Source organism: Phascolarctos cinereus, unplaced genomic scaffold (assembly GCF_003287225.1).
Source record: "Phascolarctos cinereus isolate Bilbo 61053 unplaced genomic scaffold, phaCin_HiC Scaffold_7;HRSCAF=346, whole genome shotgun sequence".
NCBI lineage: Eukaryota > Metazoa > Chordata > Mammalia > Diprotodontia > Phascolarctidae > Phascolarctos > Phascolarctos cinereus.
Window position 1 is genome coordinate 67,078,526 of NW_027556180.1, and position 70,603 is coordinate 67,149,128.

Here is a 70,603-nt window from a genome sequence, read left to right on the forward strand (position 1 = left end):
ACAGATAGACTGATTATTAGGTCTTACTGGAACTCCTCTTTTTGCAGGTGAGGAAATTGAAGCCCAGAGAGGGAAGTGAATCACTCAGGATCACACAGATAGCATAACAACAGAGACAAGTGTAGCACCCATGTTTCAAAATTTCCAGTCATTGGTGACAACAGAAACAGTAGAACCTTCAACAGAATTGTTTATCAATTAACCTCTCAGTGCTATGGGTAACTCTCTCAAACTCTATAACAAAGAGAAGGTTCTGACTTGCACTGACAGAGAGTTTCTTCACTAGCCTATCTCTATCCCATTTTTAAAAGGAGAGATTGTCCCAGCAATCTGGAGATAGGAGATAGGAGAGGCTGGAAAATGTTTCCCAGACTGGAATGAAAAGAAAAAGAAGGTTCTGGGTGTAAGAAGCAAATGAAAAAAGGTATGAATAGAATAAAAGATATGAAATATAAGATCAGGGTGATAGCATTGAGAGAGATTGAGGAAAGAGGAATGAGGAACAGAATAGGCAGTAGGATGGACTTTGAGGAAGATACAGACAGAAAATACTGTTGAGGGATAGATGTAGATAAAGATGAGAGAAGAATTTGAAATTCGGGAGAGATAACAATCAGTGGGAGAGTGGTGCAAAGGACATAGAAGGTGGGGACAGGGATTGGGGTAGGAGAAGTTGGGAAGAGAGGAATATGTGGAGTGGGAGGATGGCGGGAGATGAGACAATAGTTCTATTCCTGGTCGTCCCTCCTCTCTCAGGGCCTCCAGCAGAGGGCATGTTCTCCCCAAAAGTAGGAAGTGGGCGGCTCCCAGCTGCCGGCCAGATGTGGACAGCTGGACTGCGGGAGATGGGAAAGAGGACCAGAGTTCCTGGGGCACTGTATGGGGGGGGGCAAGGAGGGGAGAGAACGATGGAGAAGTGGAGAGCGAGGATGATAGAGAGTGATACCAGTGCACACCCCCTGCTACACTCCCCCACCACCCCAAGCCTTTCTTACTCAGGACGTCTCCAGGGAACTCCAAACTAGCTCCTGAGTTTTTAACAATCCAGGCTGGGCTGAGGGAGGAAGGGGAACCGCGTGAGTGGAGGTGGTTACGAAATGAAGTCCCTATTCTGTAGAAGAGGCGAGTGGGGACAGAAGTGACCGTCTGTGGAGCGACCTAAAAGGGGACTGTTTGTCCCCTAGCTCAGTAATAAAGATTGTCCTCTTTCCCCTGCTACCCCTCCCATTGTCATAAGCTAACTCCCTCCTGCCCCGCCGCCCACCGAGATCGAAGGTAGGAGGGGCTTTGAGGAACCACAAGAAGGAATGTGTGTCTCAGAACTGTCACCTTGAACCATGAGATAAGTAGGGGAGCCTCTGGACAGGCTGGAGTTAGAGCAAAGCTTTACTGGGGCTGGGGAAGAGGGTGATGTCAAAGCTGAAACTCAAATTAAGGACACTAGGGACAATGGCAAGGGCGGGGCAGCGGCGGAGGGGAGTTAGGAGCTACCAAGAAACAGAGTGACCCTAGGAGACCCCCTCCCTATGATTTGCCCCCTCCCACCTACTTCTCCGCTCCTCCCTGGTCTCCCGGGCCCCTCCCATCCTCTGGCCCCGCCCTTGCCCCCGGCTCCTCGGGTAATCAGCTGCTGCGTGGCTGTAATTGGCGGTGCCTACCGGCCCTGCGGAGGGCGACTGAAAGAGAGGATGGGGGGGGCGGGGGGCGGAGGAGGGGGTGTAGAATAGAGGGAGGTTAATTGCAGGGCTGCAGGGCCGCAGTCTCAGCTGTGGCTGTGGCTCTGCTTGGCTGGGGTGGGGATGGGGGAGGAGTTCGGGGGGGGGAGGCCAGAGGTGGGTGAGTTTGCCTCTTCACAGGCCGTGGCTGGAGCAGCCTGACCCGTCGCGTGCGGTGGTCAGGAGGTCACCTCCCCAGGGGAGAGTGGGACAGAATGAGGGACACAGAATGAAGCATATAGAGAGAACCGGAAGGAGGGGGAGGAGGTGGCGAGGGAAAGCAGAGTCTGAGAGGTTGGGGGTGGGGACCGAGAGAGGGAGAGAATCCTTTACTCTAGAGCTATGAGACGGTCTCAGACTCTTGGGGGATTGGTGGGACATTTTTTTAAGGCTGGATCCCCGAAACAGCTGGATAGTTGCGGGAAGGGAAGAAACTGTCCTGGGGGCACCTCTCTTCTGGATTTGTGTTCTGGACTCCGCCCTTGGTCCTTCTCCCCTGCCTCGCCCCCTCCCCAGGATCCCCGGGGCCACCCCCACCCTGGGGAAGAATGTACCCTCCTGGCGCAGCCCTTGCCATGGCAACGGCACACCCCAACCCCCGCTCACCGCAGCGGAGGCTGGGGTGGGAGGGGAAGATGGGGGGGGGGCTGACAGGAGCCTCCCTGCCCTGGGGAAGCTTGTCGGCTGCCCTTGTTGCCACAGCAACTGGGGTGCCGCTGATGTGTGCAACCGCCTGGGAGAAGATCCCCAGGTTCCAGGATGGCTCTTTCTCCACTTCCTGACCCGAGCACCCAAGCATCTGGAGGGAAGCCTCCTCCCTCCAAGTCCTGTGGGGTGGGGGTGGGGGTGGGTGGGGGTGGCCAGAAGATTTCTAGGTCACTCTGGATCAGGGACTGAAATGGCATCAAGAATTAAATTCAGGAGTCGTGTCCTTTGATAGGACTTCATTGCTCGTGATGGAGAGGGAAGGACCCCCTTGTTCCCCACCTGGAGAAGAGGAACAGTCACAGTCATAAATCAGCCCTCTCCCCTTTCCCTGCCTCGAGAGAGCTAGGGGGTGCCCAGGGAGGGGCCCCGGGAGGTGTGTATATGGGGAAGGGGGTGTTGCAAGCCCTGAAGCGAGGCTGTGATTACAGGGACCTGTCCCTCCCGCCCCCAGCTCCCACTCTCATTAAGTCATTTTTTCCCCTGTTGGAAAATCCCTGTGCCCAGAGCTCAGGGGCTGGGGCGACCGCAGGCAGCTGCCGGCAACCACATGAGAAAGGGGGTGAGGGGGGGACAGAGCTGGGGAGGCTGGGGGCGGGGGAGGGGGTATCCTGGACCAGCTCCAGACATGAAAGGCTCTAGCCCCCCTTTGGGGCTCAGCTGTGGGGTGATTAAGTTCGGGGCGGGGGGGGGAGAGAAAAAGGGGGTGGTGACTCCTCCTTCTCCTTGATGGCAGTTGCTTCCCTGCTCCAGCGCTGGCATCTTTCTGACTCTCTCTTCTACTAACTTCTTCCCTCAGCTGCATTCAAGATATTTCTCTGACCTCTGCCCCTCTGCTCCTGGCTCTACTTCATCTTCTCCTCCCTGGGCCTAAGAATGGTCTGGGAAGCAGGATGCTTAGGTTCTACTTCTCAATTCTACTCCAGGCTCCCTGTCCCAGAGCCTTACCCCAATTTCTGCCTCTATTTTCCATTCTAATTCCATGTCTCCACTTTAGTTTCAGTTTGGTGTGTATATCTCATTGGGTTTAGAGCTAAATGGATCTAATCCAACCTTATTGTGCAGTTGAGGAAACTGAGGGTCAGCAAGGTTAAATGTTTTTCCTAACATAATAGAGATCTTCTCTCAATCCAAGATTCTCCCACTATGCACACTGCCTCACTTGACACTTCTTGACATGCCTTCTCATTGTCTTCTCTTCTCCAGTTTACTCCATGTTCTGGCTGGGCTTTCCAGGATCATCCTATTCATTCCTTGCTTCCTGGGAGTGTAAGCAGGGCTTCTTAGTCAGATGAGAGGTGTGGAGACATAGGAAACTTTTCCCTTCCCTGACAGATGTTGAGCAGCAAAGATGCTACCACTTCACCAGCTTCATTTCCTTTTATTCCCCCCACCCTCACCACTTAGTTCATAAGTTCATGCTGGCATCTAGACTTCACCTCTTCTCTTACTCCTAGATGACTTTTCTAATAGCCTTCAGGGCCCATTCATTCAGTCTCTCTTTAGCCTTCCTTCTCTAGACTGCATAAGCCCAGCTCCTCTTAGAACTCATTTCCTTGCCCCTCATCATCACCGTGACTCCCTTCTAGTTCCTTTCCACTTTCCCCATATCACTTTTTCAGTTGTGGAATCTAGCCCTGGCCTCAGGACCCTGGCCAGTACCTGAACCCAGACTGAGGATGAGTGGGACACTTTATCATCTACTTCCCTAACCCCATTACTGGAAAACTCCCTGTAGCCCCCACCTCATTTCTTCAAGTAAGGATTCCTAATTTACTTCAAGACAGATGAAATAGCTTTGCAGCCCACTGTGATCCTTTAGCTCTTTTTGTGCCATGCTCAGCATAATCTTGGTGCTTCCCCATCTTGTACCTCTAACTATATCCATCTCCACTCTCCCTTGAATCTCCACCTAGACTTTTCCTTATTCCAGCTGCCCTGTACTAGTGCAATATCCTCTTTGGGTCTGGGGTCAGGGCTTGGTCCATCCAGGAGGTGGAGTGAAGCACAGAGGTAATGGATGGCTCTGGGGTATAATGGTGTAAAATCCTGCCAAGAATGGCAATGGCCTACCTAATCCTCACTCTATCCTTCCCCTATCTTCTATTCCCCCTCTCCCTAAACCAATGATGGCAGAGGAGGGATTGGGAGTGGGGGGGGGGGGGGAGCCCAGCCCCATAGCTTCCTCCTAGATGAGCAAGAGGAATGGAATGAACCAGGTGTGTCTGACTGCTCCTGCCCCCCTCCCCACCCACCTCCCCCTTTCCACCTCTCCTCCCAGGGGCCCCACAGCTTTCTGTCTTCCTGGGCTTTCTCCTGGAGGATGAAATTTTGGAGATTTGTCTTTGTCAAGCTTTATCCAGCCAAGCCTGGGACATTAAGGCATTACTGAAGCCTAGACAAGCCAAGTGAATCCACTCAAAAGCTGCAGAATTGTAGGACTGGGGGAAGATGTGCGGACCTGAGAGCAGTCTAATGAGGGCTCCTCTCTTAGCTGGCTTGACAAGGTTGGGCTTGATAGGGTTAGCAGAATGTGGGCATAGCCAAGACATGAACCACAGTCATCCAAACCTCTGCTTTCACTTTCACCCAAAGAAGTTGGCCTAGGTTGATGGTGGGGACATGGATCACCCCATTTGGATGGGAGACTAGCCTTTGGAGATGGGTCTAGAGGACTCAACTTTTAGTCCTAGATCTTGGGGGTGGGGAGTACACCTTTTTAGGATAAAGTGAAGCTGACAATAGGGTTACAGCTGTGGATAACAGGGAATTGAACATGGAGTTAGCTAAGACTCCTGGATTCTAGCTCCCTTCAATTGATGCTTTCTTCCTCATTTTTTTTCTATCTTGTTCAGGTGTTGGGTTTAGTACTGGGACCCCAAATCATCACCTAGATCCCTTTAAGACTGGGAGAAAGTAATGGGGGAAGGAGTTAGGGAGGAGGAGAAAGCTTTCTGCTCAATTGTCTGGGCATATACGTGAATGAATGTGTACAAACAGATCCATATACAAACATATACATATACAAACGTGTGTACAAGGGGTTGGAAAGGGAAATATTGGGAAGAGCTAGCTAAGAGAGAATGAGAGAAACATAATAGGGAATGGGGGACCTTCTCTAAGCACTTCAATCTCCTCCCTAGCTCTCCAACCTCTACCATACCCAGCTCTAGTCCTGGGAGTGGAGAATCTAGACAGTAACATTCCAGACAGTGAGTCTCCCTAGCCCTCCCCCTGGCCCCACCTCTTGGCCCCACCTGCTCCCTGGGGCTCTGGGCTTGGCTATGCCAAGCCGTGCCCAGGGATTACCAACGACCCGCCTTCATGGGGCCATTCCTCACATGGGTGCCTCCTGCCTGCTCTGTTAGACTATTGGGTACTCCCCCTCCCCACTAACTTCTGCCTTGGGGGTATAGAGAAGGAAACTAAGGCCTAGGGTAGAGTTCCAGGGGTTGAAATTGGTGTATGAACCCAAGTATCCAAGTATCCAAGAACCCTAAAGATAACAATGCCAAGAGAAGGGAGAGAAGGCAAGGAATGCAGTACCTGATCCCTTTATAAAATCTGTATTGCTCAATTGTCCCTATGTCTTCTTTTTAATAAACCTCTTCATTCCACAACAGAATCAGTGTTTTCTGGGGAGGACATTTTTGAGGGAAAGAGTAGGAAAAACTGAGTGATTTCTGCACCTCCCCATATCTCAGCACACCCCATTATTCCCCTTTCAAAGCCCTTTATCATCCGGGCTGTTTAGGAAGAAGAAATGGGATTGGCAGAAGGTGAGAGTTCAGTCCCGAGATTCCTAGGTGACAAGGTGGGGGTGTGGGAACAGCTGGGCTGCCTGCAAAGTGGAGTCCAAAAAAGGTGGTGTAGCCCAGACTCTTCGTTTTACAGACAAGGAAACCGAAGCCCAAAGAAAGTAAGTGACGTAGCCAAGGCTGCACGGAGGATTGCGGCAGGGCCCCGGATCCTCCCATCACACCTCCAGGTCTGTCAGATACCCTCGGAGACACGGACCGTGGAGGTCACTTGCAGACGCTGACCCACTCGGTGATGCGGCACTCTTCGCAGACGACAAAGCAGCACCAGTGGAAGCGACAGTGGCACCGCTCACTGCGAGTCTGCCTCAGGATGTTATGCCCTCTCCCACAGCAGAGGCTTCCGCAGCTGTCCGGCCCCGTGCTGCTCTTGTTACACAGCCTCCCCGCTGTGCCCGCCGAGTCCAGCCGGGGCTCCCGCTCACAGAAATCCGGGGACTTTTCGAAGTAGACCAGGTCTGTGGGACTGGCTCGCCGGCGAGCTGGGGGCGAGCCCGGGGAGGGGAGGGGACCCCCAGCCGCGCCCAATTCCAGTTGGCCACCGTTGCGGTTGTGGGGCCGGATCAGTGTGGCGCGCTGAAAGCGGGCTCGGAGGAGGGACCCCACCGCCCTGAACTCGGGGGTCACCTGCCAGCAGGTCTTCAGCTGACAGCTGCCCGATGTGCCGTGGCATTTACACTTCCGGCGCATATTCTCCATGACTGCCTGGGGGAGGAAGACAAGGAGGCAGTCATGGATGAAGTGGCTGCCAGACATCCCTCTGCCTCCCAAAAGCCCCCTTAAGCAAGCAGCCCTACTCTTTTGCATCAGCCTGATCCAGCTCTGCTCGCTACCCCAGCCCCGACTACAAGAGGTCCCCTTCAAGTGGTCTGAAATCTGTATAGCAACATGGGCTCCCAGGGCTGGCCATGCTTAGGCACTCTCTGGGTTACACCCATACAGGGACAAGCTTTGATGTCTCCCAAATCATCAGAAACAGAAGAGAAGAGGGAGGTACTGCCCACCACGGGACTCAGGTTCTTGCTTCAGGCCCCTTCTCTTCACTATACACATACACATCCTGCCTTTTTCAAACCCTCTAGTTCTATATTCTGCTGATCCCTAATTCTGTTCCCACAGGACCAGACCCCAGGGGAATCCCCGGCTTCCTGCCCCCTCCAGTCCCCCAGTACCTCTAACGGTATGAGAAGCCCCTGCTCTCCTCCCCTTTCCACCACTGCTCCCCCCTCCACAGCAGCTGCAAGGGACCGTTGGGGCTGGGGGGGTCTCTTCCCCACACTTCAGCCTGCTCTTACTTCCTGAGGGGGGATACCCAATCCCCAGGGAAATCCCCAAGCCTTCCTTCCCTAGATGGGGGGCAGGAGCTGGAGGGGCTGGGGGTGTGGGCCCCACCATGTCCCAGCCCGTAGATCTGATGGCCTGGCCTACCTCCAGGATGTGAATGAAGGCTGTGGTGAGACACAGAAAGTCCCACTCCTTCCTTGAGGCCTTAAAGTCCATTTTGGGGATGCCATGGGTAGAAGTGGAAGATATTTCCTTCCCTTAGAATGGTCAGGCAACTTTGACTCTACCAAATCCCCAATAGCACCTGCCATACTTTTCACCTCAGTTTCCCCCTCTGTAAAGTGAAGTTTGAGTGAAGCACCACCAGAAAAAAAAAAACCAACTTCCTCAGACTCAAAAGCTAAGGACAAGGCAGAGAAACGAATTTAAACAGCCTAACTCCTAGTCCACCCCCCAATTCATTCCAGAATGGAAGGAGAAATGAGGTAGGAAGTGAGGGCACCAATTTGTCTCAACTCCAACTGAATCTGGAAGAACAAGACAAGCAATGTAACAGAAAAGACCACGAGCCCTAGAATCGGAGCACTTGAGCTTGATTCCCAGCTCTGCTACTTACTACCTGTGAAATTCTGAGACACTTGCTTAATATCTCAGATTGTTTCTTCATTTGCAAGATGAAGGTTTTAGATAAGATGGTCCCCGAGGTCCCTCCTACTTCTCAATTTGATTAGCCTACCAGAGAACCCTGAAGTTAGCCTCAGCATCTTAGACCACTTAATAGAATCACAACATTCTTTCCATCCTTCTTCAGAGCACTATTCCTGATCAGAATACCTGTAACCCATGGCATGACAAAGTCCAGCCCCCATCTCTGGGCTCTCAACCTTTCCCATATCCAAGGTGAACCTGAAAACCCCAGGGGTAGGAGGTCTTAATCCTAGTGCCCCTCTTGGAAGTATCTGTAGTTGAAGCAGACAGCTTTGAGGTTCTAGGGCTGGGCTATGCCCAGCAATTCTCTGTTTTGAGGCCACGTTAGAACCAGCTTTGATGCCTCCCAAGTCCAGCAATTCCAAAACTGCTTCCCACCACCAGCAGCTATTAATTAACCAGTTTAACAAGAAGTTGAAGCCATTGGTTTGGGGGATGGGAGGGCAAAGGTGTTAAAGCTAGGGGGAAGACCTGCCTGGGTGGAGTAGGGCTGGGAGGAATTTGAAACTTTGGGTGCACCCCCTCCTTCCCTCTGTGCCTCAGCTTAACTCTCTCAGTGTCTGGAAAGGAGAAGAGAACACTCTTTAGCCTCCCAGTGATGGGAAGGGAATGGAGGTGACATTCAACAGGACAAGGAAAGAGGACTAGATGAGAAGAAATCAGGGAAATGGAAGGGTCAGGGGTCACCACAATGGTGAGAAGAAGGAGGGGAGAAAAAAAGAAATGGTTCGGGGGGGGGGGGACTAGATTGGAAAATGAATTTAGACTTCCCCAAAAGCCAGTGATACCTGGTGGCCTACAGTACACCTTGTACCTTGAGGAGAAGAGGATGAAATAACGCAATGGTACATATTGGAAAGTGTTGGAAAGCTTTGGAACTAAAGACAGAAAATGTCTGAGTCTTTAGGGACCTCCAAGACCATCTCGTTCAATCCATACCTGAACAAGAAAGGCCTACATACCAAACCTATGGCCACCCAACTTCTGCCAGGGAAGGGTGCGCCACTCCTTCCTGAGGTAGCCCACTCCATTCTGCAATAGCTCTAATTGTTAGGAAGTTTTTCCTGACATCAGGTCTGAATTTGTCTCATTAGCTCCAATTGTTAGGAAGTTTTTTTCCCTGACATCAGGTCTGAATTTGTCTCATTGTCACGTCTCCCGGTTGCTCCTAATTCTGTTTGCACTTTGGGGCTAAGCAAAACAAGTCTAATCCAGGTGCCATGTTCTAAACCCTTGGGGTACTTACAGCCAGATATCACAACCTTCTCCCAAGCCTTCTCTTTCCAGGATAATTATTCCCAGTTCATTAAACAGATTTATATGGCATGATCTCTAGGCCCTTCATGATCCTGTTTTCCCTCTTCTGAATGTACTCTATTCATGGGTGGGGAACCTGTGGCCTCTAGGCCACATGTGGCTTTCTAGGTCCTCAGGTGTGGCCCTTTGACGGAGTCCAAGTTTCACAGAAAAAATCCTTTTATTAAGGGGATTTGTTCTGTGAAGTTTGGATTCAGTCAGAGGGCCACACGTGGCCTTGAAGCCACAGGCTCCCCACCCCTGCTCTGGCTTATCAAAGACTGTCTTAATATGTGTGGCAACCAGAACTAAGCATGATACTGCAGGCATTGGACCAGGGTAGAGTCCACCAGGACAAAGACCTGGATTTGGATCCCAGCTCCACCCTTTGGGACACAGGTGCCTTATTTCACTTCTCTAGGACTCTTTAAAATGAGGGAGTTTGTACTAACTAGACAATCTGAATCCCATGATCCCAAAAGCACTTTATGACTTCAGTAACTCTGACTACCAAACCAGCATTGTGGGAATTCATCAAACCTGCTCCAGGGTGTAGGGGCCTAATCTCCTTAAAAGGAAAATTGAGTAAAAGCCATATTGTGTGTGTTGCAGGCAGGGGAGACCTCAGAGATAGTCTAATCCAAGCTCCTCGTTTTATAGACAAGAAAATGGCAGAGAGGCACATCGATTTGGCCAATATCACACATTGACAAGGAAGGGATAGAAACCAAATCTTCTGACTTCCAGGCTAGTGTTGCCAAGTGTTTGCCAAGGTAGGGGATGGAGAGTAACAGAGAAGAAGGGAATAGCAGGGAGAGAAGAGAAATGGAAGAAGAAACAGAGAGCTAGTGAGACCAGAATGGTTCTTACGTCCTGGAGCCTATAAGTATAGTAGATCTGGAGGGGTTGAGATAAGGTTCCAAGGATCAGCGGTAAGCTAGCTAGGAGGATGAGCTCCAGGATTTTGGAGCCGGGCTTCTCACCTGCCTCCCAACACGGTTATTATGGAGCCGCATTCTGGCATGAATATCCCTGTGTGGTTCCCTGGAGTCCAAGAAGTCCCTGGAGAACCTCTCTCCAAAGCCAACATCTGGGCTGCAGCCCCCCCACTCCCAGGCATCCTGGAGTCCAGGGGCAGCAGGGGGCAAGGCTGGATGCTCCGGGACCCCGTGGCTCATGCCCTTCCCCCTCTGTAAAGCATCCAGCTGGAGTTGGTGCAGCTTCTGCCTGAAGGCCTCTTCATCGCCTCGCCGAGCCTCATCACAGCCGCAGGCCTTTAGTTTCCCCAGGGCACAGGCATTGGACACAGCATGGACCACACCAGCTGCTGCGATGGCATAGGCAAAGGCACTCTCTCGGAAGCCTGTGTACAGAGATGGGAAGAAGGCCACTGTCATCTCTGCCCAGTAAGGGCCTTGGCAAAATGGGAAAAGAGAAGTTTATCTTCATCACTGCAAAGAAATGCTTTCCATCACCCTCAGAGTGAACCCAAAGGTTCTTTACCTTTTTTGTGGCAAGGACCATTTTAGTCATCTGGTGAAGCCTATGGACCCCTTCTCAGAATAATGAGCAAAATGGAATAGTTAAGATGACACAGGAAACCATTATGTTTTAAATCAAATATTTTAAAATAAAACCAAAATATTTTAAAAACAAATTCATAGACCCCCTGAAATCTATTCACAGACCCCATCCTAAGTTAAGAACCCCTTCTTTATTCTTCAGGTGGTGGCCCCTCTGTTTTGACTGCCATCCATCCCTTCCTTTAGGGCAGGGGTACTTAACCAGTGACCCACAGACTCCCATTGGGATCATGACTAGATCTCAGGTGACCCAAAACTTGGATGAAAAAATTACACCTTTATTTTCATTTCTTGTCATATTTTCATTTCCTTCAATCATGAATGTAGACAACAAACATTATTCTGCAAAGGAATGAGACAGAGAGAGAGAGAGAGAGACAGAGACAGAGAGAGAGAGAGATTAAAATAATCAAAACTCCATACTCTAGGGGTAGCTAGGTGGCATAGTGAATATAGCACTGGCCTATACTGAAGGACCTGAGTTCAAATTTGACCTCGTATCAGACACTTGACACTTACTACCTGTGTGACCCTGGACAGGTCACTTAACCCCAATTGCTTCACCCCCCAAAAAACACTCTAGGGCAAGAGTGAGGAACTTGTGGCTTCAGGAGAAGTCAAAGGAATTAGGGATACCCTAGAACAGGGGTGGGAAACTTTGGCCTCCAAGCCACATGTGACCCTTTAGGTCCTCAGGTCCTTTGGCCTGAGTCAAAGTTTTACAAAACAAATCCTTTTATTAAGGGGATTTGTTCTGTGAAGTTTGGATTCAGTCAAAGGGCCATACTTGAGGACCTAGAAGGCCACATATGGCCTGGAGGCCGAAGATTCCCCACCCCTGTTCTAATTCCCTTGACTTCTCCAGACCCAGACAAAAAACAAAAGACCTTCCACTTTTAACACAGCTGAGAAAAAGTAGAGTTAAAAGAATATTAAATCATTAAAAAGGAAAAGTAATGACCAGCAAAGGAAGATAGAACATCTGAAAAGTCACCATTTGCAAATACAAAGAATTGTTTAATTTCACAAAAAATCGGAGGCAAAATAGTACAATAGAACACTCCCTGGCGCTAGAGTCAGAATCTAGGTTCATATCCTCTCTGTCACCTTCTGCCTGTGTGACCCTAGGTGAGTTACCTGACCTCCCTCCCCTCCCCTCCCTTCCCCTCCCCCATCTTCCCCTGGCCATTAGTTTTCTCACCCATAAAGAATGCCTGAAGTCCCTAACAGCTCTGGGATCTGTGCTTGGTAAGTCTAGAGTTCAGCTGTGAATGCTGTCCTTGTCAAAAACCTTTTCCCTACTGGTGAAAGTACTCAAAGGAGCCAGTAGGCAAAATGACAGGCAAGCTGAAAAGTGACCGACCAAAAAGACCTGATGGATGGAAGCGGGAAAACGCCTTAAGAGCAGCCAGGTAGCCCACAAAGACCACAGGATGAGCAAAGCCTAGCCTGGTGTGCTAGGAAAGAGGCAACCATGTCACAAAGCACGTGGCCCAACAGACTAGGAGGATGAAAGAGAGTTGGACGCCAGAACAGCTCCCTATGGCTTTGTAAACTGACCAGCAGAACTTTGTGCCTCCTTTTTGTTTTTGATGCACTTTTTTCCTAGTAAAGTTTTGTGGTTTTTCTTTAAATTCTACCAAGTCTCAGTGGGATTAAGGAAAGGCAAGGCTATTTTTATTTTTGTTTTTGTTCATTGCCTGGAGCTGGAGATTGGGAAGGAATCTGGGTATCCAAAGGGTAAAGGGAGGTTCTAGTGGCAGTGGAATTTTGAGGGGTGATCCCCATCAGAGCTGGGGTAGACATATTAGAGAGTAAGAAAACATCACATAGAGAAAACTAGGGATTAGTTTGTGTGCTCTAGTCTAAACCTTATCTAGCTCATTTTTTTTTATTAGCAAAAAAGGTGCTCATTTCTGCACATTTTAAATACTACGTAGGGAGTCCAGCCAGGCCATGTTCTGAGTCCACCTAAGCCTTGTCCTCAATTTCCTATTGTACTCACTGATAAGGTTTTGTTCACAGTTGATGCCCTCTCCTTAACAAAGTATGAAATTCCAATCACAAGGTAAACTCCTTTGTGCCTTGTCTTGAGTTGACTAATGGATAGCACATTGGGGGTGATTAGTTGACTCACAGTTTATTCATACATCTAGGCTTGACCTCTAAGAAAGAGTGGCAGGTGTGCCTCAAAGAGCAAAAAAAAAAGGAAATGAAAAAGATTCATGAATACAAAAGTATTTATAGTCGTTCTTTCTGTGATTCTAAAAAAACTGAAAACTCCGTGGGTGCCTATCAACTGTATTTGGGAATGGTTGAACGAACTACAGTATATGAATGTCATACCATTGTACCATAAGAAATGATGAATGAGGCTTTTTCAGAGAAACATGGGAAAAGCTGCATGAATGAATGCAGGTGAAATGAGAAAAACTGAGAACAATTTGTATAATAACAAGTAAAGACAAACAATTCTGAGAGACTACAGAACTCAGATCATCACAATAACCAACCAAGATTCCAGAAGGAATGATGAAATGTACTGACAGAGAAGTGATAGGACCAAGATACAGAATAGGGCATCTATTTCTGGACACTACCAATGAAGAAATTGATTTTGCTTACTTGTTCAAAGGGTTTTCATTTCTTTGTTTTTTTCCAAATATGGGCAAGAGGAAAGAGGAAGAGAAAATAGATTCTTATTAATTAAAGTCTAATAATAGTGTTTAAGGGAGTGGAAGAAAACAAAAAGGAAGAGAGAATCTCGACAAGCCCCACTGATTCCTACAGAGAAAAGTAGGGGTAACTAGAGGGCCGCTCCAGGAGAATACATGTTCTGGGGAACCATGTATGCAGTGGAGTTCTTCAGCCAGAATGCCTGCACCAAGTGGGAGTTGAGGCCTAAATCAATAAGGAAGAGCTCCATGAGGTGAAGGAACAAACCCAGCCCTTGCCTTCAATGTGAGTTATGAAGACTATGCAGTTCAACTCTCTAGTGACCCCAAATTCTTTCCTCTTGTGGAGAAGTTTCAAGCAAAGGGTGGAGCAGCTGTGTAGGTCCCTGGGAGAGGTAAGGCTCATCAGAGGGGGAAGCTTGTTGGACAATCTCGAAACTCCCTTTGGGAGGGGAGCGCTCCACCTCAGAAGAGCACTACAAGTCAAGAAGACTCCATAGCCCTTTGGGGAATGTGGCAATTCCTCGAGAGGGCAGGAGAGTTATCTTGACCATTCACAGGCTTGGGTATAAGCGGTGTGGGTTGTTGTTGTTGTTGTTGTTGTTTGGATTTTTTTGTGAGTCTGTGTATGTGTGTTAAATGAAATAAAGTGTATGTTAGAGCCAATGTTTCCTTAGCCTGAGTGCTGGCAGGAGCATTAAAGGGTCTTTACCTTTTGTCATGGGAGTCCCTAGGAGAAACCCTGGGTGGGGCATAAGCCAAAGAGAAAATTGTGAGACAGAACCTTGAAGACTTAATCCCGTCTGTGTAAACCCAGAGCTTCAGTTCTCCCACATTGCATAAACAAACGTTAAGCACCTATTGTGTACATAGCATTCCTGGTAGTCACTGAGGGGGGAATAAATTTTAGATATGTCCCATGACCCCAAGAAGCTTCATAAAGTAGGAAGATATGACACAAGAAAAGATAACTGTAAAACATAATACTGCAGGATTGGTACATTAGCAAGGCACCAACCGATGTACTATATGTGCCCCTCTCTTCTCCCTTTTCAATACCCAGAAATCTAATGCTCAAACTAGGTGTTTTCTGGGATATTTCTATGAACAATTGAAAAAACACCTACACCTTAAGGTTAAGAAAGGACTAGCCCTTTACTAACTATGTGACTTGGGGCAAGTCACTTAACCCCAATTGCCTCACAAAAAAAATTGGAAAAAAAAAAAAGGAAGGACTAGTCCTTTTTGGGGTAATGCATTTTAAAAGTGCTGGGTTACTACAGGTGTGGGATATTATATACGTCATCAGACTCAGTAGATATGCTTTTTGGTTTGGGGAAACTTTTTTTCTTTTTTTGAATTTTTTGTTACAATGGATGACTATGTAGTATGGTGGATACAGCTCTGGATCTGGAGTCAGAAAGACCTAAGTTCAAATGCAGCCTCAGACACTTACTAGCTACGTGGCCCTGGGCAAGTCACTTAAGCTTTATTTGCCTCAGCTTCCTTATCTCTAAAATGGGGATAATAATAGCATCTACTTCCCAAGGTTGTTATGAAGATCAAATGAGATAATATTTGTGAGGTTCCTTATAAACTTTAAAGTACTATGTATAAATACTAGTAATTATAGTAATAATTTTTTGAAATAAAAGAAAAAATAAATGAGCAAAGCAAAGAGAAGACAATGTTTAACCTAAAGAACAAATAACTAATGGTGGAATTTTAGGCATCTGTAGAGAAGAGATTTTTGAGCCAAGAGGCCTTCTTGGGTTTCCTGGAGGACTGCGACTGCTCACCACTACCCTACTTCTATGGCTAACCCTTTCGTAATTCATTTTATATGTTCATCTTATCAATTTTCACCCACAAAATAGCTTCCTGAAGGTCAGACTTAACAGGTAAAGAGAGAAGGACTACAGAGTTCTCTTGCCCTTATTCCCCCAATGGAAGCCTGAGCTTGTAGAGAAAAATATTCCCCTCATTTCCTATAACCACCCAAATTCCTACCCTTCGCTTAGCCTGGCAACATGAAAATGTCACCTCATAGAGAAGCTGGTTGTGGTCCCCAATGCTAGTCCCCCAAAAGTGCTCCTACCCCAAGTACTTATATCCTGCCTTTTCAAACTACCTAGAATTTTTTTTACTTTGCATTTTTTCTGTATATACACCTATGTCTACATATTGCCTCCCCTGATAGACTATGAATTCCTTGGGAGTAGAGATTGTTTGGCATTCTTTTGTTCAGTTGCTTGGGAATTTTTCTACATTTATGTCCCCAGTGCCTAAGACACAGTCATGAACTCAGAGGCAAAAACCTCTTGAGTTCTAGATTGGATTCTTACTTCAATTTCCCAGCACTAGGAAGAGGGCAGAGGGAGGTCGTTCCCTGCTCATGAACTTTATACTTTGGAGCCAGGTGAGTCTGGAAGGCTAGACAGGAGAGAGACATAGTAGAAAGGGGGCCAAACCCCAAATCCAAGGTCTGCTTCTTCCTTAATTTTGTAACAGAAATTATTTTGAGCTCAGAGTAGCTGAGGTTTTGCCAGCTGACCAGAATTTCCAGTACTACCAGGATCAAGGTAGATTAGAAAAGGAAAAACAGTAGATAGAGTGGGCCAAATATTCGGGAGAAGGTCCTGGAGATTGGGTCAGCTGAAGTTGCCCAAAATTTGGGGAAAATGGAAGAAGAGATAGGAGTGCACAAAACTCAACAGAAACATACAATCCATTCATTCGTTCATTCATTCATTTATGAAGCATTTATGAAGTGCCAGCTAGGATTTAAATGAGACTCACTGTCTTTCCCAGCTCTGAGATAACATCATGGAAACAAGAAAGTGATTCCCAGAGAGGCACCAAAGTTAGCCAGGAGGTCAGAAAGGCACAGGCCTGACCGCACCCACACGTCCACTTTGGTCATAATCTGATCCCTGTTGTTATTTCCTAGAGCAACTTTCTAGCCTTGCCCCAGGTTCAAATCTCCCAGATCTTCACAGGAGCCTGGGAAAGACGAGCAGAGAGTAACCATTGAGCTCTGGAATTATAGACTATCTCCCAGGATGACAGGAGGGGTCACTCCATCCCTCCCTCGACCTCCAGACAGGACGGCCCCCAGTGTTAAGATATGCCACACCTAGAGGCATCCCCAAGAAGATTCCACATCGCTTCTTTAGGCCCCAACACTTTTTGGGGATGTTCCTGCTATCTGACCTCATTCCTTCCTCCTGCAGTTTTAACCTATTCCTTCTCATTCCAGCAGCAACTCTGTCTCCTCTGAACAGTAAATCCTGCACAATAATAAAGACATGAAGCCTTTATCTAGTTATTCCTCACTCTTTTTTTTTTCTCCAGGCCAAAAGAAAAATCATCCCAGCTCTTCTTTCCTTTTCTCACAAGAGGGCAAGGAACAACCAACAGGGAGGGGAAGTAAGGGAAAGGCCTGTCAGAGAGCCTCCACGAAGAGGCTACTCAGGAAACTGCCCCTAGGGTGCCAGGGCTGGAGAAGCCTAGCTACGAGTGCACCTAGTATTTTTCCCATGCTTTCATCTGTCAGTCTCAAAGAACCTTCCCGGACTCTGGTGGGCATCCTGAGCCTGCTTGACAGGCAGAGAATCACAGAACATAAACTTTGAGAGTTGGATGGAACCTCAGAGCTAATCTAATCCATCCAATCTCATTTTACAGATCAGAGAGATAATGTGTTTGTTCAAAATCACCACTTCTAGTTAGTGGTAAGAGCATAGAGGTAGAGAACTCAGGTGTCCCCAGGATGCAGGAATACTCAGAGTTTACACCATGTTCTTTCTGCAGCATGTCTACATTTCCCTGAGACAGCCGAAACTCAGCGTCTTTATACAGACTGGGTTTAGTCTTTGTAATATTTTCACACAATTGTTACTGAGTATGGAATCCAAGTAGCTGGGAATTCCAGGCTACGCCTGTGGATGCCACAGAGGTACTCCTCAGAAGGAGGACAGAAGACAGTGAGTAGCTTTAATTGAAGGTGGCTTGGGAATATGATATGAAGGAGAAGATCACGTTCAACCCTGTTTTTATATGATCTTTAGGGTGGGACCTGATGAAATTTGAAAAATATGGAAGGCAGTGGAATAAAAGCAGAGAGGCGTACATTTCAGCCCTAGGACCTTGGAGACTGCCCTCTCCCACTCCCTGTAAGCCAACCAGCCTGAGAATGAGAAAGAAATATGGGGACTGTCATAAAGAATGAGACACTGTGAGGCATAAACAGAGATAAAAGAGACAAGGAGAGGGAAAAGAGAGAGGGAGTGAGTTTCCTGAGTCCACCAAGAGGCCTCAAACTGCAGGGGGATCCTTCTTTGCCAAGATCCTTCCCCCTAACATAGCCCTTCTGGCCTCAGGGATTTAACTCCATCCTGAGGACTCTGTCTTGCTGCTTCTATCATTCTAAGATGTGCATGGTCCCACTTAGACTGTATTCAGGTGTCAGTGTGTGTGAGGGAACCATTGTCTGTGTATGAGTGTGTGAGGTCTCTATTCCTGGCCTCTCACAGGAGAGTCTGATGTTATAGCCTGGCTAGTCTGCCCTAGCTCCGGTCCCTGGGCCCCAGTCCTGGGCCCGGACTGTCTGGGGCAGATACAGGCAGAGGGCCAGCAGGCCAGCTGGTGGGGGAGAGGGGTGGGGCAGGGTGGCCAGCTGGGCTGCCGGGAGGGAGAGGGGGAGAGCTCGTTAAGACGCACAATTAGCTGTCCTGCCTTTGATCTGGGACAGGGACTGCCAGGATCTAAGTAAAGTCAGCTGCAGCTTCTAGCCCCAGCCAATAGCCGGGAGGAAGGGGGAAGGGATACAGAGAGGAAGGAGAGATGAGGGGACAGAAAATGGACAGCTGGGGAGAGGGGGTCAGGGAAAAGAGAACCTGACCTCACCTTCCCGCTCCAGACCCAGGTCAAAAGGAGCTGAAGATATGGGGTACCCATTCCCTGGGGCAGATACTTGGTATGTATGTATGTTCCTGCATGTCTATATGTACAACATGTGGAAATACTGAAGCACGAAACAGTTCGTGTAGGTGGATACATGCACATATGTGCATATATGAATGTGTGAGACCAGGTGGGCAGATTTTGCTTTCAGATCTGATTCTCCTTTTGCATATCTTAAAGCAGCTAATAATAGCTAACATTTATAGATCACCTCCTATGTGTCAGGCACTAAACTAAGTATGACACTGAGCACATTGCTAGGCACACAGCTATGTTCTATCCTTTTTTGTGGGAAGGAAGGGAAAGGAATAAGCATTTACATAACACCTACTATGTGTCAGGTACTGCACTAAGCAAAAATTATCTCATCTGATCCTCACAATAACCCTTCAAAGTAAGTGTTATTATTAGCCCTATTTTACAGTTGAGGAAACTGAGGCAAACAGAGGTTAGGTGACTTGCCTGTGGTCACACAGCCAGTGTCTGAGGTTAAATTTGAACTCAGGTCTTCCTGACTCCAGATGCAGCCCTCTGTGCACTATGCTGCCCTTCTAGAGCAGACGGTAGAATGAGCACTAAATATAGAAGTAGAAGATCTGAGTTCAAATCCCCCCTCTGACACTTAACATTTGTGTGACCTTGGGTGATTCACTTAAACTCCCTGGGCTTCAGTTTTCTCATCTACAAAATGAAAGGATTAGTTTAGATGGCCTTGGATCCCTTCCAGTCCTAGATCTGTGATCTGTATAATGAAGGGGTTGGGCTAGATGGTCTTTCCCTCCTTTTCAGCTCTCCATCTGTGATCCTCTATAGCCATTCCAACACCAGGGTGCCTGGGACTGGTCCTTACCTCAAGCCTTGAAAAATCTTCCCTGTACCTCAATCCCCCTTCCCAAGAAGGTCCCCCAGCCTTGACAGAGAGCAGAGGGGTCCAATAGAGTTCTTAGGATAGATGCTAAGAGAGAAAAGAGTCAAGATCTTTGTGAAGTCCTAGGCCTCTCTTTTCCCCTGTCCTGAGATTGAGGGGCCTCAGGATCTACCCTCTTGGAGAAGCCTGTCATTTTTTTTCACCTTCCCCTGCCTCCTTTTCCCTACAGCTCCTCACCTTGCCCCATTTCCTACAACCTGAAAGGGATTAGGACTTGGAAGGGGGTAATCCCTGTGCCAAAGCAAGACCTCCCACATAGAGTGGACTAGACATAAAATGCTGCCTTATGCTGGAAATCAAATAGCAAAGGGGTCCCTTTAATAGTTATGGGACACTTTAAGTAACATATATTGGATTGAGAGATTGCTAGAAGTAAGTATTTATAGCTGGGGAAGGGTTTTCAAAGAGGGAATTGCCCCCACCCACTTATATCCAGGTCTACAACCCATTTTAGACAGGTGGCACAGGTAAGTGGTTCTGTGATTTCATTAGTGTAGTGAACCCTAAAAGCAGAACTGCAAATGATAGTTTTAGAAGGTTGCCTGTACCCAGGGTCACACAGCCAGGATGTATCGGAGGTACCACTCAATAACCCTTGTCTCCCTGTTAGGCATAGCCTGGTGTAGAACATTTTATCAATGTTCTAGTCACCACACCAGGCTACGCAAGTAGAAAAATGACATTACTTTTATTTTACAGACCAGAAAACTGGGACTCGGTTTCTTTAAATAATTTGCAAAATGAAGTAAGTGCCATATTTTAATTCCAACCACAGTGCTCTTTCTAAGACAAAACCCTCCTGAATGGTTCCAGCTCTGGCCTATGACCTTCGATGTTGTGCGTGTTTCCTCACAGCCTTTTATCCTCTGATTCTCATACATTATACCTTCCCTTCATTGCTCCTTCCTGTTGATGCTGGCCATAGACTAACCCTGACTGATGACTCTCTCCTCATAGCTTTCTGTCATTCTTCTCTTCCACCTGGCTCTGCCTCCTCGATTCCAGGTAGCCTACGGGAATCTTCAAGTTAGATAGTCACACCCCACCCCCATCCCACATTAAGTTCTGCCCAGCATCTAGCATAAGTTAGCAAGACTGTCAAAGAACTGATAAGAGGTGAATTTTAGTGGTGCCTTGGACAAATCATTTGCTTCTATTTTCTCATCTGTAAAATTAAAAGTTTTAACTAGATATCTAAGGTTCCATGATGGTCAAACTCCTAAGAGGCTTTCTAGGTCTCCTTTTACTTTGTTCCTCTTCTAGTTACTGACCTCTCCCCACCCTCAAGCTGCTCGCTGGATACTTCAAACCCTCATTTCATTACCCTATGGTAGACAGGCTGCCCTCCTCCAAGTGATCGGTGCACCAGAATTAATACCTCTCTTAGTCTCTGGTATCATTAAAATTGACTTTCCCCATCAAGTGGATTTCAAATGTTAGTGTAATTCTTACTGGGGTGAGGGTGGCTAATAGCCCTTAAATTTTACATTAAAAAAAGGAATTTGTGAATCCAAATGAGTTTTGGGGAGAAGCTATGGGAATCAGCTACTGACCATTCCATTTCCCAGGGTTGCTGACCCCATAGCTTTACAGTTGAAGAACTCAGGCAATATTCAAAGTCACAGTAGGAAAAGAGAAGATATTCAGACCAGGGAGACAGACAGTAAGAATGACCTTCTGGGGTCATTTCTCTGGGCTTCAAGTTTCAGCTTCCCAGACACTTGGCCATGGGTAGCTTCCCCACAGGAAATGAGTTGTTCAGAAGTAGCAGAGACAACCCCTTATGTTGGACTTGACCACCAGATGTCAAGGAAGGCTTCAGTTTGGCTTGGCCAGGAGTGGCCTTCAGGGGAGCCTGTGACCTGACCCAGGAAAGGGAAAGCAAAAGGAGAAGGAACAAAGAGCAAAGACCTTTTAGCCTTCTTGGAACCCCAAGAATTCCTTCTCCCTAAATTCTTCTAGTATACCCTTGGTCTAAGGTGAGTCAAAAGGGGTCTCAATTTGACAGGAGATTCAAGATGTTTTGGGGTAGGCGGGTACTGGGGGCTAAGGGCACCCAAGGGAACAGCTTCCTCCTGGCTTCTCAGCTGGCTGTCCAACCCCCTCCTCGATTCTGGGTGCGGCCCCCCTCTCTGGCCAGCCCCGGCACGTTTTGTACCCCCCCAACCTTCCCCCCCACACCACCCCAGCTTGCCTCCTGCTCATTAAACTGCAGGTGAACTCGGCAGCATCTGGCATGGCGCCAACCCCCGCCCGACTCCGCAGCTCTGGACTCGCCCCCACGCTTCAAAGCCACCGCTTTCTCCAGACCCCTGTGCTCCAGCCCTCAAGAGGCTATATGGGCTGGGTCTAAGTGAAGCAGGATGCCTGGGTTCATCTCTCTCCCCCCCCTCTCTCTCTCTCTCTCTCTTTCTGTCTTTCCTTCTCCCCCCCCCTTTCTCCTCCTCCCCCCCTCACCACCAGATTAAGACTGGACTAGAGACAGTCACCCCCTTCTGGGCTCCAGACACTGTTCCACTTCCTCTCAGCCCCCCCACACACACTGGGCCCCGCCTCTTCAGCAGAGTGGACACTGAGAGGCAAACAGAAGAGCAAGAAGGATTGGGAAAGGTGGAGCTAGAGAGCCCAAGCCAGCCTGGGAGGTGGCTTGGGATAAATCAGTTTCTCCCAGTATACCAATATAATCGGAAGAGAGCTGGAGGGTCCTAGAATTGAGGGTAGGAAGGAATATATCAAAGGAAGAGAGAGAGTGAGAGCGTGCGAGAAAGTGAGAGAAAGAGAGACAGGGAGAGAGAGAGAGAGAGACAGAGACAGACAGACACAAAGAGAGACACAGAGACAGAGAGGAAGACAGACACAGAGGAGGTCAAGAAGACAGGACAAGAAACAAGATCCAGAAGAGAAGGGAAGGAAGAATTTGTGCACAGAGACAAAGACTAGCAAAGACTCCCAAGAAGGAAAAGGGGGGGGGGGGGAGATACAGATACAGAGCCCGATTGAGAGAGAAGATAACCTAGAAAATTGGGGGTGGGAATAGAAGCCTGGCAAGGCGAATTGAGGGAGAGGAGCTGAGTTCGGGAAGCCGCCAAGATATGAAAAGTCTGAAGAACCTGTCACTTCGTGTTGGCGAGCAGAGGCCGCAAAGGGCGGGGAAGTGGGGGGGGGTCAGAGAAGTTGGGGCAGAGGGGCAGCGAGGAGGCTGGGCCCTAAGATGGGCCGGCCCAGACAGGGAAAAGCACTGAGGGGGATAAGGGGCCCCGGTGAGCCTCCTCTCTACTGGCCCTATGGGGTCCCTGGCTTTACTCCTCGCGAGTTGGGTGCGGGTGGGGAGAGGGAATGGGGGGGGAGGAAGGAGCCTTTGAAAGCAGCTTGTCTGGAGCGCGGGAGCCGTCTGGATCGGCCCCGGGGGGATTAGATCGCGGCTACATGCCGCCACACGCGTGTCGGGCTGGGCTCAGCCGGGCAGAAACACAGCCCCGGGCGGGCGGGGGGGGAGGCGGGGCAGGAGGAGGGAGGCAGGCGGGGCCCGGGGCTGGGCTTGGGGGAGGCTAGGGCTGCTTCCCATCCTAGGGGTCAAAAAAATGGGTATGAGAATGGCAAGAAGGAACTGGCTCATTAGGCTGACCATCCACGCCCAGGGTACCTTCTAATGACCGGGAACCTTACACTTGGCCTGCCCATCTCGGTCCAGTCCAGTCTACACTTCCAAAGTGTAGTTTTTCACCCCAACCTTAGGAAGCACCCCTTGTTGAACTAAGTTTGGTTGGAAAAAGGCCTAACTTGTCCTAACACCAGCATACTGTCCTCTCTTCAGCTGATAAGAGGGACCAGTTTAACTGGCCAGGCCAATAAAACATGAGCTTGAAAGAAATCAATCAATTCCTAAACCACATCAAGTGTGGAAGAGGCAAGTGTGAAAAGGAAACCATGAAACCCCTCTGGCAAGGAGGACAGTGGACCTGGAAGCAGAAAGCTCTCCTGGCCTCGCTAGAAAAATGATCTAGAAAATGAGGGGATTTGGCCTGGTGATCTCAGGTCCCTTCCTGCTCTCAATTCTGTGTTTCTGACTTCCCCTATTGGAGTTCTATCCACTGTCAGAGGGGTCCTGCTATTCAGTACAGATGTGTTTTTCAACGCTGAAAAATCTGTGGATTTGATGCGCAGAGAAGACAGTCATCAGCTTCATTTCTCCCAACCCCTCCAGAGAATCCAGAGAATTTCTCAGAGTAAGTGACTTGGAAGAAAGTTATTTGTACACTAGGGTGGGAAAATGCTAGATGAATGGGCCTTGTGGCCCAAATATAGGGGCTCAAGCCTTCACCCCACCTCTCATCAAACTCTGAGTCATGAATAGGAGATTATCACCAAATTTCAGGCTTCTGTGGCTCTAGCCAAAAGCCAAGGTTCCCACCTACCTCATTCTACCTTCTATATCCTCTCCCCTTTGGAACAGACCTCCTCCTTCCTTTCTTAATCCTAAATGGCAAGTGTGAGCCACATAGGCCTGAGATTTGTTGGCTGAGGGAATAGCAACCAAGTTTCCAGAGCCTTACCCTCTCTACACCCATTTTAAGCAATCCAAGTTGGCTTCATTCCCTCTGTATGGTCAGGATAGGTATTCAGGATACCTGGGTTCTTGAACCCTGGACATTCTATATATTTTGTTCCTTTGTGACATGGTTAGCAGACCACCTCCTCCCCCACCCCACCTCCTAAGGTCAAAAATGCCTGGAATAAAAGAAAGATTTGAGAGAAAAACAGAAGGGAAATAGGAACCACTAGGAGGCAGAAGCTTTGAAAGACAGAGAATAAAGAGAATGTAAGGGCCCAGGGATCAGGAGACCTGAACCATTAGGAATCAGAAGTAAGGAAAGGCTAAAGAGTAGATGGTGTGTGGAGTATGAGAGGATATGGAAACTGCAAAGGCTGTAGAGTGGGGCTGGGGAGAGGAGGAAGGATAAGTTTACCTCTGCTGAAGATGGGACTTTCATAAGGGATCTTGTTTCGGGTCTCCAGGCTGGAGCAATTCCAGCGCTGGTCCCGAAACTGATGCTGGCACTCATGTATGGCAATCTGGATGCCCTGGATGGCGGAGGCTGCCACATCCGGGTGACGCACACACACTTCCAGTTGGCGTCGGCTCAACCCTGGCAATGTCAGACATACTGTGTTGGCATTCAGCACAGGCTCTGGTGGCAGTCGGAGGCCCAGAATGTCATTTGGTTCTGACCTGCAGGTATGGAGGATGTGGGGAAAAGTAGGGACCATTAAGTAAGGCCTTGGACTGAGCTGGGGAAATTGGAGAGCAATGACATGGACTGTTTCTTAGACTTACTTATCTCATACATATAAACATACTCACACACATGCACACAAAATCTATTTCCTCTCTCTTCTCAGTTCCTTCCATTCTTTCCCCCACTTTCTACTCTTACTTCCCAAATGATAAGAACCTTTTACCTCTTACCTCACATAGAACTTTGGTTTTCACATCTCATGTAACATTGTATTTTACAGTTATCTATGTTGATGTCATGCCACAGAACTCAGGGAAGGTTGGGAGCATGTCTTATTCCAAATTTTGAATTTTCTCCCAGGAAAGCCTAGTGCTAGCACAGTACTTTCCACACAGTGTTTAAGAAATGATGCTCTAAAAAAATGAATGAAGCTTCAGCAGAATCCCAAATATGCCCCCCTACTCTCCTTCAGAGCTCCTTCCCTGACTTCTTCCTTCTCTCAACTACCTTCCCAAATACAGCATACATACAAACCCAGCCTCACACACATACGCATCAATTCACACTGATTCACACAATTTACAATGTCACACCTATAGAGTACAGATAACACAATATCTCACATACCTCTAGAAACACAAAGATTTACATGGGAGGTAATGCTATCCCCAATATCAGCACCCTTCCTGAATTCTGAATCCAACATTTGAAATCAGTATCTAATACACACACACACACACACACACACACACACACACACACACACAGTTGTAGACATAAACAGAGGGGAACCCTCTCAGGCATGAATAATATAGAACTCACATATTTTCAGAAAAACTTTCACAGACATCTATTTTCAGAAACTCAAGGAGCCAAGCCACACTCAAAAAGAGAGAACTCCCTTCTGTGCCCCCTTGCTGACCCCACCTGGGGCTGCCTCCTTTTCACCCACCCCATCACCTGATCCCACCCATGGGGGAGATCTTTACAATGGGGAGGGCGGGATTGTTTTGGGGTGCCCTCCCTGAGAGTCCCCCTAATAGGAAGACGTTAGCTAGGCATGATTGGGAGACTGAATTTGGCAGCTGCCCCCAACACTGGAGGATCTATCCCTGTTCTTGGCGTTGCCCCTCTGGAGCATCACGGGATTGGTCCCCTCTGAGTGTTACCCTCTCCCCAGGGAGGACAGCTCCTCCCCTCCGACCCCCCACCCCAGTTGGGGTCCAAGATGACTGTCCCCTGGCCTGGGCACATCGCTCACTCCCTAGCAATGCCAGTCTTCTAGCCGAGCCTTGAGGGTCTCCAAAACTCTTCGGGAATCCTTGGTGTCCCAGAAGGCGGGGCATGAGGAGGGAGGCAGGAAGATAGGGTGAGAGGGGGCGGGGGTCTCACCTGGGCACGGCTGCGGCCAACAGGAGCAGCAGGAGCAGGAGCGCACAGAGCGCCGGCCGAGGCCGGCCCCGGGGTCGGGGCCGGAGCCGCGGGCGAGACCGGGCGCTGCCCATGGCTGGGCCGGGGTGAAGGGCTTAGAGCCCAGCAGGGCTGGCGCGCTGCTCCGCAGGCGGGGGGCGGCAGCGCATGGTCCGCCGGGGCAGAGGAGGCAGACCGGGTGAGCAGAGCTAGCGCCCGGCGGCCGGCAGTGGCTCTGACCCTCTGGAGGCTCCGGCTTGGGCTTGAGCTCTGGCTCTAGCTCGGGTCAGGGCTCCAGGGGCAGACGCCGCCCGCCTCCCTGCTCCATGGGGCAGCGCCCCGGGGCACCGCCCTCCGGGGGGGCGGGCGCGCGGGGCACCTCCTGGCAAGGGTGGACGAGGGGATTTCCCCCTTACCCCCTCCCTTTCCAGCGGCTCCTGGCGAAGCCTGAGGTGTGTGTGGGGGGGGGGTGGAGGAGAAAGCCGCGAGGCACAGCTTAGGGTGGCAGAGTCAAGGGGCAGGGAGCCGGCAAAGAGCTGGAGGTTGGAAGCAGTGAGGCTGAACTTCCTAAGGGTTCTGAGCTCTCAGCTCCAAGGGGCGTCGCTTCTGTCCCTCCGTCCCTCTGTCCCGAAGCCCAGTGTGTAAGTGACTGTCCTGGCCCAGAGGAGCTGAACCGCCTCAGCCTCCTCCCCCCCCCATTCCCCCACACAGCTCCCCCTACTCCGTCCACCCCTCCTCTCCCCCTCCACCCTCAGCATTTAGTGCTCCGGCTCTACCTCCTGGTGACGTCACAGACCGGGATTGGGGGAGGGGGGCGGAGCAGGGGGCGGGTTGGGGGGGGCGTGTGTGTGTCCGAAGGCCACGGAGTCAGCTTAAGGCTTTGGTGGTAGGTTGGAGTGAGTGCACGTGTAGAGACTTGGTGGGTGTTGGCGTTTCTCCGTTTGTTTGTGGGCCGAAAGGCCTACGTTTGTATTTATGGCTCTGTCAGTACGTGAGTTAGAGTTATGTCGGGAGTTGTGTTTTTGCGTGGGAGTGTGATGTCAGTGTGTGTTGTGTATGTGCCTGCGTGTGTCCTCCTTGAAAATGCAACTGCCGAGGTCAGCCTCCCCCTGCCACCTGCAGCAAGGGCAGAAGTCCGAGCAGAAGTTTCTTCGAGTACAATCCCCGCTCCAGCCAGAATCCTAATCAAGAAAGACGATCGTGGCGTATGTGGTGGAGTCTAAGACCACAGATAGGGAGCCTTGGGAGGGACCTGCTTAGTTGACCAACCCCATTTTCAGTTGGTTCGCTATTCCAACAAGGAGGCAGTCTGATAATGCTGAAGTGTCCAGGGGGCTTTCTGGAGCTCTAACCGGAAAGGGAACGGTGAGCTCTTTCTCTCTGCCCCTCCAGTATAACGAACATGTGTTAGAGGGTTAAGAGGTTAGAGGGCTAAGAAAGAAACCAATTCACAAGGAGGACAGCAGACCTGGCTTCTATTTCCAACTTGACCCCCAGTTTATTGTGGAGCCTAGGATGAGTCCTATTTTTCATAGTGCTTCAATCTCCCCTCCTTAAATGGGGATGACCCATCATACGCATTCCATATCCCTTCCTGACCCCTCCCAACATCACCATCTCCCTGAGAAGCCCCTCTTAGCTGAGGGAAGGGACTGTTTGAGTCTGTGGGCTCAGAGACAAAAGGGGCCCATTCCTGGAATCTCCCTTCCCTAGGGAACTGGTTGGGGGCAGGGTGGAGGGACAAACTGGGAGGGACCTTCCAGTATCCAGACCATCAGGTGGTAGGGGCAACATGAGCAGGGAAGCTTCCTCCATCCTCCCCTTCCCCCACCTCATCAGTCCCTCCAGCCACAGCAGCTGGCGGGAATTAAGGGCTTGAGGCTGCTGGAAAGGGTGGGGGTAGAGGGGAGAGTGGTGGAGGGCAGTGGTTAGGGAGAAGTCTGCCTGGACAGCAGGAAAACAGCTGGGGGCTGGAAGCAGTCTGCATCAGCAAGCGTTGTCAGAACTTGACCCAACTCTCAGCAGAGACCCCTCCTCACTCACCTCTTCTCCAGGCAAGCCGGACAGTGACATCTTGGGCCTAAGAGGCTGAGCATGGGACTGGAATGTGAGAGAGAGAGAGAGAGAGAGAGAGAGAGAGAGAGAGAGAGAGAGAGAGAGAGAGAGAGAGAGAGAGAGGACAGAATAGGGCAAGACAGAGCAGTGCAGAACAGAATTCAAACAAAAAGTGTATTTCCAAGCTAGGAAGTAGAGCCATGAGAGGGAAAAACTGTCCCAATTAAGCTTCTTTTGATCCAGGCAAATGCAATGTGGTTTGGTCCTGGAGACATAGGAACGTAGTTCACTTATTAGCTGGGTGGCCTTAGAAAAGACATTGAAGTTATTTGGGTCTTAGTTTCCTAATCTGTAAAATGGATGGAGGGGTGTTATATCTACTTCACAGGGTTAAGAAAAAGATAATTTGAAAATCTTAAAGTGTAGTTAGATGAATGTGAGTTATTGTTATAGAATCATAGACTTTTAGTGCTACAAGTGATCTCTAGACCACCCTGCTCATTATATAGCTGAGAAAAATGAAGCCCAGGAAGGGAAGTGATTTTTGCCCAGGGTTGAACAGCTGTTAGAGGCAAAGCCAAAACTCTTTGAGACCAGATCTCCCCTTGGGCAACTCAGGGAAACCTCTGTGTTTCTGTTTCCCTCCTAGAGATAGGAAAGTGTCCTTTTTGCTCCCTTTCAACAATCCTTGTGGGTCTGGGTGAGGGGGGGGGGAGGTGTCAGACTTCTCCTCTGAGGTTCCACTCAGTACAGAAAATGATGTACAATCCCCAAGATCCAACCTTGAACGCCTCCCCACACACTTGCTAGAGCCTGGGCTCCTAGGGATTCTTTTTTCTCCTTTCCCTTACCCTTAGCCCCAGGAAGGGAAGAGTAGAATCTAAACAGAGGTGTTTGGGGTGCCCCAGAACCATATGAAGTCAGGTTCTAAAAGACAGGAAGTGAGGCTCAGAGAGGGCATCCCAAGACCCAGGACCCCTTGTGTTATATAACCCATTCCATAGCCCAATCATATCCCCACCCTCTGTCCCTGCCCTGTGCTCTGGCCCCTGTCCCAACTCCAGCCCCCAGAGCAGCAGTAACAGCCACCGCCTGAGACCACAATTACAGGGGCCACTGGGGGTGGGGGCAGAAGGGATGAAAGGCAGCAAGGAGAATGGTTCCAGCTGTGCTCAATGGGAAGAGGGGTGCTGCATGCAGGGGTACTCTGGGGCAAAGCAGAGAAGTTGGGGAAGACTAAAGGGGAAGAGGAAACAGGTGGGAAAAAGCAGGACCCTACCCATACTCTCCCAGTCTACAGCCCATCCCAAAGCACAGATTGTATCATCGTGCTTGGGTCTAGGAGATAAGAGTGGGAAGCAGTTCCATTTGCCCTGTCCCTCTAGACTCTGAGTAATCAATGGCTTTGGGAAGGAGGCAACTTCATTTTTATCCTGGCAGATGGTTACTTTAGCTTCCAAATAGCCTCCTGCAGAAGCTTCTTAAAAGATACAAGAAAAGGGGAAGTAGGGGTATCCTTGAGCCCAAAACCTTCCGGCTTCCCTAAACTACCCCCTAAGCCCTCAGTTTCATTCATGTCCTTGGCCCTGAGCCTTGGCCTCCCCACCCCCGCCTGCTTGCATTCTCTGCTGTTCATGATGTGGTCAGACACATCTGGGGCTGCTCTGTTCTTTTCAACCCCCTTCACCTCCCTCACCCCCCACCCCAGTCAGTGGGGACTGGGAATATACATCAGACTCTTGAGGGGGGGAGGGCAGGGAGGTGGGAAGAACTGGGAGGTAGAATAGAGGGGCTGATCTGAGATCTAGTTCCTTCCTTTGCCCAGATAGCAGTGGGAAAGTTACCCAGGGTCTCTTACATCCTTACATTTAAGGGATTAGAAAATGGTCAGGATAAGAGTTTGGGTAGTGGTCTCGGAGAGAGAGGGGATAATAGCAAAGCTCTTACTTCTTCTTGGGCTCCAGCTCCCTGATCTTCCCTCTCCCTTCCTCTAAATAGTGGAAATATGGTATAGGAGCCAAGACTCTAGCCTGAGACTCTCGGGTTCCCTTCTATATTAATAAGGTGGCCCACAACTCTTGCCTTGCCTCAGTTTCTTTCTTTAGAATAGGGAAGGCAGGATCTTGAAGAGGTTAGGACTCTCAGGGACAGACAGTAGAGAATCCCAAGAGGTTCTCTGGTTCCTACTCCCAATGCTGAGGTGACCCAGCAGTACCAGACAGAATGGAGACTGAAGAGGCTGAGAGAGACTGCATCAGCTCCCCTCTCCTCTCTTCAGACGATAGATCTAGAATCAGGCCCTAGCAGTAGGGAAACCTGGGTCAGGGCTCCCTCTGGTGACACTAAACGGAGGTGCAGGAAATAGGTTAAGGAAATGAGTCACTGGGGGGAAATAATTTGCTAGTTTCTCTTCTACAGCCAGGTTGCTAGTGGCCTCTTCCATCTAGGAATGATTGCCATCATGTTGGGGTGGAGGAAAGAGGTAGCAGAACCCCTCAAGGGAGGGATGTCTAGATTCTACCCCCTCCTTGGCCCTTCTCCTGACCTTTCCCCAAGGCCAAATGTTTCCTTAGGGAATTAGGGCTAATTCAGACCTAAACATCTGGAGTGAGGGGGCAGAATCCTACTCTTCCATGGGGAACAGAAATAGTGTCCCCACAAAACTCTGGCCCAAAGCTTAGGTAGAGGAGCCTTGCCTTATTAAAAAGTCTTGAGTTAGTAGATCAGTCTATCCTAATAGCCATTTCAGAGTCCCAACAGGAAGGTTTCTGGAACTCCGTATCTAAAATTTCTTTCTTCCTTTCTCCTGACTTCAGTAAGATGATATATACATCTCAAGCCCAACACACACAATCCTAACTCCTCTGATTTCTTTCTCCCCTCCACACATGAACACACACACACACACACACACACCCCTCTTACTCCTTTGAGTCTGGGGCCCACTAAGATCCTGGGGAGTACTGGCTAGTGTGGAGCTGATGCCCAGCAAAGACTGAGTACTTGATCCTTCAGATCTGATTCTGTTTTGGAAATGGTGTGCATTTGAGAAGTGGTAGTATTTTGTATGTAGTAGAAAGAGCACTAAATTTAGAGTCAAAAGATCTGGGTTCAAATCCAGCTCAGCAACTTATCAACTGTGTAACTGAAGCATCCAATTCCCCTCTCTGACCCTCAGTTTCCTCATCTGTAAACATAAATGAAAGGATAGCTTTAATCAAAATCCCAGAACTCATATCTGGATAGACCACTAGAGGTCATCTCGTCCAACCTGAACCAGAAGATATATTAATATTATCTGCAACAACCCTGACAGGTGGTGGTGTCTACTTGAAGATCTCCACTGAAGCAAACCCACTACTTCCCAAGAAAGCCAATTCCACTTATGGATGGTTGTAATTGTTAGGAAATTTTCCATTCAGTAGAGAAACTGACCTCTGTACAACTGGCTACATTTGCTCCTGGTTCTCTGTGGAGCCATGAAAGACAAGTCTAATCTTCCTTTAGCTTAACAGCCTTTCGAATACTTGAAGACAGTCTCCCTACACTCATCCCACCTCTAAGTTATTGCCAGTTCCATCAGTTGCTTCTGAATAGTCTCCATTTTCCTCAACATCCAGGCTGCCATACTGAGGACATATTCTATTTTGTTAATGTCACTCCTCAGATGTAGCAGCCAGAACAGAATACTTGGTCTGACCAGGGTGAGAGTACTGCAGGACTCTCACCTCTCCCATTCTGGACCCTATGGCCACCATCTTAATGTAATCTAAAATCACATGACTCTAAGGGCCTGCCACTTCATCCATTGAGTTCACTAAAATCTTTAGATCGTAGGATCATAGAGCCATAGATTTAAAGCTGGAAGGAAGATTTAAACCTTAGAAGTCATCAAGTCCTTCATTTTACAGATAAGCAAACTGGCCCAGAAACTTGCAGTCACACAGCTAATGAGAATGTCAGAAGAATTTGAACTCAGGTTTTCCTGACTCCAAGTCCAGTGCTTTTACCACTATGCTGTAATTTCTCTCTCCCACACAAATTGTTAGATCCCATGATCAAAGTCAGAAATCCTGAATACCATCCCCCAGTGGTAGGCTCTTCTCCATTCTTTTCATGTTTACTGTCATAAGAGGAAGGGACTAGCCATCAGAGTCCAAGGGCCTGATTTCTGGTAAACCATTCTCCTCTTTTCTACCAACTCCACATTGCCTTTTAATGAATTCGCTTCTGGGACTATTGAACAGCACTGAGAGAATGAAAAGAGCATGAATGCAAAAAGTCAGTGTTGTGATAAAATATCCTTTCCTCTCTCACTTCATTGTGAATAAAAATGCTTTATTTTCCGTCTGTATTTTAAATATATTCAAATGGCAGGTAAAGGTAACAATTTCTGTGTCAAGAGAGATGCTGTCATATTCATGAAATCTGGGGGGGGGGTTAACGGGTACCTCAGATTCCATAAGAAGGAAGGAGGAGCAGGGCTATGAAAGTTTGGTTGAATTGAATTAAATACAATCTAGAACAACCAAAAACCAAGAAAAAGAATAAGAATAACTCCATCCCTACTTACTAGGTTTCTTCCTTGTGGCTTAGGTTTTATGGCTGATGGGAGGGAGGAACCATAAGAACATGGGAAATACCGCAATGGGTGAGACCATGATCCACAAAGCCCAGTCCTCCATTTCTAACTAGGGTACAAAAGGTTGGTTGTGGGAAGTCTTTGCTGCTCCTGCTGCCAACGATATAGAAGTAGCATCACCCTTTGCCTTTCTCACATGCTACCTTCTAGCATATTCATTTGTATATATTACTTCTTCCTCCCACGTTGGACTGTAAACGTGAGGGTAGGAATTATGTCACCTTTCATCTTCGTATCTGCAGTGCCTAGTGTAGTAGGTACTTAATAAGTATTAAGTCAAATGTATTGAACAACTTAAGACCCAGGAAGATCTGGGTTCAAGTCCTGGCAACTCTACGAGACTGTAAAGTTACTGAAGTGCTGCTACTGTGTTTTCAGATGGTCCTCATTGGGAATCCCCTACACTGATAAAATCCTAGGTCCAAATGGCAACCTAAGACCAAAAGATCTGCTGGTAAGAGCCAGGAATTTAAGGGAACTTGGGAATTTAACTCATTTCACCTCCCTAGGACTCACTTTCCGCATCTATAGAATGTAAGGGTTGGACTAGCCAGGCAAATACTGGCCTTTTTTTTTTAAAGCTGTAAGATACTACATATTCCTTTTTTTCAATAAACTCTCTAACCCTGTTATAATAAAGTCAAGTTATGGATTGCTCCTCACGCCTTCAGTCACTGTGCTAGATTAACAGTAAAGTGGAAAAGGGACACCTACCATGCCAGAAATGAGGAATAAAATGCCACTTTAAGAACCTTCAGACCTAGTGGCTGCCAGAAAAGGGGCAAGGAAGGCAGCATGAATTTGAAGTCAAAAATCTGATTCAAATCCCAGCTCTGCCCCAGATTTGGGCAAATTATTTCACTTATTTGGGTCCAGAGCCCTCATGTGTAAAATGGGGGAGTTGGATTAGGTGAGTTCTGGGAGGGTCCGTCCAGCTCACTAAGGAGAGAACCCTCTGGAGCACAGAAGATGGTAACCTTCAAGGGTTTCATTACAAATTACAATCCTCTTTTTCCTCCTTCCCCTTTCCCAGCCCTACAGCATTATGCTAAGTGTCCCTTCCCTGAATTTGGGTCTGGAGAGACTGGCTACAGCCTCTGTCCCCAAATCCCCAACAGAGTCTATTTGCTTTAAATAACTTTATTAGTACCAAAAATCACCCCCTTGACACCTCCTGGGGCCCTCCCCAACCCTGTCATTAGGGTCCCTCCCCCATCCTCCAGCGTTGTTCCCCTTGGCTTTTCTCACTTCCTCCCATTCCCCAGGCAGTGCTTTAAGAGTATCCTGATCCCCATTCCAAATCTCCATCTTTATCTGGAAATGTTGAAGGAAGAGTCAGAATCGAGCAGGGAATCCACAGCACCACCCACTCTCCTTGGCACCCAGGTGGCTAGATGTCTCTCGAGAGTTCCCTTCCCCGCATGTATTGGTCTCTGCTCCTGGAATAACAGGCCATGATGATCCGGGAAGGCATCCTTCGCCCACGTTCTCGGGTACTCCCTTAGCTGGAGCCAGGCCAAGGCCACGTTCTCTGCCACCGTCTAGCCGTCTCTCGCCGGCGGCCCCGAGACGCAGGCTTAGCCCCCTGAGGTTCAGGGGCGCGGGGCAAGGGCAGGTCCGGGTCAAAGGCAGAGGCTGAGTTCCTTGCGCACGCGACAGCGGTGACACTGCACCACGCAGCACCAGTGGAAGCGGCAGAAACAGTTCTCCTCAAGCTGCACGCTCTCCTGACGGTGTCCCCGGCCGCAGCACAGCAGGTCGCAGCCGCTCAGGTCCAGGGCGCTACTGTTGCAGGCGCGGCCCCGAGTGCCCGGGGAGCCCGTCCGCCGGTTGGCCGAGCAGAAGTCGGGCGAGTCTGCGGCGTAGAGCAAGTCGGCGCGGTCCGGGGGCTTGAGGGTGTGGCCAGCCGGTAGTAAGGCCTTGCCGTCGTTGGTCCCCATGACCCGGGAGGCGCCGTGGAAGCGCTCCAGCAGCCGGGCTCCCACCTCCCGGAACGGGGGCAGCTTCTGCCAGCAGGTGCGAAGAGCGCAGGAGCCCGACAGGCCGTGGCACTTACATTCTGTGCGCGTGTGACTCCGCACCGCCTGCAGGGGAGGAAGGGGGAGGAGAGGGGAACACAGCCGAGGAGGACATGGGGGAATGGGGCAGGGAAGGGACAGAGTGAGGACATGAAGGAGGTGAGGAGGTCCAGAGTCAGGACATGAGGAAGGCGAGAAAGCCCAAGGGGACATGGGAGGGGGAACAGCCAGTGGGACATGAGAGATGAGAGAAAGAGGAGAGGGAGGCACGGGGGTAGGTGAGGTGAGAGGGAAGGGAAGAGGGACAGTCAAGAGGTCCATGGGGGAGACAACCAGAGGAAGCCATGGGAAGTAGGGCAATATGAGGAAGGGGAGCAGCCAGGGTGATGAAAGGAGATAACCATAGGGATATCGGAGGTGAGAGAAAAGCAGGGGGAAACATCCAGGGGACATGGAGGATGAGGTAGTCAGTAACGGCAGACATTGGGGGATGGGAAAAATGAGAGAGGAAAAAAAGGAGAAGAAACACCAAGGGGTATATGCAGGAAGAGGAAAAGATATCAAAAGGGGGTAGGGGGAATAAAATAAAAAGAAAGTTGGGGACACAATGAGGAAGATGGAGTGAAAACCAGTGAAGAGAAAGACAGGGAAAGGGGAACCACAGAAAACAGAGATACATTTTGACATGAAGAAATAAGGACAGAGAGGTTGTGTGGAAAAGGGAGAAGAAGTAAGATGGAGAAACATGAAGGAAAAGGAGACAGAAGAAAAGGAGGTAGGGAAAAAGGGGGAAAGAGTTTAAGAAGAGAGGATTGGGGGAAAAACGAGAATGGGGAATAAAGAGAGTAGTGGGTAAAAAGAGGATGAGGAAGAAGACATGAAAGGATGAAAAGAGAAAGGAAAGGAAAAGAGATGAGGGGGTAGGTAGATAAAGACAAACAAGAAAAAGGAAGGAACAGGAAAGAGACATGAGCCAATGATGAAATGAGACAGGAACGCAGAAGTTGAGTGTTGGGGAGGTGTGGGGGCCATGGGAGTTGGTGGGATAAAGCGGGAATAAAAAACCAAGAGGGGGATGAGATTGTATCTAAGAGATGTTAGAGTTGGGAGTGGACTGGGAGGTGATAATATGTCAATCACCCCCACCCCCTCCTCCCTTTTTTACTCTTTCATTCCAGTCCCTCATGTCCCCAGGCAGAGACTGATCATAGACTCTAAGCTGGAGAAAGGCTGGCTGGGCGGCTCACCCTTCCAAACAAATATGTGGGCCTGTCCCAACACCACCCTCTAGTTTCTCCCCCTTCCCCTCCATCCCCTGCACAGGACCACAAGAGGCCCAGCTGTCACAAATGGGAATGTAAGATGAGTGTGCAGGGGAAAGTTCCAGGGCATTCTGAAATGGGCACCCAAGAGTTCTTACTTCCAGTTCCCCTAAGGTGGGAGTTATATCCAAGGCTTAAAGGTTGTGAATTTGACTGGGGGTGATGAGTGATGGGAGACTGGGGGGAAGTGGGAAGAAGGGCAACCACATGAAGTGAGAGTGTAGATTAGCTAAGGTCAGATGATCCCAGAGGAATTCTAGCAGACAAATCCTGGGGCCTGGTACTCTTGTTTTCCTATTTACTTCATCTCCCTTCCACCCATCCTAAGTTCCTCAGAAAGCAATAATATTTCATTTCTCTCTGATTGAATGATAAATAGTCCCTTAGTGTTCCCATTATGGGAGATGAGGAATAGGACAAATGTCCTGGGGAAGAGAGAAACTAGGGAGGACAAGGTGGGTTTGCCTTGGGAAAAAGTCAGTATAATATTAGAGTGGAGGGCCAGGCCTGGGGGGGTGTAGGGGAAGCTGGTTAAGTGTAGTTAACATTGGCTGGATTAGACAATACAGCTAGAAGGGACCTTTGAGGTCAAATAGCCCAGCTATTTCATTCTACAGATGGCAAAGATAGGTTTAGGTGACTAGAGTTTAGGTGACTTGCCTGAGGTCTCATGAGTAATAAGCAGTTGATTCAAAATTCAAAGCCGTGCCCTCTGACTCTGGATTGGGTGTTATTTTTACTATACCCTGCATCCTGGCTTCCCTCAAGATTCAGCTCAAAACTCACCTTCCATGGGAGGCTTTTCTCAGTCCCTCCAACCTCTATTACATAGATATCTTGTATATCTCTAGTTCTTTCCATGTTATCTCCCCCATTAGAATTCAAGCTCTTTGAAAATGGGGACCATCTCAGGTCTGAGGGGTGCAGGTGGAGTTCTGCCTTTCTTGGTATCTCCAATGATTCTCACAGTGACCGGTACACAGCAGGTATTTAATTAAATGCTTGTTGACTGACTGACTAGTTGACTGCCTCTGTCAAGGTAGGCTTAGCTTGACTAGGATTAAACTCATTGCTGAACATCACAGCACTTTGTCACTCCCCAGATGGCTCAACCCAGCCCCAAGGTCCTACCCATTATCCCTCATCCTTCCCTTCTCCTCCCAGTTCCCACTCCTAATCCACAGCCTCCTTTTTTAGTCCAGTCCTATCATCCCTTCCACACTCAGCCTGGCTTCTCCAAGTTCATTTCCCACACCCTGCCCCAGTCCCCACCCTTTGTTTCCTGGCATTCCCCAACCTTCCTCCTCCTCCTCCTCCCCCTTGCCCTATCCCAGTCCCTCCTGGGAGCCTCACCAGCCGTCCAGCCTCATTGTTGTGTAGCTGCACCAGTGCCCGGATATCACCCCTTCCCCGCTTGTGCCGAGCATCCATGAAGAGCCTGGATTTCTCATCTCCGAAGTCCACGTCGTCTCCACAGCCCCCCCACTCCCAGGCTGCATTGCCATCCAAGGAGCTCCCAGGCCCTGGAGGCCCCGGAGTCCCAGTGAGGTTGGGGAGTCCAGGGGGCCGGGGTGGGGTCCGTCCACGAGGAGCTTGGCAGCCACACTGCAGCAGCTCTCCCATAGAGCAGGCCTGGGTCACTGCATGGCTGGCCCCAGCTGCTGTGATGGCGAAGACGAAGGCTGTCTCCCGGATATCTGAGGAACAGCCAAGACAGGGAGGGTGAGAGTAAGGGGAAGGGTAGTTAAGAAGACAATACTCCAAGGGCTGGAGTCAGGGGACCAGGGAAGGATGAGAGGGGTTCAGTAGCCTGGGCCCACTAGGTCAGGAAACTAAAGCCACTGTAATTAAACTGGGAGATGGGGTTCAAGTCGGGTCCTTTTCTTTCCTCCCCAGGCATTAAACCCTCAAGCTTTGTCAATCTTAGCCCCTGGGGAGAGAGAGCTCCCTCCCCTTCCCCTTCCTTTTTCTCCACCCCCTCCCCAGGACCAGGACTCCCACTGACCCTGCTGCAGGATTCTCCCAAAGGCCTTGCTGTGGCTGGAGCAGTTCCAGCGTCGGAATCGGAACTGGAACTGGCACTCCCTTACACCTAGCCGGGCACCCCGTGCCAGCTCTGCCACCAGCTCAGGCTCAGCTTGACACAGCTCTGCCTGCCGTCCTGCTAGCCGTCGAGCCTTCCGGCAGATGCTGGTGGGGTCCATGACCAGGGGACTGCCCACAGCCCTGGAGGGGGCAGAGAAGCAGCTGGGTTGGGAAGGTGCAAGGATGATCCTTGCACCCTGCCTCCCAAGGCCCACACTCCTCATAGAAAGAAGAGGGGCCTTGGAGATCATCTACTCCAATCCCGACAGGTGACAAATAAGAAATTGAGACTCAGAGAAATCTCTAAGATGGGGTGGAAGTGGAAAGAGACAAAGTAGGCTTCAGAGCCAGGACCTTTTATTCCAATGGCAGTGTACTATAGAGCCTGCTCTCTCTGTCTCTCTGAATCTCTCTCTCTCTCTCTCTCTCTCTCTCTCTCTCTCTCTCTCTCTCTCAGAGCTAACTCAGAGAACTGGGACCTAAAAGGTGGATATATTGGCTGGGGTCCTTTAAGTGCCGACACTGACCAAAGGTTCTGCCTGTCTTCCCCCGGGAGCTGAGAAGAAACCAAAAGCAAAGAGGTTAATTAGTAGGTAATCCTAAGGGAGATCAGGAAAAGGGATGCAGTGACATACATTTCAACACCTGGATTTATCCACATCTATACCATATTGGATTATATTCAAGTAATCACTTTATATTTACTGCCTATATTGTTATTCAATGCATGCACTGGATTTAATGACAAGAGACTTGGGTTGAAGCCCTAGCTCTGCCCGTTATTAGCTTATTAGCTAGTCTCTTCACTCCTTTGAGGCTCTTCTGGAAAAATGGACTCATTTCCAAGGTCCTTTCCAGCTTTGTAGTGCTGTACAACTATGACTCATGGCACACCACAATCACAAGAGAATAAAAGCAACAGGACAACCAGCCCAGAGGGCAAAACATACATGATGGACATAAGTAGAACTGGGCACTGTCCTCTCTAAATTCCCAGTGACTTCATCAGCTCCCATGAATTCAATTATCATCTCTGTGCATGACTCTTGATGCTACATAGCCATGATCTCTCTCCTAAGCTGCAATTCATCACCTCCAATTGTCTGATTGATGTCTCAAATTCAACATGTCCAAAAGAGAACTCAATACTTTTCTCCTAAGCCCATTTCTCCTCCTAACTTCCCTGTTTCTGTCAAGGGCACCACCATTCTTCCCATCTCCCCCAGTTTACAGCCTTCAGTCATTCTCTGCTGACTCTCTCTAACCCCTAGTCAGAGCCCTCATCACCTCTCACCTAGACTCTTTGGTCTCTTTCTTCCCTCTCCAGTCTGTCCTGCACTCAGCTGAAAAGTAATACTACTAAAAAGCATAGGTCTGACCATGTTACCCCTCTGTTTAAGAAACATCCATGATTCCCTATTGCCTCTAAGTTAAAAAACAAATTCCCCTGTTTGGCATTTAAGACTTGTAAAGACCTTCATAATCCAGCTTCCTTTTCTCTTTCTAGGCTCATTGTATGCTGTCTTTCAGCCAAACTGGCATATTTACTGTTCCCCAGACATGACATTCCACCTATCTCTGTGCCTTTCACAAATTGTCCCCCATACCTGGAATGTTCACTCCCTCCTCATTCTAACTCCTTGGAATTCCTTGACCCTTTCTAGTTTTCAGCTCAAGGCCACCTCTTTCAAGAGACAGAGACTTTTCCCAAGATGGTAGAGTGGATAGAGCATTGGACTTAGTGTCGGGAAAATCCAAGTTCAAACCAAGCCTCAGAAACTTACTAGCTGCATGACCCTGGGCAAGTCATTTATAGCTCCTGTCTGCCTCAGCTTCTTGAACTATCAAATAGGGCTCATAATTGTGCCCACCTGCCAGGGATGTTGTAAGCATCAAATGATATATTGTGTGAAGCACTTAGCATAGTGCCTAACATATAATAGGCACTTAGATGCTTGTTTTCTTCCTGACTCCTAGAATAGTTAGTGCCCTCCAATTCACTGTGCACTTATTTTGAATATATGCTGTATTTATTGGTAGAATGTAAGCTTCTTATGGAAGGCACTGTCTCGCTCATGTATTGAATTCCCAGCACCCAACACAGTGTCTAGCACATATAGCAGGCATTTAAATGTTTATTAATTGACTGAACATGTAGCATATTACTTGAACATGAGAAGTGGTGTGAAAGACATGGTGGGAATATCAGGACTGGAAAAGGAGGTGAGTCATGTTGTGAGAATGAAAATTAACAGATGTCAATTCCCAGTGCCCCATCAGTATCTTGAAGATACAAAAAGATCTGCCTTCACCCATACAGCACATTGAATGGATCCTCTGTGGAGTATTTATTTATGGGAAGTCATGGAGGAGGATAGCACAGAATTCAAGAGCACTGAGGGATTATCAGTTCACATCACAACTACAATCACTCCAGCATTTTGAGGTTCACAAAGCACTTCTTTCACAACTCTGTGAGATGTGGATTTGGATGAGGAAATGTTAGAGCCAGGTTTCAAACCCAAGTCTGCTGACTCCATTGCTCTTGCACTATGTATGTGTGTGTTTGTATATGTGTATATTTATATATACTTGTGTGTGAGAGAGAGAGAGAGCGAAGGACCCAACACTTTGGAGTCAAGGGACTTTGATATGAACGCTGGTTCTGCTACCAGCTCTGTGGCCTCTTTGGCCAATCACTTCATCTCCCTGGGCTTCAGTTTCCCCATCTGTAGAGGAAAACAGATGTAGATGCTAGACTCATTCAGCTCATACCTGTCACATTTGGATGTGAACTCATTCGGGCCAGTGCTAAGTAGAAACTTCATTAAGTTGGAGCCCACTCTCCCCAGAGACTGAGGTGGTATAGGGGGAGAGCCTGCCCCCACTGTGCTGGAGGGAAGTGTTTTGTACTTCTGTTCTTGCTATATCTTTAAAGTAAATACCCCTTTGTAAATACTATTAAAAAAAAAAGAATTGGCTAGACTAGATTATCTCTAAAGTCCTTTTTAGCTCCAAAATCTATGACCCCTTAATCACAAATCAATACAAATGAAGTATTTTTTTCTGATTTCTTCACATACAAATCTAGTCCTGCAAATCAGTCCATAAGGTACTTATATTATTTTTGCCATCTACTGAATATAGCTCAGTGCTGAGCAGGCAATAGGTGTTCAATAAATATTACTTGAATGACATAAGGGAGATTAGATTTTGATTTCATAAAACCAGCATGAGGGGGAAATGTGGGAGAAACTAACAAGAAAGTTGTTAGGGACAAAGGGTAGGACACTATGAGAGGCTGAAGAACAGGTCCTGTTCAATTCAATATTTAAAAAATATTTATTCATTCCTTATTATTTTGAAAACAGTACAAGGGACAGAAAGACTAAAATTTTGCCTTTAAGGAGCTTATGTTCTGTTGGGTAATACCACATGGAGAAAGAGGCTAATGATGAGTCAGAGGGTGATTGGCAGGGGAAATTGCACCGGAGCTGGAGCCTGGAAAGAAGCAATGGATTTTAAATGTAGTAAGCTCCTTGAGGGCAGGAATTCTCTCCTCTCTCTCTCTTTTTTTTTCCATTTGTGCCCTTATACCTAGCAGAGTGCCTCATACGTTATAGGTACTTGAATACATAGTAGGCACTCAATAAATGCTTGTTGATTGATCCAATAGGGAAGGAAGGGGAAGGGAGTAGGCATTTCCATAGTGCCTATAATGTGCCAAGCATTATGCTAAGCACTTTTACAAATATTATCTCATTTGATCTTCACAACCTCGCAGAATGGGTTATTATTATCCCCATTTTACAGTTGAGGACATTAAGGCAAACAGAGGTTAAATGACTTGCCCAGGATCACAAAGCTAGTGAGGCCAGATGTGAACTCAAATCTTCCTGACTCCAGTCCCAGTACACTACCCACTGCACCACCTAGCTGCGAATAGACGAGAGTACTCCAAGCAAGGGAACAACCTTTGCAGTAGGAGATGGAATGCTAAGTTGGGAACTGGTTTGCTGAAGGGAAGTAGTGTAAAATGTCTGGGGAAGTAGAAAGAGCCAGGATGTAAAAGGTTTTAAGCATCACGTTGAGGAGTTTATATTTTATCTTAAAGGAGACCACAGAAGATGTTGTAAAGAAGGAGAGAGATAGGGTCAGAGCTGTGCTTTAAGATTTGGCAGCTCTGTGGAAGAAGAGAAAAGTTAGAGGAGGAGAGAAGCCAGAAGCAAGGAGGCCATTGTCATGGTTTGGGTAAGAGTGACAGGAACCTGGACGGAGATGGTAGCCATAAGGATGGAGAGAAAGGGACCCATAGAGAAGAAGTGACAAGAACTGGCAACTGGTTAGATGAGGGAGAAGGAAGATTCAGTGATGATCCCAAGGTTTCAAACCCGGGTAACAGAAAGAAGGTGGTGCCCTCAATAGAAATAGGGAAGTTTAGAAGTAAGCCAGGATTGAAGGGGAAGATAATAACATTAAAACTGAGTTCCCGATAGAATATCTCCCACAGGGAAAAATGTTCAGTAGGCAGCTTGTGATTCAGGACTGGAGTTAGGAGAATGCATTCTCAGGGCTGCATAGAAATGATGACTGAGACCATGGGAGTTGATGAAACCAGCATGGGAGAGGGTATAAAGAGAGGAGGGTCCAGGAAAGAGCCACGGGTAACATCAACAATTCTTGTTGTTGTTCAGTCATTTCAGTCCCATCGGACTTCACAACCCTACTTGGGGTTTTCTTGAAAGAGATACTGGCATGGTCTTCCATCTCCTTCTCTATCAAATTTTACAGATGAGGAAACTGAGGCAAACAGAGTTAATGACTTGCCCAAGGTCACACAGCTAGTAAGTGTCCGAGGTCAGATTTGAACTCAGGAAAATGAGTCTCCTTGACTTCACTCGATCCACTACACCACCTAGCTGCCAACATGTCCAGTTAGGGGACAAGAAATGGATAATGACTCAGCAAGGGAGAATGAGGAGCAGTCAGACAGGTAGGAAAACAAGGAGAAAGTAGGGTCAGGGAAGTCAGGGAAAGAGTATATAAAATAAAAGAATGGCTGACAGTTTCAAAAGCTGCAGAGAGGTCAAAGGACTGGAAAAAAGGTCATCAGGGAAATGAGTAGAGATCACTGATAACTGTGAACAGTGCAATTTCAGTGAAATAGTAGGTTCAGAAGCCAGACTGGGATTGAAGAAAGGCGTGGAAGGTAGATGGAGGCAATAAGCAGAGAGGCTTTACTGGAGGAATTTGGCTGTGAAAGAGAGAAGAGGGATGATAGCTTGAACAGCTGGAGTTTGTCAAGGAAAGGTTTGTCAAGAATGGTAGAAATTTGGGAATGTGTATAGGCAATAGAGAAGGGGCCAGTAGATAAGGAGTGATTGAAGATGGGTAGATTTGAGAAGAGGAAGTGAATTACAGAAAGAGCAAGTGCCTGGAGGAGCTAGGAAGGGAGGGGATCAGGTACAAGTAGACTGGTTGGCCCCAGGAGAAAAAGAGCAACCTCTTCATCAGAGACTGGAGTTAAAGAAAGGATGAGTGAGCAAAGGTTGTATATAAGAATGCCATAGGAGGATCTGGGGCATAAGTAGAACAAACAAATAAAGCTTAATTGCGGAGCATGGATACTAAGAAGAGGAAGGGGATCCTCAGCTTACTTATAGCAATGGAGCAAAATGGCACCCCAAGCTAACATTCTTTTATAAACATCTCCTGTGGGCCCAGATGCCCAGGTCTGGCCTACACATCTAATGAGGTAAACAGAGGTGGATCAGTAGGGGAGAGGAACTGTACCTTCCCTATGTCTCTACCTTCTCCCTTTGGGCTCCTCTTCTCCAAACCAACTCATTCCTCTCCCCAACTGCTCCCCACCTCCTTAGATGTGAAGGCCATACCTGGGCACCTGGACTGACAGCAGATGCTGATAAAAGGATGGTGACCTCAGGGCTCCATCATGCTATATTATAAGCTGGAACAACAGCCTTCAAGATCTTGGGCCTCAGTTTCCTCAATTCTAAAATGAAGGTTAAACTTAATGGCCTCTGAGATCCCCTCCTGCTCCAAATCTATGCTCCTTTGATTCCACTTACCAAAAACACCCTAACCTTTTAGCTAGAGACCTGTTGGGCATCATCCTCATTCCCTTCCCCGGTACCCCCAATTACTAGTGCTTCTCCCCATTCCAGTGTTTGTAGGGCACCTTGTTCTCTCCACTTCCTGATTTATATCATACTTCTCTGTACATACACTGACCCCTCCTCCACCCCAAAGTCTCCATGAACGTTTATTGGTTTAAAGAAAGTAGAAAAATCTCTCTCGTATTGATTCTATGAATTAGACTACATTGAGTCACCAATTTCTTTATTTTAAAATGTAAATGGAAGGATGGGTAAATTTATCCCTCATTCACATCCTAACGTGAATTACTTTAATCAGATAATCAGATACCAACCACCCCTTCCTGACGAGTGGCTGAAAATAGCTGTACAGTGAAAATGGGAAATTTGACAAGAAAAGGAAGAAAAACTGGGAGCTAAGAGATAATTTGGAAGCTTAACAGGGTAATGGTAATAATCACCATATTCACAAGGGTTCATAAATACATACATATGTTATATATACATACATATATATACACAGACATATATATTTCTATATATGTTTATGTGTCTTTGCGGTTAACAGAACTTTCCACACAACAGCCCTGTGAGGTAAATGTAGCATATAGCATTATTCCCATTTTGGAGATGAGAATACTGAGTATTAACAGGTTTAAGATTAGGCCTGTCTGGCTGCTGTAGTAGGGATTCGGGGCAGCAGAGAGCATTGGGTGGTTAAGGGGATGTCAGAAGCTTAGAGGGGGCACAAAAAGTAGGTGGGAAGGTGCCAAACAAATTTTCATTACTTAGCAATTGTCTGTCTGCCCAATGGCCACCAATCATTTGCATAAGAGCTATAAGTTTCTCCACTGAAAACAGGAAGGATAAATTAGTGTTTGGTATAGTAAGGAACACGGGTCTTTTTCACACTGTGAGATGCTGTAAGAAGTAGACACAGGAAGCCATGAAGTTTCGGTCCTCAAAGCTCCTCTCAGACTAACTCATGCCTCTCCCCTTGGGCCCTTCATGCCCCTAACCAAACATCTCTCAGCAGAAAAGAAGCCTCCACCTTGCCTGGCCTCGGCATGTGGCCTGTCGTGCCTATGGGGATGGATGCAGGGGTTGATTTCTGGAGGGCCTGGGCAGACCTCAAATACACCATGGCTCTGAGAAATAGAACTAAAGAGGCTAAGGGTAGATAGAGGTCAGCTCCTGATCCCTAGAACAACCTTAAGCCCTAACCTTAGGGAGCAGTGAATATGGGATAATTCATAAACAAGTTAATAAATAAAAGCAGGCCTGGAAAGCCTGCCTAGAGAGCCTACTGACCACATCCTCAACAATCAGGGGCATCCTACTATGGAAATGGGAGAGCTAGGTATGGAGAAGGTGCTCACTCCAATCTGGTCCCTGCTGACACTCTCTGCTCCTTTATGCCCTGGCCTCTTTTTCCTTTCTCATCTGGACACACAAAGCATAGATGGTCTCTCAGATCTTCTGCCTATGCCTGAGATGGTCTATCCATGCATGTCTGGATCTGGATGTTCATGTCTCTCCTCACCTCCTCCTTCCACCCCCACTAACATTCTCCTTCCTCCAGTTCTGATCACTCCCCTGCTCACCACAAACTCCCTATTCTCCCAAGGTTAAATGGTCTTATCTTTCCAAGGTCACACTGCCCCAACTCTCCCCTCCTTCCTTCTCCTCCCTTCCCCATGCTAGAATCAGGAGATGGGAGGTAGGAAGGAGAAGGGAGTTATCTGTGACTATGTCAGCTCTCTGAGGGCTATGGGCAGAGGAGGGTGAATGGGGAGACTGCCCTGGTAAGGGAAGGAAGAGGCCACACTCAGTCCTGGTCCTGCCCCCTAAACTGGCTGGCTGGCTGACTGCCTGGGAACATGGATTGTTTGCCAGCTGTGGAGCCCTGGGGGTGGTGTTGGGGGTGGGGGAAGGAGTGGAGAGCCTGCTCGGAGGGAGTGCTGCCCTGGGGGAGGAGAGAGGCAGTGTTCCATCCCTCCAGGACCCCAAGAAAGACACAATTCCTGCCTTCCTGGCCTTCTCTCCTCTCTCTAAAGTCAGAGGAGGGGAGAAAAACTTTGTAAGAGAAGAGGCAGAGTGTTTTATAATGGAAAGCAAATCTGCTTAGGAGTCAAGAGACACCCAGGGTCTGGCCCTGCCTCTACCACAAATTAGCTAAATGGCCTTGGATAGGTCACTTAATCCCTCTGAGCCTCAAGAGCCATGTCTGTGACAAAAAGGGAGTTGAGTTAGTTGATCTCTATGGCTTCCCTGCAGCTACAAGATTCTGTTCTATTCTAAGAAGTAATAACATCCTTTTTGTCTTCCCTGCCCTCCCCTTTCCTCAACCTTCCACTGCCTCCGTGCCCTTCTGTATCCTCCACGAGTGATGAAAGACTTGTGGCTCTCTGGTCCCACGGATACTGGATTGACAAGGCAGAGGGTCTAAATCACAGATCTGAAGCAGGAAGGGAGCTCAAAGCCCATCATTTTACAGATAGGGAAACTGAGGTCCAGGAGGCTAAGTGACTTGTGACCCTCTCAGAGGAGACACTGACTCAATGTCACTTTGGGGGAGGTGAAGGTGCCAGGCAAGGTCCAGTGAGTCCAAATAACCAAATAACTCGGACCTAGAAGACATCAGGTAAAGCCTAAAAGAAATGCAAGGTAAAGCCTAAAAAAAGACAAGATTAGAATGAATATGGCAGCTCCGATCATTATCCACAGGTACAGTCCTGCCCTTTTCCTCTTATCTTAGCCAGAAGATGCTGAAAACTGATGACCTTCCCTTCTCCCTAGGTTATTAGCCAGTGTTAATTCCCAGATGACGCGAAGAAATTACATACAGGGTATACTGAAAAGATCACTGGACTGAGAATCTGGAGACCTTGCTCCATTCAAATCCCAACTTTGACTCCTATTAAATTTTGTGACCTTGGGAAGATGACCTCACTCTTCTGAGCCTCTTCCCTCATCTGTAAAATCAGATTAATAACGATGATTTACCTGTATCACAAGATAGTTGTGAAGAAAGTATTTTATAAACAGAAAGAAGCTATCACCTATCTATCACTGAATCTGTCTTATCATTATAAATATAATACCTACACACACACACACACACACACACACACACAAAACTTAAAGAGTTTTCTGAGGCAATGAGAGGTTATATGATTTGCCTAGGGCCACATAATTAGTACATTTCAAAGGCAGGACATGAACCCATGTCTTCCTGACCCTAAGACCAGTTCTCTGGTCATGATATCACAATATCTCTCTCTTTCACTCTCTCTCTTTCTCTCTCCTCTTTCACCTGCCCTCTCTCTTTCCCTCTACTCTCTCTCATATATATGAGGTATATATTATATGCATGAAATTATGTATACATTTATATATGCATTTATATATGTAATATGTCTATTGTATATAATGTATATATTATTATGTATATGTAATAATGTATAATGTATATTATATTATAAAAATGTAAAAATGTACAGTAAATGTAAACATGCATGAAACACATACACATATATTTATCCATACATACATACATACATACACACACAAACACACATGTATGAAAAGACCTTAATGGCTTCCCATTGCTTGTAAGAAAAAGTCACAACTCCTCAGCCTCGATGTTCAAAGCCCTTCACAGGTTCACCAATTTGCTTGCCTTCATGAATTCTTAAACTCAGAGTCATAGGACATTCCTCAAAGTGAAAGAGGAACCTTAGATGTTAGTGGCCTTGGAGCCCCATACCAGCTGTGATATTCTGTGACTAGATTTGCCTAAGGTCACACAGGTAGTAAATAGTTGAGCTGGGCTATGAATGCAAATATTCTAATGAAAGAGTGCAGTACAGCAGAAAGATGTTGGATTTAGCATCAGATCAGCTATTTGCTAACTGTGTGACCTTAGGCAAATCATTTAACTTCTCTGGGACTTAGTTCCTTATCTCTAAAATGAGGGGTTTAGACTAGCAGCCTCAAGGGGCCTTCCAGCTTTAGATATACCATCATCTAGTTGCAGATTATCCTTGCTAGAAGGGGACTCCAATCTATGCCTGAATGACAATACTATGGTCCAAACCACTCATTTTACAAATGAGGAAACTGAGGGCCAGAGACAGGGAGCCGTTTGTGATGGGCATGAGTTAGGAGTATTAAAAGTAAAGAAATACTAAGCTTGAGTGTCTTAAATTGTTAGTAGGAAGTAACTGTATGAAGACATTTATAAAAGTCTAGAAGAACATTTAAGAGATTATGCTATTCCCTGATACTCCTTAATGAGAATCGGTATATTAGAGTAGCTGACATATTGAACTTGGAGTCACGAGTTGTCGAGCCGTTTCAGTCCTGTCTGACTCTTCATGACTCCATTTGGGCTTTTCTTGGCAAAGATACTGCCATTTCCTTCTCTGGCTCATTTTACAGATGAGGAAACTGAGGCAAACAGGGTTGAGTGACTTGTCCAGCATCACGCAGCTAGTAAGTGTCTGACATTGGATTTGAACTCAGGAAGATGAGTCTTCCTGACTCCAGGCCCAGCACTCTATCCACTTCGCTACCTAGCTGGTACTTCCTGGAGTCCAAAGACCTGGGGCCAAATCCTGCCTCAGACACTAGAGGTGTGAGCACAACCTCAGGACCTTGGTTCTAAAACAAGAGTCATAATACTTGTAGTACCCGCCTCCTCCAAGGTTTGTTCTAAGGAAAGTGCTGCAGAAAGGTAAGTGATTATTAACACAAACCTTCCCCTCCAGCTACATTGGTCTGTTCATTATCTCCAAGATACAACTTGTCCTTTCCTGACTCAGAACTTGAGCCTCTGCTCTCCCTCCCACTACCAGCCCCCATCCTCATCCTCCTACTCAGCAGCTAGGTGGTACAGTGGATGGAACACTGGCCTCCAGTTAGGAAGACCTGAGTTCAAATCTAGCCTCAGATACTCAACCAAAGTGTGATCCTAACAATTAACTTCTGCCTGCCTCAGTTTCCACAATTGTGAAATGGGGATGATAATAATAAGAGCTACCTCCCAAGGTTGTTGTGGACCAAATGAGATGATATTTGCAAAGCACTTAGCATGATGCCTGGCATATGGTAGGTGCTTAGTAAATTCTTCCTCCCTCATTCCCTCCCTTCCTCCTCCCTCCCTCCTTCCTCCCTCCCTTCCTTCCTTCCTCCTTCCTTTCCTTCCTTACTTCCTTCCTCCCTCCTTTCCTTCCTTCCCTCCTTCCTCCCTCCCTTCCTTCCCTCCTTCCTCCCTCCCTTCCTTCCCTCCTCCCTCCCTCCCTCCTTCCCTCCCTCTCTCCCTCCATTCTTTCTTTTTTTCTTTCCTTACTTCCCTCTTTCCTTCCTCCCTTCTTCCTTCCTTCCTTCCTTTCTTTCTTTCCTTCCTTCCTTCCTTCCCTTTCCTTTTCCTCCCTCCCTCCCTTCCTTCCTCCTCCAGGGCTTTCTGCCTATCCAAATTCTACCCATTCAAGGCCTAGCTCAGTCCACAGCTCTCTAAGAAGTCTTTCCTGGAGAATATAAACTGATGGAATCAGAAGAAACAAAAGAGCAGTATACACAAAGCCAAGTCAATGGAGATGAAAAGATCACTAAAAGAGAGCTGAGGAAAAACTAGGACCAAGGAAGGTCCTAGAAAACAAACAATGAAGCATCTCTCCCTCCTCAGAGCAGGAAGGTGAGAGACTACTAGGGAATGCTATATGCACCCCTAGTTGTTATGACAACTTGTTTTGTTTACTATAAGAGAGAGTTCAATCTGGAGGGGGAAGAGGACATTTGCTCCTGTCATGTAAAGTCATGAAGCATCAATAAAACATTTTTTTAAAATCTGCCCTGACTACACTAGCCCTCAGTTTTGACTACTCCAGCCACCTCTTCTTCCTCTCACCTCCCAGTAGTTACATACTGTCACCATGATTTGCCAGCAACACGTGCCCAACAAAATTTGGCATTTGAGGTTTTTCATGTATCAAAGTCTTATCTCCGCAAATAGACCATGAGATCTTTAAAGGCAGCATGGTAGAATAGAAAGCTGAACTTGAAGTAGCTGGGGTCCTGAGTTCAAATCTCAGCTCTTCCATTTATTGCCTGTGTGAGAGCAAATCACCTCTGGGATTCCATTTCCTCATCTGTAAAACAAAGGTGTTGGACTACAAGACCTCTAAGGTCCCTTCCCTCTCTAGAGACACGATTCAGTTATATTGTGATCACACACACACACACACACACACACACTCACACCCCTAGCAGAGTATCTTATACATAGTAGGCTGTTCAATTATACTTGTTGAGGATGATAATATACAAATGAATACTTAAACCATTCATCTTGACTCCCTGCCTTCCTGCAGCTCAGATCTTTTCATCTCTCTTTTTCCACTTATCCGATCCAACCAAGTATTCACTGCATCCAGCCCTGCAAGGGAGGGAGATCATCAGGTGGGGTAAGGGCAGCAGTAAGCTGGCGCCAGCTCCTACAGGCTTAAAACAGCCCATTGTTAAATTTTTGGTATGAGCGTTTACACCTCAGAAATTAGCTAATGCTACAAAACCAGGCTCGATTTGCTATTTTGACAACTGTCTAGAATTAGGAAAGTGGTGGAGAAAATAGTAATAATGCAGGTTGAAAGTAAAAGCGGGTTTTGGGAATCCTTTTGGAAAACCAGCTGTGAAACATTTACCAGCACACCACTGGATAAGGAGAGCCCTCCACAGACTCTCAGAACAATGTAATGTTGGAGCCAAAAGAGATCACAGAGAATCACAGAATTACATATTCTCAGAGTGGGTCAGGACCTCAGAATCCATTCAATCCAAGCTAACATAACTCAGCAAGAGTCTCTTGCAGCATAACACTCACTAGCTGTGTGACTCTGGGCAAGTCACTTAACCCTAACTGCCTCACAAAAAAAAAAAAGAAAGAAAGAAAGAAGAAGCAGCAGCAAAAGTTTCTTGCCCCTCCACCTCCCCCCAGTCAATCCCAGTATACTGTCCAAACAGACCATAAGATCCTTAAAGGCAGCAGAATCAAAAGACTGCTGAACTTGGAGTCACTGAGGTTCTGAGTTCAAATCCAGATTTTGCTCACCAGGAACCAACCGCCTCCTGAGGCAGCTCATTCCACTTCTGGGAAGCTTTCATTGTGAAGAAGTTCTTCTTTGCTCCAGCCTCAGTTTGCTTCTATACAAATTCCGCCCATTGCTCCTAGGGCTACCATCTCTAACCAAGCAAAGTCTAATAATCCCTCTTCCTATTTCAAGCGCCCACTGTGTGCCTCCTCACCTTCTATTCCCCAATCTGAATACCCCCACTTCCTTCAGTTCATCATCTTGAGTCCCAGCCTCAGAGCCCTTCCTTCGCCATCCTGGCTGCCCTCCCCCAGACCCTCTGGCAGTTTCAACACTGGCACTGTCCTGAACTGAACATAGTTCTCCAGGTGTGGCTTCACCAGGGCCAAGGGCAAGTGGCACATCCTCCTCCAGCCAGCACCTTTATTTTATGGAAGAGTAAAATGAATCCTATTGAAATGAAGTAATTTGTTCTGGGTCACACTATCCCCAACAGTCCCACAGCTTGAACTTGAACCCAGGATTTCTTTTCTCTCTCTTTTTTTTTTTTTGGCTAGGCAATGGGATTAAGTGACTTGCCCAGGGTCACACAGCTAGCAAGTGTTATGTGTCAGAGGCCAGATTTGAACTCAGATCCTCCTGAATCCAGGGCTGGTGCTTTAGCCACTGTGCCACCCAGCTGCCTCCAAACCCAGGACTTCTGATTCCTGAGTCCTGATTTCTTCCTCCTTCCCATTTGCAAGTCAGAAGCAGTTGTTGGCTCAATGGACCAGAGCACTGGGCCTGGAGTTAGAAAGACCCGAGTTCAAATTTGGCCTCAACCACTTCCTACCTGTGTGACCTTAGACGAGTCACTTAACTGCTCTCTGACTCAGTTTCCTCAGTTGTAAAATGGGGAAGATAATGGTACCTACCTCAAAGGGTTGTTGTGAAGATCAGATGAGATAGTATTTGTTTAAAAAAATAATTTAGCATAGTGCCTGGCACATAGTAGGCTTATTCCTTTCCCTTCCAAGACAGAAGGGTAAAGATATTGGTGATAGACACTTAGCCTCTTCTTCCAAATACCAGTGACAAAGGGGATGACTCAGTTTAACCAAAATCCCTTTCCCTTTCTCAGCCTCAGTTTACTCAGCTATAAAAGGAGAGGGTTGGACTAGACAATCTCTAAATCTATCATCTTCTCAGGAACTCAGCTGCCCCCCTCCTCCCCTTCCCCCATCTCCTCCCAGAGTCCCCTCCCTGGCTCCCACCACCTTGGAGCCAGCAGAGGGAGCCCTGAGCCCTGGGGCTGTGGGTGGGGGCTGGGTGTGGGTGGGGGAGGTGGGGGGCGGAGAAGGGGCAGAAAAATGTTGCCTGACTGCTGTGGCGGCAGCAAGAGCAGCGGCGCGGCGGAGGCTGGGCCCGGGCCTGTGCCCACCCGCCCATCCTGTCCTGCTCAGAAACTCAGTAATTACTGCTCCCTAGTGCCCCCTCCCCCACGCCCCTCAACCCTCCCCCCCACTCCCACCTCAACCACCACATTAAAGCTAGGAATGCCCCATCCTCTATTAACCCCTGCCTCCCCACCTGCCTGGCAATAGCTTCTACCTCCCCTCATCCTCCCCTAAACACAGCCCATTGTCCCATGATGCCCCTGTCCTTGTTACTCTTCTTCTATCCTTCCCTTCTCTCTTCATTCCCTTCTAGTCCATCTTCCAGGTAACTTGAGCATCTCATGTCCTAAGAGACGTCATCCCATTGAAAGAGCTCCCAGTGGGCTTAGCTGACTGGGGGGCAAGAGGGATACAAATCAGTCAACTTCCAGCTCCAGAATTACGAGTTCCCAGGGTCCAAAGAGATCATCTGTCAGGGGCACTTAACCTGAGTCCATAACAGACTCAAGGGGCCTTTTGATTGATTTTAGGATGTCTGTGAACTTGGATAGGAAAAAAAATGCTTCTTTATCTTCATTAACCTGTAATTGAAATTTAATATCTCTTCTAATTACAAATGTAAGCAATGCACAAAAAGAGTTAAGACCCTCTGCTCTAGGCCAGCCCCCTCATCTCACAGGTCATCGTCCTGTCCCTGAGGCAGGAGGAGGGAATGGAAGACTTCTAGAGAGATTAGAACAGGTTAGACTCAGTGTACTTGGGGACTGAAGTAAAGTCCCTCAGGAGGTATGGTAAGTGGTACAGTAAGAAGGTGCGTTCTCCCCAGGATAAGACAGGAATCCCAAACCCCTTCTGAGTCCTAACATCATTTCCTCTTTCTCTGGAGAAAAGAATGCCCAGCTTTTAACAAGTTAAATAGAAAGGAGAGCTCCTGTATATCTAGAGCCCTAAAAAAGCTCATGAGAGAAGGACAAGTGAGAAAGAGCAGGAATAGAAGAGAAGGTCATCTCTCTCCCCTTCCCCCTCCCCCTCTCCCCCTCTCCCCTCTCTCCTTCTCTCTCCTCTCCTTTCCTCCCCTCTCCCCTCTCTTCCCTCCTCTCCTCTCCTGTACTCTTCTCTTCTCTCCTCCTTTCTTTCTCTCTCTCTCTCTCTCTCTCTCTCTCTCTCTCTCTCTCTCTCTCTCTCTCTCTCTCTCTCTCTCTCTCTTTCCTTCACCCTCCTCTTATCCATGTAATCCTTGGTTGGAGTGGGAGATTTACTGACAAGAGCCCCTCCCAGCCCCAACTCCTCCAGTTTCTGGGGGAAATGAGGCCCAAACTTTTAGGCATAAACACACGTGTTCGAGGAGGATGCAAGAAATGTGTATTCCCCTCCTTTGCCATGTGTACCCACTTGCTAAGCCATGAGTCCTCCATCCAGCCTGGCCATGTCCCTTGAGTGCCCTCTCAGACCCAGCCGAAGTTTTCAGTTAATATTCATACTCTGGAATCCCCCTGACTGGGCCCTGGTGTTTCCTGTCACCCCAGGGCCTTCTCCTGATCAACCCCTCCTTCCCCCCACAGCCACCTCCACAGCTTCCTTGGATAAGGGTTGGGGGAGCATGAGAGGGGGCCCAGTCCATTCCCTCTAGCAATGTCACAGTGCCAGGACTTTAGTGGGCATAGGGCGAGCTCTGGCCAGGCTCTGGCTGCCCCCTCCCGACCCTGCCCTTTCCTGCTCACAGCCCCATTGTCTCCCTCCTTGAGAAGCTGCCAAGGCAATGCAGGGAGAGGGGGAAGGATGGCCACCTCCCCCACCACCCCCACAATCACCACCCAGTCTGGGTGGGGCTAACACCAGTGCTACCCATGCCGTGCCAGGGGCCCCACACTAGGACAGGATATGAAAGGGATGGCCAGGCCTGGTCAAGCCCGGGAAAAACTAAGGGCATGGCAAAAGGAGGGGGAGGAGAAAAGAACAAGGATGCCTGGGTTCTATCCATGCCTCCCTGGAAGGCCAGAGATGAGATCTGTTCTCATCTGTATTTCTGGTTCAAATTTTTTTCTTCCAAGAGAATTGGGGAGGAAGAGGGTGGGGGAAGGGGACTAGGGCTGCTACTTTGTTTTTTGGGTTGTGGGGTTTTTTTAATGGCATAGGGAGAAGGCTAGTTTGTAATAGAGAAACAGGAAGGAAACAAAGAGGAAGGAAGGAAAGAAATCAGGAAGGGGGGGGAAGTAAGTTTGGTCATTCTGTAGGATGAGCTATTTTCTCTTTCCATGGGAAAGTAACAATGAAGTTCATCATTCTTGCTCGAGGAAACATCATGAGCAGTCAAATTGAGACCTTAGAAAGCATTTAGCAAAGATGGCGGGGCAAAAGACTTCTGGAGGAAGTGATTGGAATTCAAGGCACCTGGTTCTTTAGGCTAGCTCTCTCAGCAGGGCAGGAGAGGTGTCTGTCTGGGCTAGATAAAATGACCCCTAGATGGCCTGGCTTGCCTCCCCGAATTTGTGATTCTCAGATTCACAGAGATATAGTCACAGAGGAGAAAGGCAGACAGTCCTTAAGGCTGAATCACTGAACAACTGGGTGAGCTGGGTGGGAAAGAAGATGGTTGGAGGTTGGGGCTGAGAATCTGCCCTGAGGCCTCCCATGTGAGGCCATCCATAGGGGCCATCGCCCCAGAGCTGACCCTACAGCCAAACCTGTTTCCATAGACTACTTCTTTCCACCAAACCCCAGGCAAGTGAGTCAACAAGTCCATTTCATTCTGGATTTTTAGGGGAACTTTCACTTTCTTTCTCCTCAGCTCCTTGTTCCAGTGCAGGCAGAACTGAAAAGAAATCATGAAGCCCGAGACCACTGTACATCAGGGGACTCTCTTGCTAAGTCAAACTGATAAATGCCTGGTTGGAGGGGAGGGAACAAAGAACAGAGAAATGCATTCTGCCTGTAGTTTAGAGAGATGCCTCTGTGTCATCACCCTGGGATCTCCAGGGGCTCACATCAAGTAGGATCTGGAACATCAAGCATCACTGCCACAGTCACCCAGCCTAGGAATGATCTTGGAGGGAAAAGGTGCAGGATACTGAAGTGGGACAGTTAAGAGAGAGAGGAAGGGAGGCCTGGCTCTCACCAAAGGAATGAGAAGACTGATAAACAAGGAGGGGGGGCGGAGAGAGAGAGAGAGAGAGAGGAACCACAGAGAGTTACTGGGGGGGGAGCAGGGGAGGCAATTTCTCTCCGATTCCTCCTTTCCTGAAAAGTGTCTGAGTTCCCCAGCCTGTCTCCTTATCACCACAGCCCCTCTGTCCTTGCCATTCTCTCCCTGCAGCTGCAGCTGTAAAGGTTTCTCTGTTCTCCCTACACCTGCCTCCTTGTCCTACCTCATCCCACCCTCCCCCACATCCCTTTCTCCCCAGTCATCTCCCATTCCCCGACTCCTCCAGCTTTTTAGGCATTCAGGAATAAGGCTACCTAGACTCGACTCCACTTCCCGAAAACAGGAGACCACAAAGGTCCCTCTGCCCTCCAGCTGACCACATTTCCTCCCTTCCACAGGCCTACTTCCCACTTCAGTGTCCCTTCCACTAAATGAGGAACCACACCCCCTAAAGAGGTAGAGGGAGAAGCCCCTTTGCAAGATTTTTCTTGGGGTCCTGGATTTTTTTTGGGGGGGGGGTTAGGCAATGGGGTTAAGTGACTTGCCCTGGGTCACACAGCTAGTAAGTGTTATACATCTGAGGCCGCATTTGAACTCAGGTCCTCCTGAGTCCAGGGCCTATGCTCTATCCACTGCACCACCCAGCTGCCCCTGGGGTCCTGGATTTTAAATTTATATCACCATGCCCTGCCTAGCCTTTGGCGATCCTGAGCAGGTCAGTTTGGGGGAAACTGAGCCACAGTCCATGGCAGAGCTAAGAATACAGAGACAAAGCACTGTCCAGGAAGCTTAGTGCAGTGAAAAGGGCTGAAAGGCCAGAAAACCTAAGTTTAGGTCCCCATTCTGACACAACCAGCTGTGACCCTGATCAAGTCATTTTGCCTGGGTTTCCTCATTTGCAAAATACAAGTAATAACAGTTGCACTACCTACTTCACAAAGTCATCATAAAAAAAAATGGCTTTGTGGCCCTTAAAGCACTCTACAAATGTGAACTGTTTCTTGTTCCCTACTCTGGGCCTCTGAGTCTCTCTTAACCTAATCCATGCACTGGGTGAACCATGTTCTTCTGCAGACGCCCCTCCTATAATTCCCTGAGCCATTCATAGGTTCTTCCCTTTCCACTGAAGAAAAAAACCTCTTGAATATTAGAGATGTCCTTGTCATAACTCCCACCTGATCCAGAACCCCTTAATCCCTCAGCTTTCTCCACAGAGTGAGACTAACTAAACCCAGGCTCTATAGCCTCCCTCTGACTGTCTGAACTATCCCAAGAATCAGCCTGCAATGACATGGGAAATACAACCTAGAGCAGGACTTACTCTTAGAATGTCAAAGCTGGTAAAGGCCTCAGAACACAGACTGTAAAAGCAAAACACATAGATTGTTAAGACCTGGAAGAAGAGCTTAAACCACAAAACGTAGAATGTCTGAACATAGAACACAGAATGGTGGAGCTATGTGGAACACAGAACATTAGAACATGGAATATTCTTGCTGGAAGGGACCCTAGAGATTATCTGTCCAAGCCATTTATTACCCAATCAACCTCATTAGCATCTGAATCTCAGGGAGTCTGGGATTGATCATTTGGCTCAATGCTTCCTGGTCTGGAGATGGCCCTGGCTCCTTAGCTTTGCCTCTTGACCTCAAACTGGAGGTGGTAAGAGGCTGTAAGCTGAGGAAGGAAACCCAGAAGTCCAGGATCACAGAAGTTAAAATTACTATAGACCTTGGATAATCTAGTGGCCAAACTCTTCCCCATTTTAAATATAAGGTAACTAAGGGACAGAGAGGCTAAGGTTTGCCCAGGGTCACATAGGTAAGTATCAAAGTTAGGATTTTAGTTTTCTGATTCTAAATCTTATGGCCTTTGCTCTAGGACATGGCCTGGGTTCTTTTCCTGACTGATTTGTCCTCTTTGGGCTAGCAGGGAAGCAGAAAGAGCCAGGGGAAACCCTTGGTCATAGCCAATATATTAATATGTATGTTTATATGTAGTCTACTTTTATTTAACATTTTTTGTATCAATATTTATTAACAAATATTGGTCATAGGATCAAGAGCCAAAAAGGACATTGGAAGTCATCTATTTCAACCTCTCATTTTGCAGGTCAGGAAACCAAGGCCCAGAGAGGTTAAGCAACTTGCTCAAGGTCATACAAGAAGTAACCATCACAAGCAGTATTTTAACCCAAACCCCCATGGCCACTCCAGGGCTTTTCTTTCTTTCTTCTTCTTTTTTTTTTTTAAACCAAACCTGTGATTTCATTGTGTAAGATGTTCCTAGTGAGGAACTCCTTTTAAAGATGAAGATCAGCATCTGCTCTTAGAGAGTTGTTTAAGAGAACTAAGGTTAAGTCACTCACCTAAGGTCACATAGCCAGTATGTGTCCAAGGTAGAACTTGAATTTGACCCAAGGCACATCCACTGAACCATGCTGCCACCCTTTTGGTAAAATTTCCATTGTACCATGCTGTGCTCCCAGTTCTCTTTTTCTGCTTTATCCTTTCCTGGTTCAGGGATTAGAACCATTTTTGTCTCGTAAAAGGAATTTGATAGTTCTTTTTTAATTATTGGGAATAATTTATGTAATATAGGTAATTGTTCTTTAAACATTTGATAGTATTTAACTATGAATCCATCTGGACCAGGGTTCCCACCTCCCTTTATCAATGCCTTTATGATTTGTTCAAGTTCATAATCTGGGCTTGTTTGTTTGTTTAATATTGGAAATTGGTAAGGACACTGAATTTTGAGTCTGGGGACTTTGGGTTCAAGTCCTGCCTTTGTCATATCTGTCTGACTGTGGAATAATAATTAAACCTTTCTGGACATCAATTTTGCAATTTCTAAAATGAGAGGTTTGGGCTAGACAGCCTATAAGATCTCTCAATGTTCCAGATTTCTTATCCTATGTTCCTTCTGCCCCTTTCCTTCCCCAAATGTCTTTTGTAGTCTAAGGGAAGCAGATGAAAAAATAAGAATCCCATTCTTTCCCCTGCCAGAGTGGGACATCAAAGACACCACATTAGAGGGCTCTTCCATTTGATCTCAAATGTGGTCCTTGGTCTTAAACTTCTCTACACACTTAGCAGGTATACTGCTATCTCTGTTTATGTCTCATCTCCCTACTTGACTCCAAAAGGTCAGTCTTACATAAGCTTTGCATGTCCCTCAATACCTAGCATAGTGCTTTGCACACTTAACAATAGTAATAAATGTTTGTTGAATGAATGGATGAATGAATCTTGCTTGGTACCTCCTAAGTTTCCTTTCATGACCGCCCCTTCTCCCTCCTTTTCCAAGCTCCTCCCCTTAACCGCTTTCCAAAAAGGTGCTCCTCCCCCAGCCCGCTCCCGGCCTCTTTAGTTCTATCGGTCCTGAAATCATTCCACCAGCACCTTGTCCTTTTTCTCTGATGGCTTTCTCACTTTCTCATTTATTGAGCTCCAACTGTGCTGGAACTTAGGACTAAGTGTTGGAGGGAAGATGAGAAGAAGGTATTAATGTGGGTGGCGGGGCGGGCAGGGGAAGAAGGGAAATAGAAATAAGAAAGAAGTGAAATCTGGTCTCTGCCCTGGAGGAACTTTCAATTTAGTAGAGCATATAAAACATACATGAAACAACATGACAGCTACCTAGCAGCTCATTCACAATTGCTGTAGAATGTGCCTACGGTTGTAATCGTTCCCATCTCTTTCCCCCCCTAGTTCCTCCTCTCTCCTGCTGCTTCCTCCTCCCTCGACAGCAGTTCATCCCTCTCTGTCTCTGCTGAGACTTGGAGCCTGGGTGACTAAGGGTAGGCACTAAAAAGCTAGGGTGATGAGAAAAGATTCGGGAAAGGACTGGGCAAGGGAGTAAGGATTCCAAACCTTCTCCTTCTCCCCCAACCATATATGATTCCCCACCCCCACCCCTACCTCTCTCATCCAGTGTTTCCCTACTCTCTGTCCCTCTCCCCCAGATTCCTCCAGTCCCAGCCACTCTCCCTCCAGTCCCTCTCTGCGCATCTAGCCTGGTTTCCCAATCCCCCTGCCTCCGACTCTTGCGTTCCACGGGACCCACGCAGGTCTCCTAAAAAGCTCCAGCTCTATCCCTCTTAGCACTCACCACCAGAGCCCGCCGACGTGGGCGGGACAGAGCAAAAGCAGGACAAGTCCCAGTCGAGTCGGAGCTGGCCGTAGCATCTCGACGGCTGGGGTCTGGCTTTTGGGGAGGGGCGGAAGAGACAGAAGGCGGAGGGCGAGCTGGTGAAGCTGAAGCGAGGGGATCACGAGCTTTCAGGGGGAGCACTGCAGCAGCCTGGCTGCAGCGGCTACAACTCCCAGCCCCATCCCGGGAGAGAAGGGAGAGGCAGAGGCGGAGGGACGGGACGAGCCAGAGCTTCTGCCTTCTCCAGAACTCCGAAGACGAAATCAGAGCCGGGGGCGGGGGTGGGAGGGGAGGGGGGCCGGGGCGGGGGCGGGAGAGAGGGGCAGGGGAAGAGTGGGGGGGTGGCAGTTGCGACAGCACGGCGGCGGAGATCTCCAGAGCCTTGCGCCCCGGGGCTTCGGGTGGAGAGGGGCGGGGAGCCGGGGTCTCTGGGCGGAGCCGGGGTGAATTCCTGGTCCAGTGGGGCAGGTCCCTCCTCCGCCACCCCAAGGGCTGGCTATCTCCTGGGTCCGCGAGCTGCCCTGTCTGCCCCCAGCTCAGAGCTTGGGAGAAAACTGTGTGGGAAGGGGGGCGGGGAAGACCTAAGAAGAGGAGGGAAGGGGAGAGGAGAAATGGAGGGGGGGAGAAGTTTGACAGGTTTGTTGACTGTAAAGAGAGAAAACTTCCCAGGAATGAGGGAGTGGGGGGGGGGGAGTTAGAGGAATATGCAGCCCCAGGGGCCAAGGGGAAGACGGGGTGGGGGCCTAGAAGGATAGGGGTGCCTAACTTAGAATCGCAGACCTCCTGAGGCTAGCTGTTCCTTACAAAGGTCCTCTGCTCCCTCCCTCTGCCTACAGACTTTTTGATCTCTGTGCTAGGCAAAGCTCTCAGAAGTCTCTCCCAGAGCAGAAGCATCCCCAGGGAAGAAGATCCACAGACTTCAGGGTTGGAAGAGAATTTAGAGATAATCTTGTCCATACACTCTGTCATTATACGGACCAGGAAAGTGAGGAGACCCAGAGAGATGAAGTGATTGCCCAAGGTCACGTAAGAGCAAGTAACCGAATCGACACTCGAACTCAATTCTTGTAGCTCCAAATCCAGTGATCTATGCGCAGCTTCCTCTAGGCAACCAGTTCCTCGGTCCTCACTGCTAAGGAAGTTCCCCTGACCTCCCTCCCTCCTGAGAATTGAGAACGTGTCCTGATGGCCCTGCTGCTCTTCCTCCCACCTTCACTCGGGAGGGGGAAGGGCTGTGGATCGTCGGTAGGCTGGTGGGCTTCAGAGGTAGAGACCAAAGCTTTCTCCCCACGCTCTGTAGCAGTGCCGGGGTGAGCACCAGCTCAGCCCCAGAGGGTCCCTGGTTCCCTGAGCCTGCCCTTCCACCTCCTCTCCCACCCGGCATCCGCCCCTGGCAGCCGCTGAGCGGTGTTGTGGGGGTGGGGGAGCCCAGCTGCAGGTGAGACGGCGTTTATCTGATTCTCTAATGCCACAAAAATGCCTTTGATGCCCCCGGCCCCCTCCCCATTGGGAGAGATCAAAGGGCCCTGTGGGGAGGGGGCCAGCAACTGGCGAGGAGGGGGGACAGAACCATTCATCACACCTAGGTTCAGGGGAGGGCACTGAAGGCCTCACCTCCTCCCCCTGCAGGCAGGGGTCCCTCACAGTGCCCCCCCGATGGGTGCCGAGAGACGGATGGAGGTCAGGATTCCAGAAGGGAACAGCAGTCCCTGTCCGCCCTGGCCCCAACTTTAAGGTGCCTTCGAGTTTGGGAATGGGGGCGGGGTTCCGGGCAGGAAAGCGTTGTTTGAGACAAGCGGAGTAGCTCAGAGCCCTTAGAGGAAAGACCTTAGCCAACAGGGGTGGGAGGAAGATCCAGGGAATCTTCATTTCAACTTCAGGAGAGGGGGTGAGAGCTTGGGGGAGGGGAAGAGTAAGGAGCCTTCTGCAGCTCACTTAGTGAAAGAGAAAGGAACAGGCAGCGGGTGGGACGAACAGAGACACTTCCACTGGCTTAGGGACTGAGAGACAAAAGAACTCTATGGGGCAAAGGGAAATCGAATGAAGAAGGAAAGTCAATCCAGAAAAGGAGAGGTGGGAGGGAAAGTCTGCAGATGGGATACAACTAGGAAAGAGAGAAAGCTGGAGAATGAAGAAAGGCCAGACACCAGGAGAAAACAGATAGAGCAACAGAAACAGAAGCAAAGATCCAACCTGGCTGTATTCACAGACCCGACATCCCAAAGTACCATTTAAAAAATGCACTGGAAAAGAGCAAAAGAACAGCAGGCACAAAGGATAGGAAGAGAGAAGGAGGTGACCTAGGGGCTGAGGACATTGTGGAATAGGGGCTATGAGGAAGAGGAGCAAGGGATGAGGGCTGGGAGATGATGAGGGGTAAGGGACAGGGTTTGAAGGGGGCAGGGGAAGAGGTGGGGAGAGACAATGGGGAGAGGAACAGGCTTTTTATGAACTCAGAGACCTGGAGAGGCACTGGGAGCAGAGGGAGAGGTGCTGGGGGTTGATCCTTGGGGTGAAGTGGGGAAGCACTATAAAGAAAAGGGCTAGGAAACAGTGGAGAAGAGGAGCCAGGGCTGAGGGGATATTGAGAAAGGGAGATATTGGTGGAGGGAGAATCTAGGGTAAAGGACAGAGACTGGCATGAGTAGGTGAGAGGGGCAGAGGCAGGATGGTGAACATTAGAGGAGAGAACATTGGGGGAAAGGGGGCAGGGATTATAGAGACCCTGAGGGAGAGGGGCAGGAGCTTTGCAGGATATTGAGAGAACCTTGGCACAGGAATAGGGACTGATGGGAGTGGGCAGAAGGCTCATGGCATCATAGGTCTCAAGCTGGAAGAGACCTCAGAGGTTACCCAATCCAGCCCCTTCATAAAGCTCAAGGACATTAAATGACTTGCCTAAGGTCCCATAGCTAGGATCATAGGTATAAAGCTGGAAGGAACCTCAGAAACCACCTAATCCAATCCCCTTATTTTACAAATGAAATTAAGGCCTGAGGGGGTTAAATTATTTGTCCAAGGTCACACCAGTAGTAAGTGTTAGAGGTGGAATTTGAATCCAGGTCCTCTGACTCTAAGAATAAGTTCTCTCTCCACTGTACCAAGGAATCAGATGAGATATTTATAAAGCACTTAGCACAGTGCCCGGCTCATAGTCATCCCTTAATAAATGCTTAATCTCTTCCCCTTACAAATGAGGGATTGAGTAGGAACTTTGAGGAAGGGTCATGATTTGGGTGTAGGGCACACTGAAGGGGGAGGGCAGGGGCTGTTGGGCACCAAGTACAGAGGGCAAGAGCTGTGGGTGCACTGAAGGGAGAGGGACCAGGAGAACAAAGGAGAAAGAAGGGCAGAGGCCAAAGAGGAGCATTAAGAGAAATGAAGTTGAGGTGGAGAGCATATTAGGGGAGAGGCGCAAAAGCTTGCGCAGATTTGGAAAGGGTTGGAGGCTAGTGAATACTTAGAGACAGGAGTCTGGGGGGAGGCATTGGGAGAGAGACAGATAGAACAGGCAGATAGGGATGTAGTTTAACATTTAATGAATAGAATTCAAATGAAATGCAAAATAACCCTCATGAATTATTTTTAACAAATGTTTTGCTATGATAGGGCAGTATCCACAGAAAGAGACAACCCAAGACATCACAAGAGTGCAGGGAGAGATAAACAATCAGAAATAAACAAAGAACATGCAGATCCAGCCAGAAGCACAGGTGGATGAGAGGGCTTGGGGGTCAGCCCTCACTAACACCAGCACCCCTAAGGGAAGGCCCCAGGTGGCCCAGGGAGAAGCCTGCAGCTAGGCCCACTCCCTCTATCCAGAGCCCTCCTTGCCTGCCCCCTACCCCCACCCACCACTGTTATTAGAGATTATGAAACATTCTCCCCATCCTGCATTCTTCTCCTCAGCAAGAATTTTAATATATTTGTCTTTGCTGTCGGGGGACCAGGGCTCAGGGACTGCCCTGCCCCAATCTGAGCAGCGGGGTACCCCAAATCTGCGTAGGGAAGAACTAACCTCCAGTAGGACATAATCCCCTGTTCTCCAACAACCCTCAGCTCCTACACCTCTCCCCACCATGTTCCCCTCACCATACCCCCACACCACCACCACCAAGTCCCTGCTCCTTCCTTCTCTAGCTCTCAGACCTCTCTGTGGGGGGGACAGAAATGATGTTATTGAAACAACAAAGATGGGGGAGGGTGGTAAGGAAAGGGGATCAGCTCAGGAAACTGGGGCTCCTGCCAACAAGCCTTCTCCTCTGCAGGGGGCCTTTTCTGTTGCCCCTTTCTCCCCCACCCCTTCCTTTAAAATACACATTGCTACACTCCAGCAGTCCAGCAGTACATTCGGCCAGACTTTAGAGCAGAAGAACTGGGAGTCCAGACAAAGGGGGCAGGGGTGCCCAGCTGCATTCCAGAAGTTAGACCTGAACCCCCAGGACGCTCAAGTTTCTACTCTTCATTCTCTTATCCAGAGTCCCTATTGTAGTGTATTGACTCCCCTGCAAATTGCCTGGATAAAGGACTGGAAAAGGGAAAGGAGCCCCTGGCTGGAGGATGGCTTGATATCCAGACTTCCAATGAATGAACAAGTGAATGACAAGGCATTCACTAGGCACTTACTGTATACCACTATGCTAGGTGCTGTGGATACAAATAAAAAGGCAAATCAATCCCTGATCTGAAAATCACTTCCCACCCATCATCACCACCATGAACTTCTCTGCCTTTCTAAATTTGTCAGGGCTCTAACCCTTGCCCTTCTATCCCTACCCCCTTCAGGGGAGATAAGTTCAAATGTTCCCCAGAGGTCAGATACAGACCAGTTAACCAGTTACACTATGAAAGAGAAATGGGGTGGGGGTGGGGGGGAAACATAAAGGTTTTTGACCCAGGTGCTAAAAAAAGAGAGGGGGAAAAAAACCAGACTGTAAACACAATTGCCTGCAGAGAGCCTAGTGTACACTCACCCTGAGAATCAGATGCATACACAACCCACATGTAAACACACATCTCAGCACTTTCTCTTGCCCTTGTGAATTTGTACACACCCATCCTCTGTGTCTGAAAGCACAGAGGTACCTGGGTTCAAACCCCCAACTCTGCTAGTGGCTATCTGTGTGACCTTGAGCAAACTACTTAACCTGAACAATTCCTCATCTGCCAAATGAGGGGGCTGAATTCAGTGGCCCTCAAGTCTTTTCTAACTCTATATCTATGATCCTGTGATTTCTTCCACTCCAACAATCCTCTCCTCTTGACATCCTTCTTTTTCTTCAAGTCCTAGCTCAGTACGCTTCATTTTGTCCTATCTGATTTCCCTAGCTAGAGGCAATCCTTCCCTTCTTGAATCTCTCCTACCCTTCTGACTTGCAAGATTATCATGGGGAAAGTGCTTTGTAAGCCTTGAAGCATCATATAAAAGTGGGTTATCTTATGCTATATTAATAATATATTAAGTCATAATAATAGCTACTATTCATATAATGCTTTAAAGGTTGCAAAGTACTTTACATATATTATCTCCTTTGATGCCAACCTAGAATTATTCATGTATGTGCCCAATTCCTCTAATATGGTAAAAGGAAACAGGGCCTGTCATTTTTCACTTCTGTATCCCCACTACTTAGTCTAGTGACTAGTATGTGCTTTAGTGGTTCCTTAGAGAAAGAGAAAGGAGTTTGGGGGGATAATGGGTGAGAGGCAGGATAGGACTGGCTGATAGGGATGCATTTTAACATTTAATAACTGGCATAAGGTTCTTAACATTTTCTGTGTTATATATCCTTTCTCCATCTAGGGAAGCCTATGTACCTCTTCTCAGAATAATTAATTTTATTTTTTAATAAATAAAATAATTTTTATTTTTAAAGCTTTTAACAAATAAAATAAAATACATAAGACTACACAGGAAGGCAACTATATTGAAACATAGTTACCAAAATATATTTTAAAAAACCAAGTTCACGGACTCTGGGTTGAGAATTCCTATTTTAAGGATTTTTTAAAAATTCCCTCAGTGGAACTACATCACACCTATCAGATTGGCTAACATGACAAAACAGAAAGATAATAAATATTGGAGAAGATGTGGGAAAATTGCAACACTAATGCGTTGTTAGTGGAGTTGTGAACTGATCCAACCATTCTGGAAAGCAATTTGGAATTATGCCCCAAAAGCTATAAAACTGCATGCCTTTTAATCCAGCAATACCACTACTAGATCTGTATCCCAAAGAGATCATAAAAAAGGGGAAAGGACCCAGGAGTAAGCAAATATTTGTAGCTGCTCTTTTTGTGGTGGCAAAGAATAGGAAATTAAGGTGATGCCCATCAGCTGGGGAATGGCTGAACAAGTTGTGGTATATGAATGTAATGGAATACTATTGTTCCATAAGAAATGATGAGCAGGGGCAGTGGATAGAGCACTGGCCCTGGAGTCAGGAGGACCTGAGTTCAAATCTGGCCTCAGACACGTAACACTCACCAGCTGTGTGACTCTGGGCAAGTCACTTAACCCCAATTGCCTCACAAAAAGAAAAATAGAGACAGAGAGAGAGAAATGATGAGCAGGCAAATCTCAGGAAAACCTGGAAAGACTTACATGAACTGATGATGCGTGAAATGAGCAGAACCAGGAGAACATCGTACACAGTAACAGCAACATTGTGTAATGACCAATTTCGATAGACTTAGCTCTTCTCAGCAGTAAAAGGGTCTAAGACAACTCCAAAAGACTCATGATGGAAAATGCCATCCACATCTAGAAGAACTATGGAGTCTGAATGTAGATCAAAGCATACTATTTTCTCTTTTTTCTTTGTCATGGTTTTTCCCTTTTGTTCTGATTCTTCTTTCATAACATGACTAATATGGAAATATATTTATGTGATTGTCATGTAAAGCCTATATCAGATTGCATGCCATCTTGGGGAGGGGGGAGGAAAGAGAAGGGGAAAAATTTAGAACTCTAAATCTTATGGAAGTGAATGTTGAAAACTAAAAATAAACAAAAGAAATTTTTTAAAAAAGAAAAAAATTTCCTCAGTGTGGGTGCTCCCTTCACTGACTCAGATTGAAATCCCTCCAAATCTCAGTAGATGGTTTCATGTGTTGCAGTGGCCAAAAAATTTCATCACCTCTCGGTGATGTCCCTCTCCAAGCTTCTGAGAGCCTGGTCCTTGAGTGACAGTCTGTCATCAGACCCATCTGTGAAGTTTTACAGTTTGGCAGGACCTAGCACAGTCTGTGCTAGGCTAGCATCACCTTCAGGAACTCAGGGCCGCCTCCGTTCCAGCATGGGGCATCAGAGCAAGTCTTAAGAGACCTGATGTATAGAATAAGAATTCAATCAACATTTATCAAATGGAGTTGAATATGCATGGACTGACACTCAGATCCTCAGATGGGAGTGGGTCACATAAAGATAAACATTCACACCCTTGACCACATGGGCAGATTCTCAGCAGCTGGAGTAAGGGAAGGACTGGAATGGACAGAATGGCCTAGAAGGGAACTTTGGACAGACTAGCCCAGGTCTCTTTTTTGTACCCCAGGTCTCTTTTTTGTACCCCACTCCCTTGCTCCAGGACCCTGTAGAGTCTTTTCTTCAGGAGTCCAATCCCTACTTTCTGCCATGAGCCCTGGGAACCTATTCATTCTTCCCTGGAAGGTGGGTGGATAGGAAAGGGCAGTGGGAAGGACAGAGGATGGACGGCAGGGCAGGGGAGGAGGGGCAGTTTGGGGAAAGCAGCCAACAGGCGGTAGTGAGATAACATCAGGAGTGCTCCAGGCTGAAAGCAAAGCCCTCAGGCTCAGTCTCTAGAGAGCTCTCTTCTCTGTTTTTCTTCTTTTTCGCTTCTCTATTCCTTTTCTTGCTTCTCTGTCCCTGTCTCCTCATATCCATAATTCTTCAGTTTTTCTGTTCCTGTTCCTCCCTGTGTCTCTCTGTCTCTATTTCCCAGAATGCCTAAGGCAGCCAGAGCCTGGGAATTTGGGCCTATGACCCTTCTCCTCACAATATTCCCCCCTCTGTTCCTCCCTCCCTTTCTTCCCATCCTGTGACTGTGCCTAACTCTCTTTACTGTGGGACAGTGCTTGGGAATTGTGAAGGGATCCTGGGTCTCTAGATCCCAAGGGAATGGAGAAGGGAGGGGCCTAACCCCCAGAGACAGAGGGAGAAAGAGTCACTTCTTTGCCCTTCTTCCTCACAACCAACATCATTTCTAGCCTATTGTCTGTATTCAATTTAGGTCCAGCCCACTCAAGTCCCCAGAATGTGACTCCACCAAGCAAGAATGGGAACTCAGACACCCAGGTTCCTGTACCTGGTCATAATTTTATCCCTGATTAATAAGTCTGGGTCTCTCTGTGAAAAGGGCTGGAAAATTCAAAAAAGTCAGGATGATAATCCATTAGGGTTTGCTCTTAAGCCACTTCCAGGATGTGCAACCTAGGCAAGTCACTTAACTTCTGGCTTCCTCAGTGTCCTCATCTATAAATTAGGGATAATATTAGCACAAGTTCCCAGGATTATTGTGAAACAATATTTGTAAAAGACTTTTCAAACCTTGAAGTGCTATATTCGTGTTAGCTATGATCATTCTTCCCACTGAAGCTAATGGTCTCTGGAATACCTTAGCCTGAGGCTTAATCTCCTTTTAGAAAACACACTGTCCACAATCTCTTCATCCCTTTTTCATCATCTTTACCTTGTTAGAGTCTCTGGGAGGAGGAACTGAAAGAGGAGGGAGGGGAATGGGGGAAAGGGAAAGTGGGGCAGGGGCTGAGGAAAAGGACTAGCAGGGAAGGGAGGGAGGGGCCACCCACCAGGGCTGGGTTGGGTTGAGAGCCAGGGAACATTTGTTTCAGCTTAACTCACTTTCCAGCAAGCTTGGAATGGGAGCGGTTGAACTCAGGAGTATCTCTGGAGATTTCCGCCTTAGGACTAGCTCCTAGGGTCACTGAGGGTGAGGTGGACAGACACACGGCATGATCTCAGGTGTTCTGGGAGTAAAAAGAAGCATGCCTGGGGAAACTGAGGCACTGAGCTTCCTGCCCTGGGAAGGTAAGGAGTAAAGAACTTGACAAAATGTAAGGGACTTGCCCCCCCTCCAAGAGGTTGCAAGATTGTGGTGGCCTCCCACCACCTAGTAAGCCCTACATGAGTTCTGTTGGTAACTAGGGCGGTCAAGGATCCCCCACCCCAACCCATCCCCTTCCTCCTTCCACCCTTCCCTAGGAAATTAAGGACAGAGTCACAGCACAACCTTGTGGCAAAACTAGAAAATTGTCCAAGGTTTAGTTAGCCTAAGGGCACCCATACCTACAGGCACCCTTCTCTCCTTCATCACTTGCATCTCCTCTTCCCTCTACTACTCCCTCCTCCTCTTCCCTCCCTTCCTTCTTCTCTTCCCTTCTCTTCCTTCTCTTTTAGAGGAAATGTTTATTTTTTTTTAATTAACACAAATCTATTTCCCCCACCCCCCCCCTGGTGGAGGGGGAGTAGGGAGGGAGGGAGGAAAGAGAAAAACAAAATCCTTGTAATAAATACACATAGTTGAGCAAGACAAATTCCCACATTTGCGATGTCCAAAATAATACATGTCTCATTCTGCATGCTGAGTCCATCATTTCTCATCTGGGCTCCCTTCTTCCTCCCTCTCCTATTTGCAATCTCTCCCCTTCTTTTCCCTTTACCTGGTTAAAACTTCTGCTGGGGGTTAGAGGCCTAGAGAGAATGTGAAGGAAAATGAAATAAGGGGAAATAGTTCTGCTGAAAGGAATTCCCCTTCACAGCTTACCCAATAATTTATATCCCTATGCTCACCCAGTATTCTTGGCAGCTGTGTGGAGCAGTAGATGTCAGGAAGACCTGAGTTCAAATCCAGCTCCAGACACCTACTAGCTGGGTAGCCTTGGTTAACCTCTGTTTCCTCAACTGTAAAATAGGGATAATAACAGCACCTACCTCTCAGGGTCGTTGTGAGGATCAAATGAGATAATATTTGTAAAATGCTTAGCACAGTGCCTGGCATATAGTAGGCACTATATAAATGCTAGCTATTATGATTATTTAACAGATATTAAGTACTTCTTGTATGTGGAGGAATTTTGGAAAGAAAGCGGATTTCATACTCAAGAATACATGTATTCAAGTTTTACCTCTGTCTCATATTTGCTGTGTGGCCCTGGACAAATCAACTGATTTCTCCATATCCCCAGCAATTCTTTAAGACTATGCTTCCTAATTCAAAAGCTTCCTTCCTTCTCTT

At 47.9% G+C, this 70,603-nt stretch overlaps 2 protein-coding genes across 2 annotated transcripts; both read right to left on the reverse strand.

Annotated features, from left to right (window-relative positions):
• Positions 1–5,997: 5,997 nt before the first annotated feature.
• Positions 5,998–27,034, reverse strand: WNT10A (Wnt family member 10A). The gene is made up of 4 exons (XM_021002894.2): positions 26,307–27,034; positions 24,645–24,907; positions 10,510–10,889; positions 5,998–6,943 (listed from the first exon to the last, which is right to left on the reverse strand). The coding sequence occupies exons 1-4, from the start codon at positions 26,417–26,419 to the stop codon at positions 6,446–6,448; spliced, it is 1,254 nt and encodes a 417-aa protein (XP_020858553.1). The 5' UTR covers positions 26,420–27,034; the 3' UTR covers positions 5,998–6,445.
• A 5,662-nt stretch (positions 27,035–32,696) lies between these two features.
• WNT6 (Wnt family member 6) lies at positions 32,697–60,610 on the reverse strand. Its single transcript, XM_021002881.1, has 4 exons — positions 60,285–60,610; positions 38,367–38,587; positions 37,715–38,058; positions 32,697–35,105 (listed from the first exon to the last, which is right to left on the reverse strand). Exons 1-4 carry the CDS (start codon positions 60,359–60,361, stop codon positions 34,644–34,646), a joined length of 1,104 nt encoding a protein of 367 aa, XP_020858540.1. The 5' UTR covers positions 60,362–60,610; the 3' UTR covers positions 32,697–34,643.
• Between the last annotated feature and the right edge of the window lie 9,993 nt (positions 60,611–70,603).

Excerpts from the sequence above, each read along its gene's own strand:
- WNT6 (XM_021002881.1), bottom strand. The coding sequence starts at position 60,361 with ATGCTACGGCCAGCTCCGACTCGACTGGGACTTGTCCTGCTTTTGCTC. Across the intron at positions 38,588-60,284 it reads CACGTCGGCGGGCTCTGGTG|GGCTGTGGGCAGTCCCCTGG; the intron begins GTGAGTGCTAAG and ends TGCCCCCTCCAG. Across the intron at positions 38,059-38,366 it reads TGGGAGAATCCTGCAGCAGG|ATATCCGGGAGACAGCCTTC; the intron begins GTCAGTGGGAGT and ends GCTGTTCCTCAG.
- WNT10A (XM_021002894.2), bottom strand. The coding sequence starts at position 26,419 with ATGGGCAGCGCCCGGTCTCGCCCGCGGCTCCGGCCCCGACCCCGGGGC. Across the intron at positions 10,890-24,644 it reads AAGTCCCATCTTCAGCAGAG|GCTTCCGAGAGAGTGCCTTT; the intron begins GTAAACTTATCC and ends CTCTGTACACAG. Across the intron at positions 6,944-10,509 it reads ATAACCGTGTTGGGAGGCAG|GCAGTCATGGAGAATATGCG; the intron begins GTGAGAAGCCCG and ends TTCCTCCCCCAG.